The following is a 53,350-nucleotide window of genomic DNA, read 5'->3' as shown; positions in this document are numbered from 1 at the left end:
AAGAACAATTTTTTACAAAAAAGAACAAATCGTTAATAAAAATATTAAATAGGATGGGTCCAAGGATAGAGCCTTGTGGTACCCCTTTAAATATGTCAAGCATACCACTTAAACAAACTAATGATTTCGTTTATATATATACTGTTCAAATTTGTCACAAATTCCTCCATATAGTGAATATAGTTTATTCATATTTTATTATGGGGCCGGATCGACTTGGGCCGAATCGACTTTGGGCCGGTTTGACTTTGGGCCGGAACGACCTGATACCGATGGATTTATGTACCATGTGTACCCACTATTTTGTACTTGGAAAGCGCAACGAAAGGTAAATATTATCTTACACATGTTTTGAATGGATAAAAGCAGATGCTAGTGCTATAATTTACAACCTTTTGACTTTATACCGGCGTACAACATGTCGCAAAATCGGGGTTGCATTTAAGAGGGGGGCAAGGGGGGTCCCAATAACAGCAAAACAGAAAATTGATTTGGCTCATAACAGATAATAAGGAATTAAAATGGACAAAAACAGATAACAGTAAATGAAATATTAAAATAATTCGGTCTTTGACAAATCAGTATTTCTTATTACGGATATAATCCTTTGTAATGCATTCTATTTTCTATGACTATGTTTTTAGTATAATTATTAATTAATGTAGCTAGCTAACGTAACGGTACCCAAATTGCACCGAGTACCCAAATTGCACCGAGTACCCAAATTGCACCTATTAAGCCAAAATAGTAAAAATAATCTTACAAGATTTCCTAGAGACCGTAAACAATTTGTATTTTTATGATTTGAAACTATGCACATCTTTCAACATAGGTAAAACTATTTAGATATGCATAAAACGTTCACAGTATTTATCAACAGGTGAAGTGTTTACTGAAAAAGCAAAATGTACTGAAACGTCGCATGCGACGTCATCAAAACGTCATCTTTTTAAAATGATCAAAAACAATATGTTACAAGTATTCATTTAAAAAAAATTAAAGAGGAAGCATGGACTAATATCCAATTGTTCAAAATATTTGAAGAAATTAAACAAAAGCTCTGTTATTAGAATTTTGACAGTGCGAATTGAAGCATGGATGCAATTTGGGTACTCCTCATTTCAGAATCATGGTTTGGAGGTCAGTTTAGACCAATTTTTCTATGATTTCATATGGATTAAAAATCAAATTGGTGTACCTATGGCACGCGGGAACCACATAAATGAGATAACCACAATTTATCGGGGATAATGATAGATTATCGGTCGACCATTATAGATGTACGGCGTAAAGTATACTTTACGGTTGTAAATGCATTTACGAACTTATCGTCGACAATCTATCATTATCGATCATAAATGCATTAACAGTCGACAATCTATAATAAAGGAACGCGGGAACCACATTATTGGATAATTGCAGTTTAACGGGCGATTCGTAAATGCATTTACGCCCTGTTTTCGATAGCAATTCATATGTACCCAATCACAATAGGTTATCGACAATGCTAATTAATTTTGTCCAATCATATCCATCGATTCAAATGACAACGCGTTTAAGTCAAATTGATCGTCTAGCTAGATCTCAACAACCGGCAATTAATAGTATTTTAGAATACTGTTTATCTGTAAAAATTGAGACGAAATCATATTACATGCAAGTTTACAGTTATTAATTATTATACTTATAATAATTTTACCGTGACAAAGTTAATAAGTTATAACTGGTACTAATTTCATATACATGGCAAGTCGTTGTAGAATAATTTACTTTCTAATTTCTATATTAATGCATCATTTATCATTTTTAATATATAACAAAATATTTTTTTTTATATCAAATATTTTATATTAAAAAATCGTGCATTTTTTTTTATCATTAACAGAGACACACATATATATAATATATATGTACCGTGACATATATTGTTTTTCCGGATTGAATACCATAGTATTGCCCAGTGCTTCTGTTTAAATAAAGTAATTTGTTTAGTTGTAAAAACAATTACCAAGTGATAATCCATTTAGAACTTCTCCTCCAGCTTAATTTCAGGTGATTAATTGGAGGGCAATAAATTGCGCAATCGCACACCTGTAAATCCAGTCACAACTCGGGCTACAGAACTAATTATTGGAAAATCGGACACATATAATTTTACTGTGTAATTAAGAAGCAAACCTTAGCAAATAAATGCGGTACAGAAAAATTTTTTGCAATATCAACTGATCATTACCAGATTTTAATTTTTAAATTAAAAGAAATGCCGAGAAAGTAGCTTTTTATTAATTTATTTGGTGTATATAATAACCATAAATCCACTTATTCATGGTATGGCATCAATATTTCTGACCTGACACTACGTACTTTATATTGCTTAATTCTATAGAATTTAATATGCAATGTTTCGGGTTCTTTCAGGAATATTCCAAGGTAAACCCTCATCAGAGGCCGACAAATACTGTCTAGTGAATATCTAATTGTACATAATTAAATAAAGTTTATCAAGAGAAACAAAAAAGAATCATATAGACGGTGAAACATTTGTAAAAGAAAGTAAGCCTCACAGGCAGACAGCTTAATCTGAAAGAATCAAAATATTTTAATTTGGCAGAACTATAACCAATGAATATCTATAGACAGAATATATTCAGAAACACATTTTGTACATGTTGCTATTGTTTCTAATAGTTCTCGCAATTTGTAAAGGAATAGACAACTTTCGAGTTCGATGCATTTCCGTCAAAAACTCTGGTTTTAGTGAACGTCATTTGTGCGTTTAGGGGCGTCGTCACTTCCATTCCAATGTTGAGCGAGTGGTTGGAAAACTATAATTCTATGTTGTACGAATTATACGACAAATATCCTATTGTCATAGCAGGTACTTGAAGTTTATCATATAGTCATAGCAGTTACTTGAAAGATATCCTATTGCCAAAGCATGTACTTGATGAATATCCTATAGTCGTAGCAGTTACTTGATGGATATCATATTGGCAAAGCATGTACTTGATGAATATTATATTGTCAAAGCAGTTACTTGATGAATATCCTATAGTCAAAGCAGTTCATGATGAATATCCTATTGCTATATCATGTACTTGATAAATATCATATACTAACTCAAAGCAGGTACTTGTTGAATATCAAATTGTCATAGGAGTTACTTGACGAATATCATATAGGCAAAGCAGTTACTTGTTGATTATCATATAGTCATAACAGGTTCTTTTTGAATGTTCTATCGTCATAGCAATTGCTTGATGAATATCCTGCAATCATTGCAGTTACTTAATGAATATCCTATTGTGATAGCAGTTTCACAAGAAATATAATATTGTCATAGCAGGTACTTTATGAATATCCTATTGTCAAAGTAGGTACTTGATGAATATCGTAGTGTCATAGCAGTTTAATGACGAATATTCTATAGTAACCTATAGTCATAGCAGACACTTGATGAATAACCTATAGTCATAGCATGTACTTAATAAGTAACCTTTAATCATAACAATTACTTTGATTTAAATCATATAGTAGAAACAGTTACTTGATGAATATCATGAATATTCTTTAGTCAAAGCAGTTACGTGAAGAATAACCTACAATCATAGCAGTCACTTGATTAATATCCTATAGTCATAGCACTCTGTGTTTTTTGGTTTGTTAGATGTATTTTTGTTTGTACCCAACTGATGATATAAGCTTTTTTCCACTAAATTTAATAGTTTATTCTTATGTTGTACTGTTTTATCACTGTCACAGGATATTAGGAGGGTTAGTGTCTTCGAATAAGTTTTAACCCACCACATTCTATATGTGCCTGTCCCAAGTCAGGATCCATTCAGTGGTTGTCGTTTGTTGCTGTAAAACATATTTGTTTTCATGATTCCGTGCATAAATTGTTTTTACATTTGTCATTTTGGGGCCTTTTATAGCTATGCGGGATGGACTTTGCTCCTTATTGAAGGCCATATGGTAACATACAGTTGTTAATTTCTGTGTCATTTGGTCTATTTTGGAGTTGAATCATTGGCGATCATACTACATCTTCTTAATTTTTTTTATGAAAGTCTGGTTCTTCTTTTTAGTTATCGAAGAGTCATGCACAAACAACGGGAATATTGGAAAATAACCTTTAATACTTATTTTTTTTTAATTCATTTTTGAAGAATGTAAATGAATTTTCCTTTTTTCTAAATTGCACTCATTAATTCTATATCTATTTAAAAATTTACTGAGAAAAAAGTAATCAAAATTACGGTATATAGCTCTTAGGCAGATTTGAATTTCGGGGGAGGGGGCAAGGATTTTTTTTTCTGGACAAACTTTTTTTTGGCGAAAAGACGAAAACAATTTTTTTCTTTCAATTTTAGAATTACATATAGTTGCAGCCGAGGATAAAACAAACACTTTTTTTTCTCAGGGTCAAAAACAAATATTTTTTTTCTCCAAAACCTGGAAACAAACTTTTTTCCCAAAAAAAATCCATAGCACCCCCCCCCCCCCCCCCCCCCTCCCCCCAAAAAAAAAATCAAATGCTACATATTAAAATAGGTCATTTCTATAATTGTAAAAATACTTTATCTGAGTTATCTCCACTAATTTGGCAAAGCTGAAAACAAATTACAGCCGTAAAAATGAGAAAACACATACCAACAATCGATCAAATGTTGCTTTAAAAATGAATTAAACAATACAAGCCACAATTGTATTCAAGACAGCAAGTCTGTTGTCTGTTTTTATAGTAAACATTTACTGAATTTGTTTTTGTTCACTGAGAATATATTCCTAAGACGAGCTCAAGTATGTCAATTAATTCATAGGGCATCATGTGATAGTTGAAATTACCCAGTGCAATCATTTTGTGTCCAACTGTGTCTTTAAAACATATCAAATGTTGTATCCACTGTCTGCTGTTCTGTAGTCTGTTAGGTCGCGTTTTTTTTTTTAAACTTTAGCCTCCCACTTCGGCAATACCAAATCATAGAGGGGGAGGGCGGTTACCCGGGACAAACTTTTTTTTTGTCAATTCATTAAAAAAAAAATCGTTATAAGTAACAACTTTCTGTATTCTAAGATCTGCTATGACATCACAACATTGAATTCACCAAGGTACACTTAAGCTTTTATCTATAGATGTCTTATTAAAAATAATAATCACGGAATCTTAAAGTATTTTCTATGTTAAACATATATAATGTCTGAGATATTTTCTTATGCAAATAAGTTTAAAATTTTCATTTTTTTTTAAGATAATAGAGTAATCAGATATGTAATTTGACCCATATATTGCGGTTCATCGATTTTCGGTAAAATCAAAGAAAAACCGGCAAGATTAACATTGTTAAATACTTCATTTATTTGTTATTCTGTTTATTTTATTATTTTGAGTTTATGCATTAAATATCAATTTCTAACATAACATGATTTTTTTTTACATTTAATAGTACTCCTTCTTGTCAAGAGTGTCATATTATAAGTTTTTAGTGCACTTAGGAGTCCTAATCAGTGTTAAGACACACTAACTTCATAAAATATTATTATATGAAATGATATATAGATTTCTGAACAAAAGAACAACCCAAATAATTACACACAAAAAAAGAACCATAGAGCATAAATCTTTAAAGATTTCTTGTTTATGAATGTTGAAAATTTGTTTCTTACTGTTAAACAGTCTCGAATTAATTTATTGATTATAAAATTCTTAAAAAAAACACTTGTTCCCTGTTATGTCAACGTTTATTGGGGCCAGTTGTTATAGAAATTTAACTTCTGACACCTCTTAGCAATATTACAGGTAAACATGTGATCATCTAGCCACCTGTAATATGCATTTACCTGTAAAAATCAAACCTTTTAGAGAAAAAATACAAATATACATGTATATGATAATAAAAGGTATTTTACTTTGTAAACGATAGAGAAAACAAAACTTTATTTATGTGTGGAACTTTTAAATTTTACAAGAAGCTTCAATATTCGAGGATTGAAAATTGGAAACTATGTTCCTCTTGTGTCCATTCTGTTGCACGAATAGTCCGATGCACTTTACCATCATAGTTAATACAAGGATGTGAAGTCCGAAATTTATTTTTTAAAACACCTGTTGAACATGTTTTAGAAAGGGTAACTTTTACTTTAAGGAATTAACTTCAAGGAATTAACTTCCAAAGAAAAAAGTTGACCGCCAATCAAAATCGATTTTACAATTAGCTAGCATTTCCGGTTTTATCTAAAATTATCGAATTTACGACTTGTGTTTTAATTCACTTGGTCGAGGTTAACTATCATTGTCGAAACAATTCACCTTGTCGACTGTAAATGCATTATCAAAGAAGTAACTATCATTGTCTGCGCGCGAGTCACATTAATTAGACCATCTATGATGGTCGACCGTAAAGTATACTTTACGCCGTACATCTATAATGGTCGACCGATAATCTATCATTGTCGCCGATAAACTGTGATTATCTATTAATGTGCTTTACGCGTTCCATATTATGTACCTATATAATAAAGAAGGATATAGTCACGGCTACAAAATAAACACAGACTGGAAATTTTTGTCTTTATCATAAAAAAACGTAGGTGAAAAAACTGTCAAAGTAGGTGCAATTTGGGTACCGTCACGTTATATATAGAATGTGTTTAAATTACTACTCAATATATTATAATATTTTTTATACGCTCGTTTACGGAACGTATTATGGTATACTGTTGTCAACATGTCGGACATTAACTCAAAAACTCTTTAAACAATTTGCATTAAACTTTGGGAAATTGTTAATATCTATTGACGTGAGCTCTCTTTTTTTTCCTTTTTTTTTATATAAATTTTAGATTTTAAGTTTCTGGCTAATGGGTTTTTATTCAATGAAATTGGTGGTTTTTTCAGTTTTCTGATAATTATCTCAAAAAGGCTTTCACAAAGCATGGAATTTTGGTGAATTGTTTATATCAATTAACATGAGGTCACTTTCAATTTTTATAAATTTTAGATTTTACGTTTCCGAGTTAACGGGTTTTATTAAATAAAAAGGGGGGATTTTTCCAGTTTTCAGACATTAACACAAAAATGTTCTCAGCAGTTCTCATGAAACTTTGCTGAAATGTTTATATCCATTGTTGTAAACTCCCTTTCGATTTTTATTAATTTTAGATTTTATGTTATTGAGTAAAGGGATTTAATTCATTAGAAAAAGGTGGTATTTTCTAGTTTTCAAAAATAACTAAAAAATGCTTTCAGCAGTTCTCATGAAACATTGGTGTATTGTTTATATATATTGACTGAAGCTCCCTTTGTTGCTAATGAAAAAATGACCTAAAAGAGTTTGAATATTCTGACTTTTTCAAAATGACCATTTAATGAGGTGTGTGAATTTTTCTTAATAAGACTATGAGGCAAAGTGGTATATAGGGTAGCAAAATCAAAAGCACCAATTATGAGCATGCAATTTATCAAGTACTTCGAACGAATTTTGACACTCCAAAAGCAATTTATTCCACTATTTTCAAAGGCCTTATTTGAACAATTTTTTATCAGCTGAGGTTTTATAAAAATCTTCTCCTCTGAAACTACTGGGCCAAATTAAACCAAACTTGGCCACAATCATCATTGGGGTATCTAGTTTAAAAAATGTGTGGCGTGACCCGGCCAACCAACCAAGATGGCCGCCATGGCTAAAAATAGAACATAGGGGTAAAATGGGGTTTTTGGCTTATAACTCAAAAACCAAAGCATTTAGAGCAAATCTGACACAGGTAAAATTGTTTATCAGGTCAAGATCTATCTAAAAGATTTTTAAAGCAAAACATTGACTCTACACATGAGCTCAGCATACAACTTTTGTTTTACAGAGAGTTGAAGAAAGTTTTTCAGAATTGTCTTTTATGTATTTATCCTTCTATGACAGAGTTGAAAACTTGACATCTGAAGATCTGTTTAGAGGAGCATGAAGATCACTCAGGTTGTCAATCGTAATCTTAAATGATATTTTTCTCTTTTTGTCAGAGAACTAGAAATCTGAAGAGTTAGGAGATTTTCAACAGTAATCTTTAATAATACAAGTACACACCCGTGATATCGTGGGTCCATGACTGAATTAAAGTATATAACTATGCCTAAGCCTTATTTTAGTAATTGGTATTGTCATCTGATAAAGTCATGTCGATTATAAGATACACAGTTTTCTCTGCTTTCAAATCTTTCTGTTTGAAACCGTCGATCTGGAACTTATCAATTATTGGAAATATTAAATTATTTGGAAAACAAAAGGTCCAGGCTATCTAGGAATGGGGTATTTTTTAATCAACAGCATTGTCCTATATTAGTTATCTTAGAAAGTCTTGCTGATTGCTGAATAAAGTACAATAGGGAACAATTTGACAATGATTGAATTTAGTAGTGTCAGCCCTTTGATTATGACCCGTGTATATAGCAAAATCCTAAATACACTGTTTGGTGGTGCGCCTGTCAAATGCGGAACGTACAGATAAGGTAATAGCTAACAGGTGAATATACTATTGGTGTTTGTATCGGATTAGACCCGGAACTTGTTAATTATTGGCAATATTAATTATGTGGAAAACAAAAGGGTCTGGAGTGGTGTAATTTTTAATCTACACCATTGTCCTATATTAGTTATATATAGAGTTGAATTCTTTGATTTGTCATTTTTACCCGATGACGGCTGACAAATTGGACCTCGTAATTTTAGTATTATAGATATTTTTCTCTTTTTCCAGAGAGTGAAAGAAAAGAAGATTTATTCAGAGGAAGGTATTGACGATGATGAAATTGAAGGGAAAAGAACATACAGTGTGGAGGAAAAACTTAAATCCACAAAATACAACAAAGAATTTGTCAAAATATTGAAAGGGGAAGGTTAGTATACTGTATATGGAAAACAAAGTATGTACAAGGGGAGGTAACTCTCATTGCAATCAAGTGTTCATGTCTTGTTCTTGAGTTGTAGGCAGGTGCAAACAATAGCAATTGGGTTTAATATTTTAATGGTACCAAACATTCACCCTTATCTGAAATAATAGACTAAGTGTAGCATTACAACATAGAAAGACACATTATGAAATATCAATTGAAATGGCTTAACTCAATTAAAAGACATATTAAGGAGATGCTATGTTCGATCTTGATAACAATCAATTATTCCGTTACACTGACAACAAAGTACCCTTTGCCAAAATTTATTTGTTGTCAATAAAAAGTACAAAAAAAAATGTTTTTTATTTCAGAAGAGGGGTTTGTAAACCATGCATAAACAGCGAGAATTAGAAATTAAATCCATAAAATGAAACAAAAAATATGTTAAAATTCAGACAATCAAAGTTTAGAATTATCAATGTGGATAACAAATTTAATTCACATCCTTGCAAATACATTAACAAGTCCAACAAATAATATTTCAATTTGGTTGTGGCGAGCCCTAAATGGGTATACAACCTAGGTTAGTTATTTTCAAATTATTCAAATACTGTGGATATCAAATTAAATCCATTAAAAATATAAAGAATCAAATTGTGAAATGAGCAACAAGGTATGTAAACAATGGGAATAAATGGAAAACAAATAGCCTCAAAAATGAAAGTTAGGCTTGTTGTTTTGTAAATGAAATGCAAAATGTTGGAAACTAATATAGATACAGTGAACAGATAAGTATAAACTAAAGAGGTAGGTGGATGCAATCTATCTTATTTTTCAGATTTTACTGTAAAGTATCTACAAGAACATGGGTTAGAGACACCAATTGTTTTCCATGAGAAGAGTGGTCTAGGTTTACGGTGGGTATAAATTCACACATATAAATAGATATTGTGTAGATATGCATATTCATAGGACAAAGATAAACATCAGTGGCATATACAGGGGGGTTCCAGAGGTTGGATACCCCCTATTTTTGGGACGATCAATTCATTTGAATGGGGACATGTGGTTGGAACGCCCGCCTTTGTCCTTGGTTGGGAACGCCCCTTATTAAAATGGCTGGATCCACCCCTGAACATTACAGGTCAATCAGGTTTTTAATGTCTTCAATCGCAATTTTTGTGAAACCGACTTCTGACATTAAAATTTGACATTAGATTACACATTTGTCATTGTATATTTTGTATTTCCAGGGTACCTAGTGAGAACTTTAAAGTCAGTGATGTCAAACAGTGTGTGGGTATGTAATCTATTCCTTCATGTAAAAAGAAAATGATGAATTTTTTGCCTGTGCAAATATTGTACAGAGTTTCCGCTGGCGGTCGCCATTTTCGCAATTTGCGAAAAAATAATAATTGTGGCGATTAAAATTCGTCATTGGCGAAAGAAATATATATAACGATTTATTTTCAACCATCTTGTTTGATTACTTTTTTCGGATTTCTCGGTCTTTACCTGGTCAGACAATACTCGGAATTCACCTTGAACTCGTTAAGATTTTGACAGAAAATCAATAATCAGCTGATTGCATTTGATGCCTATTGACATCAAAGGACTAATTAATAAATAAAGGTTTTGATTGTAATGACAAATGATATGGTTGAATGGCGTTCGTTACATGTCACTTAAAGGATCAATTAACCACTTTGCGACGCAAGTGTTTGAAGCAAAATTTTGACGACTCCTCTCCTTCTTTTAATGATAGTCCTGAAAAGAAAACTTGCTATGAAGAAAAATGTTCAAAAGCAAAAAAGGTCTTTAAAGCTTTATCATTTAACTTTGATATCGATAATTGATTTGAGTGGGTAGTTTAAAGTCGTTTCAGTGACAAACCTGTTTAAAGCATAGTTTTACTTACACATGTATTTACGATGGTCTAGAAAAGAAAACTGTCGTTATGAAGAAATCTATTCAAAAGTTTGGGAACAACCACTCGAATGAAAATAACCCTTCAATGTTATGACTACACCTTACATGAGGGATCAATTTTCAAATGATAAAAAACCTGTTGTTTTGTTTAAAAAAAAAACACTTCTTATTACAAAAGGACACATGTTATTATTTTTTTTAAAACGTTCCCAAAGAACTGTGACATCTTTCAGGTAACCAAGATTTTTTTATATTCCAGGATTTATACCTTCTTTAATTTCAAAAGTAAGTGGCCTCCTTCTTTTAAACTTGTTCAAAATATAATCAATTTTCGCTATACAGTTCTTTTTTTTATAAGGTAAATGTTTAGTATTTATTTATTACAATACTGGCTGTAAGAATAGTTTTAGAGAATAATCTTAGACAGCAATGGGGCAAAGTAATCTTATTTAGGTTTTTGAGGGGGGAATTCAAAAGAAAGATATATTTGTGTCACATGGCGAAAAAAATAATTGACAAAGGGGAAACCCTGATTGTAGTTTCATTTTTAGCTCACCTGGCCTAAAAGGCCATGTGAGCTTTTCTCATCACTTGGCGTCCGTCGTCGTCGTTGTCGTCGTCGTCGTCTGTCGTCGTTAACAATTTTTCAAACATCTTCTCCTCTGAAACTACTGAATGGATTTGAATGAAACTTAGCATGATTGTTCCTTAGAGTATCCTGCACAAAGTGTGTGCTTCGATTTTTGATCCGTCAAAAAACATGGCCGCCGTTACTTAAAATAGAACATAGGGGTCAAATGCAGTTTTTGGCTTATATCACAAAAACGAAAGCATTTAGAGCAAATCTGACGATGGGTAAAAATGTTCATTAGGTCAAGATCTATCAGCCCTGAAATTTTCAGATGAATCAAACAAACCATTGTTGGGTTGCTGCCACTTAATTGGTAATTTTAAGGAAATTTTGCAGTTTTTGGTCATTATCTTGAATATTATTATAGATAAAGATAAACTGTAAACAGCAAAAATGATCAGCAAAGTAAGATCTACAAATAAGTCAAAATGACCAAAATTGTCAATTGACCCCTTAAGGGGTTATTGTCCTTTAATGACAATTTTTCACAATTTGTTCATCATATTTGCTAACTTTAAAAAATCTTCACCTCTGAAACTGCTGAATGGATTTGGATGAAACTTAGCATGATTGTTCCTTAGATTATCCTGCACAAAGTGTGTGCTTCGATTTTTGATCCGTCAAAAAACATGGCCGCCGTTGCTTAAAATAGAACATAGGGGTCAAATGCAGTTTTTGGCTTATATCTCAAAAACGAAAGCATTTAGAGCAAATCTGACATGGGGTAAAAATGTTCATTAGGTCAAGATCTATCAGCCCTGAAATTTTCAGATGAATCAAACAAACCATTGTTGGGTTGCTGCCACTTAATTGGTAATTTTAAGGAAATTTTGCAGTTTTTGGTCATTATCTTGAATATTATTATAGATACAGATAAACTGTTAATAACAAAAATGTTAAGCAAAGTAAGATCTACAAATAAGTCAATTTGACCAAAATTGTCAATTGACCTCTTAAGGAGTTATTGCCCTTTAAAGACTTTTTTCACAATTTGTTCATCATGTTGACTTACTTTAAAAAATCTTCTCCTTTGAAACTGCTGTATCAATTTCAGCCAAACTTCAAACAAGCTAAATGAGTTTTAGAGTTTCAGAGTATCTAGTATAAATTTTATATTTCATTTCCTTGTATGTCAAGAAACATAGCTCCTATGGCTAAAATAGAACATAGGAGAAAATGATTTTTTTTTTGCTTTTGAAGAAAATAGGACGATTCAAAGAACATTTAAATAAATTGAAAAGCCAAAATAATCATTGATGAGAGATTAAACCAAAAAAATTCAGGTGAGCGATTCAGGCTCTTGAGAGCCTCTTGTTTTACAATTCATATGTTACTGTTTGATTAAACAGTAATTGAGAATAAAGCCCTTGTAACGTTGTATTGAAATGAAACTACAATGTATAGAAAGTATAAAAAAATAATACTGAAATGCAAGGCAAACTCAAAAAGGGGAACACCATAAAAACTGACAACAATTGAACGCTATCAATTACCGGCAGAAGTGAAAAACAACTGCCATATTCCTGACTTGGTACAGGCATTTTCCAAAGAAAATGGTAAGTAAAACCTAGTTTTATAGCTAGCTAAACTTCCCCAAATGTATGACAGATGTTTATAGTTCTATGACAGGACAATCAATCATCAATCAAAAAAAAAAAATTCTTGAAAAAACAGGATCTGTAATCTGGTATTTAGCAACCCCCAAGTAAAATTCTTCAATGTAAATTTAGTTGTCATGAAGTCTTAAAAACTGTCTTTTCTTTGTTAAAGCTGAAAATTTATCAGAGTTATCTACCTTATGACTGAAACAAATATTTGGTCCTGAAGTGGACAAACCTTACAGACCAGCTTAACGTTTATTTTCATCTTAAACTGATATTTTGTGTAAAATAAAAATAAAAGTATATATATATTTAAATTTATACACTATTGATTGAGAAAAATGTACTTTTAAACTCGCACCAGATCTTTACTTTGAAAAAGTAAAAAACACTGAGATATGTTTTACCTGTATAACTTGTAAACAATTGTTGAAGCTGCTGAAGCACTGCACATTTATAGATAAAATTTAGGTTTAACTTAACAAAAAGATAATTTACGAGAAAGATAGCAGTCAAGGGACTTATTGAAATAAGTGATTTTTAAATCACTTATTTAAGTAGCAAATTTGAAATTTTGTCATAAATTGTGAATTTGTAGTTTTACCAAAATTTTAAACACATAGGTTTAGATAATATCTTTTCATTAGTATAATTGAAAAAAATGAACTTTTTGCTTCTTTTTAAGTAGAAAGGTTTATGCCTTTGGTGCAATAATTTAGCTGCAAATTCTATTTTAGTGGATAAAATGCTATAATAACAGTCTCATTTCAGATTACTTTAAACAAGTGATTTTTATGTCATTATCCTAGATTCAATACAAGGTCATCACCTGAAATGACCTGATCATCCTAGACAACACAGATGATGGTTCTGATAGTTTTAGCAACATAATTAGTCCCTGGATAATTAGTATTCTATGTTTAAAACTACAATAAAATTAAATCACTTAGTCTAGTGATAAAATTGTACTACTTTTAAAAATAAGTGATTATTAAAGAAAGACAACCCTTACTTCCAACCTTGATGAATATAATGTTACTTGAATCAGTTATTTAGAAAATCACTCATTTAAGTAAGTCCCCTGACTGGATAGAGCCATTGCATTAAAACAGGAGAAGGGATAAAGAATTTTAATATTGGATTACATCAGTCAGAGATTTTACACAACATCTGTCATGTCTGTGCAATCAATTTTATACATTAAAAACCAAAGTTATATGTTTGCCTGGTCTGACAACACAGTTATCGTGGTCTGACAACACAGTTATCGTACTTTGATTTTCGTTGTCCACAAATATAGTCTTTAGTGTGGACAGTGTGTTACTTGTCAAAAGATTTTAAGACGTCATTAACATAAAATTGTCCATATTTTTAGTTCAAGCTAATGAAGTTTTCTATTATTTTGATATAATTTGTCCCAAAAGTAGTACAACACACTGTAAAAATATTATTGAGAAAGTGCAGGTGGGATTTTTTGAATTTTCATTATTGTCTAAAAGAAATGTACTATGAAATAACTGTGGTCTCGGACCACCTGTATAAAAAGGAGTAGGTTCAGTAAGACCTCCTTTTGGCCCCAAAATATAGCAGTTTTACAAGATTGTTTAAATGTAAACTTTTAGGTTTTTTTTGGAAGGTATAAGGCCTCTGCTACATAAATATGGGCTGATTTTGTCATTACAATGTACATATATTGAGTACTTACATCACTAAGTCATGCTAAATTACTGAAATCTTCACAATTTCAGCAATTTAGTTAGATTTCAGACGGTTTCTGTCTTAAATGAAAGTGGCCGCATTCATGTTCATTCTTGATATTGAAATGTAAGTTGTGTTTAATAATAATACATCAGATATATAGAGGTCGAGGATGAATACGGATGCCGCCACTTTCATTTTTGACAAAAACCATATGAAAAGTGACATTTTTTAGCATATTTGATAGATTTTTCACATGTAAGGTAGAATCGTAGCATTTTTAATGAATGAATCAGTTAAAATCTTTCACAAAAAATGATTGAAGCAATTGAAATAGACATTTAGGGCATACGATACAGTAGAGATCCCTCGTTGATTTTTTCTTAAAATTTTGATACAAGGTCAATTTCAATGTGTACTTTTCAAATATGCAAAGAAAAAAGTACCTTCATGACTTACTTTTTGAGATAATTTGGTTCGAAATTTGCATATTTGGAAGAAAATCCCTGAAATTTCATTAATTATGACTTTTAAAGAAAGTAACAATACTTTTGAACGAAAAGTTATAACTTAACCGGTTTTTTTGTAAAATATTCCCTTTATCCATGGCATCAACATGCTGAAATAACTTCAAGGTTAAACCAAATCATCATGTTCTGGATTTAGATTGCTATATCCGAAATAAAAAAATGACCATATTTTTGCGTCTTTTTCGGGAGTGCAGAAAAAATTTGATAGTACTTGATTGATTGCAAAAGAAAAATATTGGGGTCCATGTGCTTGTTTTTTCAATAAAAGCCATATACCTTAATTTTTTACAATGTCTGTCAGTATGGCGCTAAATTACGTTAAATTAAGTTTTAATCGCAACAACGTTGTGTAATCATTCCCGCCGTACACAAGTATGCTGTCAAGTATATCCAGGTGTTTTTCAAAGCGTTGATACTTATCATAAAAACTTATAAGATGGTTAATCATAAAATGGAAAAACATTTTGCTAAACATTTATGAAACGAAATTTGGACAGGAACCTTTTCATAATAAAAAAAAAGACTATAAAAAAGAATTTTAGCAGATTGCTTTGTCAGATGTACAGCAAAAAGGAAAATCTGATATTAGTATAAAGGTGCATCTCCGTCCGACATTAGTTCTAAATTACTTCATGTACTGAAGAGGATAGACAACATTATTGACATGACAAAATGTGAACCAACTATAAATTAAGTGAGGCGATACCATAAATTGACAACATTATAACCTTCAACAATGACAAAACCGATACCATATAGTCAACTTGAAAAGGTCCCGACGTACTTTTATTTTTTTTTTTATTTTCAAAAGATAATCATCTTTCAAATTTAAATTATAAGCAGTACTTCTTGTTTTATAAAAAGAGCTGTTTTGTGCAATTTAACTCTTGCCATTATTGCCTCAATCGACAGAAAATGAAGTTGTAATATAATATTTCATAGGAAGTACAGCAGACGTTATAAGAGAATAATATTGAACAAGGTCTTTATCAATAAATAAGTTACATAACCTTTTTTACGGCGTATACGTATGGATATTGGCGTACTTGTTTGTCTAGAAGTAGAGCTATATTGAAAGCACTTTGTTCGTCTGTCCTATCGTCTAACTATATGACAAGTTTTAACGTGTGTACACTTTCTGATCTGTCTGTCTGCAATTAGTGTACATTTGCCGATACTTCAATTTTTATTGTCAAGCCTGCAACTTTTGTTGCAGAAAGCTCGACATAGGGATAGTGATCCGGCGGCGGCGGCGGTGTTAGCTCACTTCTTAAAACCTATATATTTTAGAAGGTGGATGACCTGGATGCTTTATATTTTGTATATAGATGCCTTATGTTACGAAGTTTCCGTCAGTCACATGTCCATTGTCCTTGACCTCATTTTCATGGTTCAGTACCCACTTGAAAAAAAAGTTCAGATTTTTTGTAATGTTTAATTCTCTCTTTCTATAAGTAATAGGATAACTATATTTAGTATGTGCATACCTTGCAAGGTCCTCATGCCCGTCAGACAGTTTTCACTTGACCTCGACCTCATTTCACGGATCAGTGAACAAGGTTAAGTTTTGGTGGTCAAGTCCATATCTCAGATATTATAAGCAATAGGTCTAGTATATTCAGTGTATGGAAGGACTGTAAGGTGTACATGTCCAACTGGCAGGTGTCATCTGACCTTGACCTCATTTTCATGGTTCAGTGGTTATAGTTAAGTTTTTGTGTTTTGGTCTGTTTTTCTCCTACCTTTATGCAATAGCTTTACTATATTTGTTGTATGGAATGATTGTAAGGTGTACATGTCTAGCGGGCAGATGTCATCTGACCTTGACCTCGTTTTCATGGTTCAGTGGTCAAAGTTAAGTTTTTGAGTTTTGGTCTTTTTATCTAATACCATATGTCATAGATTAACTATATTTGGTGTATGGAAATATTTTATGATCTATATGTCAGTCGTGCAGGTTTTATATGACCTTGATCTGGTTTTCACGGTTCATTGCTGAGTGTTAGGTTTTTGTGTTTGGTCTATTTTCTTAAACTATAAGCAATAGGTCAACTATAGTTGTTGTATAAAAGCATTGTTAGCTGTACATGTCTGCCTGGCATATGGTTCATCTGACCTTCACCTCATTTTCATGGTTCATTGATCAATGTTTAGTTTTCTTGGTTAATGTTAAGTTTATGTGACAGTCAATAAAGCTTTATATTTAGAAGTATCAACATAATCAATGATTAGTAAAGAAGGCGAGACATTTCAGTGTGTGCACTCTTGTCTCTCTATACACTGAAGTACAATAGGGACATGCTTATACAAATAAGAAGACGTGGTATGATTACCAATGAGGCAAATCTCAATCAGAGACCAAATGGCTAAACGACTATAGGACATCGGCCGGCCTTCAACAATGAGTAAAACCAATACCACATAGTAAGCTATGAAAGGCCCCTACATGACAAATGCAAAACAACTTAAACGGGAAACTACCGGCCTGATTTAAGTACAAAACAATGAACAAAATACAAATATGATGAAAAATACCAAAAGACAGCGTTTCATTACAAGCCCTTTTAACAGCATGTGAACGGGTGTTTTCTTGTTTTATTCTATTCATAGATGTATCAATGGTCTATAACATCTAGTTTCATATACAAAAAGAATACAACCAATTAAACAAACTAACGTGTGACAATTCTGCATCTATTGGTAATATTTTGCTTAAATTCAAACCAAAAACGACACCAATATATATTTTTTTGAAATTTTTTAACGGACTGTTATTGACAGTTTTTCTACATACACATACAATATTATATGTTTTCAAAATATCAATTAAAATCAGCAATTTTTTTTTATGTACCAATTTCGAGTCCAGAACAGGATGAGACACTCTCTTTATTCATTATTTTATTTACGAATAGGGGTGTTATACGACCTTGTCTACCAATGAGGGTCTCGCACATGTAGTCGGTTTTGTTATTTCATTGATAGTCTGTTAAATTTGGCCTTACAATGACAATTCTCCGTAATATTTGGAGGCTGCCAAATGCTAAACAAGAAAAGAAAAAAAAGACACAAAGTTAACTATTTTGATTCTGATGTTTTTCAATTCAAGATAGTATTATTTACTTCAAATTCATTGTCAATAAATGAAAACACCCTACACACCATAGATTTTGTTAATTTTTTCTCATTTCTTTAAGTTTCATTAAAATAACATTTGGATATTATAAATGTACAATTAAATATTTGCCACTGGACGTTAAGCACCTACCAATACTCATAATTAGCTATTGCATGTCGTTTTGTTCTGAATTGTGTTATTGGTAAAATGTTTTTCAGCATGTTATAGTTTAAGCAACAAATAGTAATGTTATACTGTCAGTACTCTCTTCTGTGTCTATCACCATTTCTTCAATTTCGTCATGCAAAATTGTATTTGATTTATTTTTGTACATCTCAAGTATTTCCTTTAATCTCACTGCTTTTTGGCGGATTTCTCCATCTTTTAGAAATGGCATGGCCACTTTTTTAGCAGGTACTTTTTTGAAATTCGCGCAACCGAAATTAATGACTTCTTTTAAAGTGACGTCGGGAAATGTTAACGTTCTTATTAGAAACACGGGAAATTACAACGTTCTGGTTACCAACATCGCAAAAACATCACGAACAGCATTGAGAATGTTATTATTGACCCCTGCTACTGTATTGTATTCCCCATAAGTGTAAAAAAAGTGTCCAAAATCTTTTTTCAGATGAACTTGAAATTTGAGGCCAAAACTGGGCCTTACCGGACCTACTCCTTTAATACAGGATATATCTAAGGGACGACATCAAAAGATCGATGTAGAATAAAACACTTAAATCAAATAGTTTGGGGGTGGGGGGGGGGGGGGGGTCAACATTGCTGCAAGTTTTGTTAATCTAAAATCGATTTTACATATATCCCTATTGGTCAATCAATTTTTCCCAAATTAAGTTAAGAGGAGGGGGGGGGGGGGGGGGGGGGCAGTGAAAAAACTATGTAAATTAAGTTTTTTATCCTTCATTGAACTTTTGATGTCGTCCCTAAATTGGCACATTTTGTAACTACTGATTATTATATTTCTTTGCAGGGAGTCGGCGGATGCTTGATGTTATGGATGTTAATACTCAGAAAGGGATTGAGATGTCCATGAGAGACTGGGTCCAGTATTATGAGAATACTGAAAGGTCAAGGTTATTAAATGTCATCAGTTTAGAATTTAGTCACACCAAGTTAGAGAACTATGTGGAATCACCAGCTTTGGTAAGTTAAAAGAGGGGCATAAAGGGGGGTATCTGCACGGAAGAACTCGAAATAAAATTGCCATTTCACGATGAAAGAACAATTAAAAATTTCTTGCACGTCGATCTTTTTACCGATTTCACGAAATAGGGTGAATAACGAACTTTTTTCACAGCTGCACATGAAATAAAAATGATAAAACACGTTGCACGAAACTAACCCTTTACCACCCTCTTAAAAGTCAGTTACATTAAAGTCTATATTTAACTGAATATGTAGCTATTATTTTGTCTGCCTTGCAACTGCAAGACGTAGGGCTAACAATCCTGTAGTGGATTTGATGGCTTGAACTTTTTGTATAAAGCTTTATATTTCAGATGGTATAAGACATAGATGCTTCATACCTTGTATGCAGATATCTTATTTTACAAAGTTCCTGTCTGTCATTTGTCTATTGCCCTTGACCTCATTTTCATGGTTCAGTAATGGCTTGAAAAAATATCATATTTTTTTGTGATGCGAATTTCAGATACTATAGGCAATAGGTTAAATATAGTTTGCATATAGACAGATTGTAATGTGCAAAATGTCTAACACACTGGTTTTATCTGTCCTTTTAAAACCTTTATTTCATGGATCTTTGAACAATGTTAAGTGTTTGTGGTTTGGTCTTTTTCTAGTGTACTTTAAGCAATGGAATTATTGTAACATGTACATGTATGTCTGGCAGGTTTCATATGACCTTGACCTCATTTTTATTGTTCAGTGGTCCATGTTACTTTTTTCATGTTTTTTTCCCCAGTTTATCAGATGCATTAAGCAATTGTTCATCTATATTTGGTGTATGATTTTTTTTTTAAATTTCTGCTCGTCTGTATGGCAGGGTTCATCTGACCTTGACCTTGTTTTCATGGATCATTGGTCAATTTTCAGTTTTTAACCGGATTTTTGTGACAAAAATGTCAGTTATTGATTTAGGGATGTACGACGGGCGGGTGGGCTTCAATCAAATGTTGTCCGTGCATTAACTCATGAACCGTTCAACCAAAGCTTTTAAAATTTTAATATGTTGTTACTGACAACTAAATGAAGGTCAAGTTCAATAATGACGATTTTGACTTTTACCGTTCAGGAGTTATGGTTCTTGAAAGATTGAAAAATGGAGTTTCCAGTCGTGTTCGTGCATTTACGCATGAACTGTTCTACCAAAGCTTCCCAAATTTTAATATGTTGTTACTGATGACAAAATGGAGGTCAAGATCAATAATGGTGATTTTGACTTTTACCGTTTAGGAGTTATGGTTCTTGAAAGATTGAAATATGGAGTTTCCAGTCGTGTCAGTGCATTTACACATGAACTGTTCTACCTAAGCTTCCCAAATTTTAATATGTTGTTACTGATGACAAAATGGAGGTCAAGATCAATAATGGTGATTTTGACTTTTACCGTTTAGGAGTTATGGTTCTTGAAAGATTGAAATATGGAGTTTCCAGTCGTGTCAGTGCATTTACGCATGAACTGTTCTACCTAAGCTTCCCAAATTTTAATATGTTGTTAATAATGACAAAATGGAGGTCAAGTTCAATAATGATGATTTTGACTTTGACCGTTCAGGAGTTATGGTTCTTGAAAGATTGAAAAATGGTGTTTCCAGTCGTGTCCGTGCATTTACGCATGAACTGTTTTACCAAAGCTTCCCAAATTTTAATATGTTGTTACTGATGACCAAATAGAGGTCAAGTTCAATAATGACGATTTTGACTTTTACCGTTCAGGAGTTATGGTTCTTGAAAGATTGAAAAATGCTGTTTCCAGTCGTGTCCGTGCATTTTCTCATGAACCATTCAACCAAAGCTTTTGAAATTTTTATATGTTGTTACTGATGGCAAATTAGAGGTCAACTACAATAATGACGATTTTGACTTTTACCGTTCAGGAGTTATGGTTCTTGAAAGATTGTGAAATGGCGTTTCCATTCACGTTGTTGCATTTACTCATGAACCATTCAATCTAAGCTTTTCAAATTTTAAGATGTTGATACTGATGACAAAATGGAGGTCAAATTTGATATTGACGATTTTCACTTTCACCATTCATCAGTAATGGTTCTTGTGATATTGCCAGGACACAAATAAATAATAATAAATCCGGTTTGCTGTCGTTGTGACAGCCTCTTGTCATTGTTTTGTCAGTTAATCAGATACTATAAGCATTAGGTAAACCATATCTTGTGTATACAACATTTGCAAAGTGTAAATCTTTGTCTTGCAGGGTTCATGTGACCTTGACCTACTTTTCATGGTTCATTTGTCATTGTTACTTTTTATTTTTTTTCATTTTTCAGTTTATCAGGTACATTTAGCAATTGTTCAACTATATTTGGTGTATAGAATTATTAAATCTACATGTCTGTCTGGCAGAGTTCTTATGACCTTGACCTCATTTTCAATGCTCAATGATTACGTCATGGTTTTGTTGTTTTCCAGGTACATTAAGCAATAGTCAAATATATTTTTTGAATGGAATGTTTGTAAGGTATGTCTGTATGGCAGGGTTCACTTTATCGTCACCCCTCATTTTCACTTGACTGAGGCCATAAAAAAGAATAGGTTTGTTTGCCCTAACCCTACTTACCTAGAAAAAAAGCTGCCTACTCAAAATCTTTTATTTTCCTGATTTGAATAAGTTTTTTTTTTAATCAGATAGGCACAAAGACTAATAAACATCAAATATATAAAATATCGTTTTGTGGGGAAAAAAAGAAAATGCCTACCTACCTACCTACTGTCTCAACCTTTGGGTAGGGTTTGGGCAAACCAAATATTTTTAAGTGTGGCCTGATTCAAGAAAAAGCAGGCAACTTTGAATTATAATTGTCTCATTGGAAATCATACCAGATGTCCTTATTTTAATAAGACATTTCAGGATGTGCAAACTTTTTTAAACCTCAAGGACAAGAAAAGTACTAGTGTGTTTTAGCCTAGATTTGTATGTATTCAGTCAGGAATTCAATTGAAACATGTGTCAGAAAGGTGTCAAACTATTTCTGTTTGAACTCATCCTGGTTTTCTTACTATAGCTGGAAACTTGATGCAACATGTACCATGTTTACTATTGGTATAGGTGACATTAGAAAATTGAACTCCCTAAAATTTGAACCTGGGTCAATTTTCCAACCAGTGGTGAAATGAGGAAAATAATAGGACCTGAGTGTCAACGCCATTGTCCTATATTATTCATATTTAACATTGAATCCTTTGATTCTCTAATTTAACATCATGGTGGCTAACAAATTGGACCTCAGTATTTTAGATTTTCAAAATAATGGTAAGATCTTAACACAGGATATGATAAAAAATAACTGATGACAGACTCAACTAATTTTACTGATTCTGTGTAATATTTAATAAAAATATATACAATTTACTTATTGTTGTACATGTATCAAAGTCAGGTAAAATCATTTGATTTCTTAATGTATATTTCATCCAGAAGATAAATTGAATTTTGTCAAGTCTTTGCCATAGCAATCACATATAAAACCTGAAGACTCATTTTGTTTCCAACAAATACATTTAGGATACTTCAGTCCATCACTAAGTAGTACTTTACTCTCCTTTCCATCTTTTGATATAACTATTATTCTATGAGATTCCCAGCCTGCTACAATAATGTTACCATAAGTATCAATACAAAGTCCCCTTGGTTTTGATAAATCCTGTGTATATTGCCAGATCTGTTTACCTGTTTGATCCACACAGTATACTGCATTATCCTTCCAGTCACTATAGATTACTATGTCATTACAGTAAACAAGGTTCCACAGGTTTGATTCACACTTAACTTGTATTGACTTCAGTGTATTTCCTTCTAAGTCTATAATACGGATTTCATCATAATTCAAACCTACAACAAGAGAATCATCTGATGATGATAATCCACAGCAATGTTTGTCTAATGTGATAACTTTGGTTACTGTTTCATTCTCCATATTGAAAATCTTAATGGCTTTCTCATTTGGATAAGTTACGGCAATAGTGTCCTGATTGATCTGTGTAACACTGAAGGCTTCACCATGTATAGGTAACTTTTTCAGTAGTTTGCCATCAGGAGTAAGTAGGTTAACTTTGTCATACCATTCCACTATTATAAGTCTTCCATCCATCAGACAAATCATATCACTTATCTCCCGAATGTTGATCTGTATCTTATTCTCAATGTTGATGGTCATGTTGTTTATGTTTGATTGTTCTTGTGATTCTACTTGTGCTTCCCTTCTCACACTTGTTTCTGTATTCAAATCTATATCTATTTTAACAACGGTTAATTCTCCTAAGGATCCTAACTTTTTTATGATCTTTTCTACTTCATTGTTTTTCTCCATTTTGATGGTAAATTCTTTTGCTCTGTCGTCATTTTCCAGATCATCTATGTATCGTTGACATTGATGTACTTGTTGTTCAATCTGATGTACACCTAGAAATGATTGGAGTTTTGAGGCATGTGGTATGACTGTATGTAGTTGGTCTTGCATTTTCTTTAAGTTTTTCTGTTTTTCTTCAATTTCAGCTATTAAATCTGTGGCTTTTGATTTTTCCTGATTCAAGATGGTATCTGCTTCTTGGTAGATCTTCTTCTCTAGGTGGGTTAAATGTTTATCTATTTCATTGCGTATTTTCACAATGAATTCTTTAATGCTTTTATATTCTTGTTCTCCTCTTTTAATGTTTTGTGATTTGTTATTTACAATTTTACCTAAGAGTTGTAAGACGGAGTTGATATCTTTCTCTACGGATTCTTTAGATTTTTCAATCTTGGTTTTCTCCACAACGCTAGCTAAACTTTTTATTCCGGTACACTTTGAATGACTAATGGATATACATTCATCACAGCAAGGCATTAAATGACTGAAACAATACAAGTTAAGCTGTTGACCATGTTTGTCACATTCTGTTCTAATAGCTTGGACAGATGGTTTATAATTTTTTATATCAATAATCTTATGATCACGTGACAACTTAGATCTTTTGTGATGACCAGAACATGTTGAGCATAATCCTTCATCACAGTTGTAACACCAGATATCAGCTTTAGTGTTTACTTTTCCTGCTATACAAGGTCCACATGGAATAGGTTTACTGGATGCCATGACCTGGAAATGTCCAAGATAAAAGTTATATCACTTTATTGTCAAGGTCCAAATAGTTAATGGTGAATGGATGGTGAGTTTTGGCAAAATGACAAATGTAAAAAAAATTCAAAGGAGAAAACTAACAAACTGATTTATGGACATAACAATGAACCAAAGCAAATATAATGTACAACAAACTCCAGTCACTTAATTACAGGCTCCTGACTAGGGACAGGGACTTGTTGAATGATTCAATGTTTGTCATTTGTTGCTATATATTTTATTTGTTTATCTTGCATTGATTCACCCTATTGTATTGGCCACTAGCTGTGCTTCTTGTTGATTACATAAAACAAAATTGATTTGAATATTAAATAACAATTCTCAATCACACAGGTAAAAATGATGGATGACATTGTTGATTATAAAAGAGTTAGTTCGGTAAAGGCCATATTTGGCCCTGATTATAAAGTTCAATGTTACAAGACAAAAAATGTTTTAAGTTGACTTAGAGACATGTGAGAAATTTAAATAGAACTATTTTTGTCAAAGTTTAATTCTAACACGTGACGTTGATTTTTACATTCCAAAAGGTTAAGATAAGAGATTTTGGTGAAAATCTGCTGGATTTTAACACCATTAAGGACCAGGAAACATAGAGCGCAGGCGTCGACAAAATAAATATTCAAATAAGACATGAAATGCCTTACACACATTATTTTAAAAGATCTTTGTTGTCGATGTATGCGCTCTATGTTTCCTGTCCAATAATCTATGGAAATTTGCCTATTTCCATTGATTTTTTCGTCGAAATATAATATGAGTACAACTTGTGACATCATAATAAATTGCAGGAACGTAAATTTTCAACAAAATGGCTTATTTCCTATCTAATCACTGTATTAGCTATAACTTCTTGTGATATTGCTCAATAAAACCTAACTTGAAATTTACGCTAAAAAAGGGGGCCATTTTAGGACCTTACCGAACTCACTCCTTTGAACAATAAGACATATTTTTTACAATGTATGGACATGGTTACATACACATTACTCTGCATTTTATACCTATTCATTAAATAAAATAACTAATAATTTAACCAAATACCTGTTGCTGTTGTTATGACAAAAGTTTAGTTCTCTTTCAACATTTCTTCAATGTCAACCAACCAGGAAGGTATTTAGGACATGTCTATACCTGATTCAGCTAATTATTAAATATTTAAATGACATAGAAAATAACTGACCCAAATTATAAAAGTTCAAAATAATTTTTTGTCATAAAGACATTTACAGGATTTAAATTTTCTAATAAAGAAAAATGGTGTATGTTAACTGGGACTATTATACAAACAGATGTTAATAATGTTTCTAAATAGTATTTAATACAGAAATATTCTTTTTGAAGAATCTTGATATATTTTGTTTCTCATCTTATCTGTAGGATGACAAAATATTTGCTATTTGTGTTATACAGGCCCCTAGCCAAGAATTTCGAAGGGGGGGGGGGGGTATTTGGACTCACAAACTCGACTTTAACAGTCACAATTGGAATAAAGCATTGACTTTAACAGTGCTTATTTGTTTTTAAGGGGGGGGGTTAGTCCGAAACACCCGAACCCCCCCTGGCTACGGGTATGTTATAGTGTAATTTTGCTATAATTATAACCTTGTCAACATGTAGAAACAATGTTTTCTATACAATAACAATTGTTTCAGTTTAGGAATCATCCTGTCAATACATATCTCAATGAGCCTCACTATAATAAAACTAAATAATTTTTTGTTAAGGTGGTACCTAACACTACAGGGGCCAGTTGTTCATAACTCTGTAATATCAGGTAAACGTTTTAATTACGTTGCCTTGTGAAGGCAATATAAAGCTTCACAATGATCAAAATTAGTGTTTGTCAAACTGCTATATAACCAGTGTAATTTTTCTGATAAAATGCTTGGTTCAAATTTTTTGATTTTTTTATATTTTTGTAAAAGGGTCAAAGTAAATAATTTGTCGAAATTTTATGAAAATTAAATTAAAAACAAAAGTCATTGTATGCGAAAAACAAAGGGATTAATATCTGGAGTCAGCATAAACTATATGTAAATTTATCAAGCTGAATATTTCAAAATGTAGAAGACCAGGATGCTTCGTACCTTGTATGCCTATTCTGTATTTTACAAAGATTCTGTCTTTCATTTATCCATTGTCATTGCCTCATTTTCAAGATTCAGTGACTGCTTAAGGTTAAAGTTACATGACTATATAATTAAAAGGTAAACTATATGTGGTGTAAGGATTGATTTTATATGAAAAACATGTGTAATAATCCATGGTCATTGTAAAGGGTCTAGCTCCTTCAGGGGCACATCCAGCCATTTAATAAAAGGGGGGGGTGTTCCAACTGTATGCCCCCATTCAAATGCAGTGATCGTCCAAAAAAAGGGGGGGTTGCAACCCAAGGAAACAACCCCACTGTACTGGTTAGATGATACGATACTGCTTGATGAAAGGGTCAACTAAAGTTATTTATTATTTCTTTGTAGGTCAGACAAGTGGATTGGGTGGACACAGTATGGCCAAGACACTACAAAGATTGTCAGACAGAATCCACTAACATAATTGACAAGATGAAATACCCAAAAGTTCAAAAGTAGGTTTAAATCTGAGGCAACCTTTCTACCATCAAGATTTTAGTATATGACATTACTTCCACAGGCACTCATCTCAGAAAAATAGTTTCGGTATATAGGGAAATAAAATTCTAAGACAAGTGCCTGTGGTTAATTCATCTAGTGTTCTGGTCAATGGCTAGACTAGCTGCTCTGTTAGAATGCATAACAATGATGTTTAGCTACAAAAAGAGAAGTGGGATTTCTAGCATTAAAAAAAATAATTTAAGTTTTCTATTTCTAAAAAAATGAGCATGTGGACCAACATTTGTTTCTTTTGATACCTACTATGTACGACTTAAGAAAGTTACAATTGTTTTTGTCGAGTCTGTGATTTTTGTCACAGAAAGCTCGACATAGGGTTAGTGATCTGGCAGCAGCTTCATATTTTAGAAGGTGGAAGACTGATGCTTCATACTTTGTATATGGATGCCTCATGTTATGAAGTTTGCGTCAGTCACATGTCCAATGTCCAATGTCCTTAACCTCATTTTCATGGTTCAGTGACTACTTGAAAAAAAAAAAAAGATTTTTTGTAATGTTAAATTCTCTCTTATTATAAGTAATAGGACAACTATATTTGGTATGTGCGTACCTTGCATAGTTCTCATCCCGTCAGACAGTTTACACTTGACCTCGACCTCATTTCATGGATCAGTGAACAAGGTTAAGTTTAGGTGGTCATGTCCATATCTCAGATACATGTACTATAAGCAATAGGTCTAGTATATTCAGTGTATTGAAGGACTGTAAGGTGAACATGTTCAACTGACAGGTGTCATCTGACCTTGACCTCATTTTCATGGTTCAGTAGTTATAGTTAAATTTTTGTGTTTTAGTCTTTTTTTCTTAAACTATAAGCAATTGGTCAACTATATTTGTTGTAAGGAAGAATTGTTAGCTGTACATGCCTGCCTGGCATGGTTCATCTGACCTTGACCTCATTTTCATGGTTCATTGGTCAATGTTTAGTTTTCTTTGTTAATGTTAAGTTTATGTGACAGTTGTCATAAAGCTTTATATTGAGGACTATCAACATAATATCAATGATTAGTAAAAGCGAGACATTTCAGTGTGTGCAAGAGCTTTTGATTTTGCCATTTGATTATCATTAGGGACATTATGTTTTGAATTTTCCTAAGAGTTTAGTATATTTTATCATAGATATATAAGAAGATGTGGAATGAGTGCCAATGAGACACCTCTCCATCCAAGTTACAATTTATAAAAGTAAACCATTATAGGTCAAAGTACATGACTTTTTGTATAAGTTTGTGATTAGGTCAGTTCAATGGGAACCATTAGTGGTAGGCCAATGTTGATTAGTATACAGTTGCATAAGCATTAGCACATCTTAGTTCCATGGCTAATATTTGGCCCTGCCCTCTAAGTCATGGTCTATTGACTTTGAAACTTTTGCTTAGTTTTTTCATGTATTAGTTTTTGATTAGATTAGTTTAAAATGAAATGCTAATGTTAAGTGAATGATATTTGGTATTCAAATTTTTTTGGCGTTTGCAAGTATCATTTCCATGGGGCCACAATCAAAAATATTTTGGTTTGCCCAAACCCTACTCAAGGTTGAGACAGTGGGTAGGTAGGTAGGCATTTTAATTTTTTTTTTAAAGAAATTGAAGTATCAGATGTTTATTAGTCTTCATGCCTATCTGATTAAAAAAAAAACTTCTTTAAATCAGGACAATAAAATTTGAGTAGAAAGCTTTTTTCTGGGTAGGTAGGGTTTGGGCAAACAAACCTATTCTTTTTTATGGCCTGGGGATCATATAGCCCCAACCCTCATCATTGTTAATTGACTGACACTTTTACATAGTAAACAAGTTTGTGTTTAGGGTTGGTTAAATGAAACAGCTTACGATAAGTCAATGGTTTTTGGTATGCAGTTGTATTGGCATTGGCATATCTTCATTTCTATGGAGATTGTGTAGCCATGTACCTTCAGTCATAGTTTATCGACTTTGATTATTCGCAAAACTTACATGTTAGAGTATTGCTATTATAATTTCAACATTTGCAATATTAAAATAACAAGGTGGGACATACGTCTGTGACAACATTTTATATTATATATATTAATATATTTTAGATATTGTTTAATGAGTGTGAAGGGATGTTATACAGATTTCCATGTAGATTTTGGTGGTACATCTGTATGGTATCATATACTACACGGGAAAAAAGTAAGTGCTAGATATATAAATCTAGAAAGATGTAGTATGAGTGCCAATGAGACAACTCTCAATCCGAGTCACAATTTGTAAAAGTAAATCAGTATAGGTCAATGTACGGTCTTCAACATGGAACCTTGGTTCACACTAAACAGCAAGTTATAAAGGGCCCCAAAATGATGTGTAAACCATTCAAACAGGAAAACCAACGGTCTAATCTACACAAAAAATGAGAAACACTTATGAACCACATTTACACACAACAACTACTGAACACCAGATTACTGACTTAGGACCGGTACAAACAAATGCAGTGGGTTTAAACGTTTTAATAGGTACCAATGTTATGCTTTATCTAAATACCATTATATTCATAATATTGTGAATTAAAAAAGTCTATTTTCACTTGAAAGCCCATGATCAATGTTATAAAAAGAATTACTTATCCAAGAAATTGAATTTAGAAAAAAAATGTTCTATGTGAGACTGAACAATACTAATAATTAACTCATGAATTATTTGATGTTTGATCACCAGTTGAATATTTAAGTTTAGTTGAACTCTTTGATTTGTTATTCTAAAATTATTTTGAGTTAAGTATGCACTCATGCAATCAAAACCCTATTGACACTGTCACACAGCTATATTAACCTATATTCCAGACCTTATCTTTACCCTAATTACTAACAGAGTTGCAGTGAAGTAAAGATATGAAATGATGTAAATTTTTTAAAATACCCATATTTCTTGTATTAAAGATTTCATATCAAAGTTGCAATAATGAATCTAACTGTTATTGACAAAGAGGAATAACTCTAGTTAAAAACTTTTGTCTAAATTTGTTCCATTGCTTAGTTTAATATAAAATACAATGCAGTTCAAAATGTCAAATGATAGCAATCAAAAGCACTTTGATTTTTATATGAAGATTTTCATCACAATTTTGAACTATTGATATGCAACACATATGTACAGAAATGAAATAAAAGAAATAAAATGCAGTTATATCCACACTTAAAAAAAGTAAACAGCACATAGAAAGTGGATTTAAATTGTTTCTGTTTTCAGGTATTTTGGTTAATTCCACCAACACCAAAAAACATGGAAATCTACTTAACCTGGGTGTTGTCAGGGAAACAAGGTGACATTTTCTTGGCAGACAAGGTTGAGGGATGTGAAAGAATTACATTGCATGCTGGGTACACTTTCATCATACCATCAGGTAAGTAGTTACCATGGAAACTGAAACTATATGTGTATTTCAGTTAATTGTTTAAGTGGTACACAATTTATTGCAAGTAAGACAATAGAGCTTTGGAAAAAGAATATAGATTTTGTAAAAGGAAAGAAAGAGTTTGTTTCAAGATATTTCTCTTAGAAAATTCACAATGGATTTCTGTTTTGAAAAAAACAACTGAAAAGAGTTCAGTTTATGTTGATTGAGAAAGACGGTCCATTATCAAAGAAAGGCATGTACTTGGGCAAGGATTGATTGATTGTTTGCTTAATATTAAATACTGGCAATCATAGAAAAGTCTGATTGGTGTCTGTCTTTTGATAACAAACCACTGTGCCATGAGATGCACTACCTAGACCATTTAGATGTTTGTGACCCTCTAGATGTAGGAACCATAGCCAATATTAAAAAAAATCTTCAGACACATGTTTCATCTTGTATTTTTTTTTAAGATTAAAACATGCATTAATTTTTTCCTCCCTCATTTGTCAAATATTCATATTTAAAAATATAGATATTTTACTGTAATATTAATTATGGTATGAATGAAATAGATATAAAACTTGAAGTCAGTATCACCTATAAAACTTATTCTGTTATTTTAGGTTGGATTCATGGAGTTTATACACCTGAAGACTCTCTAGTGTTTGGAGGTAATTTTCTTCACAATTACAACATGGAGACCCAGTTAACCGTGTCTGATATTGAGGACAGAACACATGTAAGTAATTTTTAGTGGATTTTGTGGGAATAAGTGAATCACAAAATTAAATGTTCATCAAATGACGCGTATGCAAACTTGGGTAAAACCACTTAATTAAATATTTACCAACTTGCAAGTTTTCCACGAAATTGGTCGGACGAAAATAAATGAATCCGTAGTATCATATCAGGCGCGGATCCAGCCATTTTAAAAAGGAGGGTTCCAACTATGTGTCCCCATTCAAATGCACTGATCATCCAAAACAAAGGGGTAGTTCCAACCCCTGGAACCCCCCCCCCCCCCCCCCCCCCCCCTCCTTGGATCCGCCACTGCATATGTTTAATGAAATTGATATAAAAAGATTGAATGGGCAAGATTTTTTATGAGTTCAATAGTTAGCATTGATCAACTAGCTATTGTACATGTACATGATCTTATGTTTGATATACATATATATATACAACTCGTCTGACTCAGACGTACTTATGTATATATATATATATATATATATACTTTCAATTAGCATAACAGTAAAAAAAAATAGGTAATCCAGCAATAATTGCTTAAAAGTAAACTTCCTTTTTTAATTCCTTATTACCTTATTTAAAATAAAAAATGGCCACCATCTGAGGTCACATTTTATATGTACACTCTCTAGAAAATTGATGTTTGCTTTTTTTCTTTTCAAAAGCAGATACTATGAATTGAAAACAAATCATGTCCTAGAAGGTGTTACGAAATGTTGTTACTTTTTCTTAAGCTTGCCAAAAAATAAATAGAAGCCAATTTGTCTGATTTTGAAAGATCTCTTCTCAGTCCTAGATCCATGCACAAGAAAGTGAAAATTAAATATCTTCTCTCAATTATAAAATGGTTAAGTAGTGCTATAAATCTGTCATTTCATACTGATAAGGCGATTGATTATATTACTTAAAGAACAGATGTTTTAAACACAAAATTGTAAAACTTTGAAATTTTTAGGAAAATGCACAGGCACATTTGGAGTAGACCCTCCCCCCTTTTTTCTAAATTTAAGAAAAAAAAATTGGAAATATTCTTTGATGTATCCTGCCTTTCAAGATTTATTTGAAAACTAATTATTTTTATATATGGTTTTTAAATTATTTTAATCTTGCAATTTATTGAAAAAATAAAATTTTGTAAAATATCAAAATCACAAAAAAAACCACTTTTCTTTTTACGGTATTGTGTATTTCATTATTATCCCTTCTTGCAACAATTGTCACCTATAGATTGAGAGAAAAACCATGTGGTGTCTGTGAACTAACATAATATAATTGATGTGACAGTTTAATTTGAAAATATGGTGTTTTCTAAGTGGTGCAGGAGATAAGTTCACTTTTTATTCAACATCATTTTGATGCAAATTCTTGGGCTTAGTTCATAGACTGTTCTAGAATCACTGAATAATTTGAAATAAAACTTGCTGCATATGTTTTATGTTTTGGTTTATGTTCTCATACAAAACTTATTTTTATGCTTATTTGGCAAAATAAAATAAATGTAAGTAATTCAGGCACCTTGCATTCTGTAGTTATTTCCATTTTAGGTTAAGATGATAGATAAAAACAATAATTATAGAAATTGGTTGCGTATTGAATGTGTATTGATTTCTTTATGATTTACATATGAAGAAAATAATACATTAATTATTTTGCATAACAATCATTCTTATATATCCTGAATGATATGATTCAAACGCCAAAAATAAAAACACCTGAATTTGTTGTAACAAATCAAATTGATACTTTTATACCATGTACTTAAACAAGTTTGGCAACCATACCTGTGATTATGATTATGACAGATTTATTTCTATTTACAGGTGCCTCATAAATTTCGATATCCATTTTATGCCGAAATAGCATGGTATGTTTTGGCTCAATACTTGTGCTGTCTGACAGGGAAGCAGTGCATTGAACTTCCATCTGAGAATCAGGAGGACGAGAAACCAGATTGTCAAGATGATTCTAGACCCTCGTCAAGATGTTCACAAGAAAATGGACAAATGGAATCGAAAAATTCTCCGGAAATTGGAACTTCAAATATTTCAAAAAGTATCAAAATAGAACTCACTAGAATAGACCACCAAAGTGTGAAAAAATCTCCTTCCGCTGATGATGAAAAATCGGCAATAAAGTTGAAACAATCACCTCGGAAATCTACATCTGATAGTTGTAGTTCTGCAGACACTGAAATATACGAGAGACCAGATGATATTGCTGGTCACCATGGTGATATTGATTTTTCAAATGTATCAAAAGAAATAACTTCCAAAGCAAGCAAATTGAAAATGAATGAGGATTCAAATAGTTCGGCAGGATCAATCGAAATCAGACGAACGAAAAGAGAACGTAAGAATGTTCATTTAACGAAGTGGGAGATAAAAGGATTGAAAAAAATGATTGAATGGTTGGAAGACTTGCCTCCATCTAAGAAAGGTATCCCTAAAGACCTGATTGATCCTGAGGGTGTACTCAGAGAGGCAAAAGTAAGTTACTAAGAAAACAGAAAATCTAGATACAGTGAAACCTGCTATAAAGGTCTCTTCTATAACATACATCTATTACATACAGCGAAACCTGCTATAAAGGTCTCTTCTATAACATACATCTATTACATACAGCGAAACCTGCTATAAAGGTCTCTTCTATAACATACATCTATTACATACAGTGAAATCTACTATAAAGGTCACTTCTAAAACATTCATCTATTACATACAGTGAAACCTGCTATAAAGGTCTCTTCTATAACCTACATCTATTACATACAGCGAAACCTGCTATAAAGGTCTCTTCTATAACATACATCTATTACATACAGCGAAACCTGATATAAAGGTCTCTTCTATAACATACATCTATTACATACAGCGAAACCTGCTATAAAGGTCTCTTCTATAACCTACATCTATTACATACAGCGAAACCTGCTATAAAGGTCTCTTCTATAACACACGTAGTCAAATCTGCTATAAAGATCTCTTCTATAACATACATCTATTACATACAGTGAAATCTGCTATAAAGGTCTCTTCTATAACATACATCTATTTCATACAGTGAAACCTGCTATAAAGGTCTCTTCTAAAACATACATCTATTACATACAGCGAAACCTGCTATAAAGGTCTCTTCTATAACATACATCTATTACATACAGTGAAACCTGCTATAAAGGTCTCTTCTATAACATACATCTATTACATACAACGAAACCTGATATAAAGGTCTCTTCTATAACATACATCTATTACATACAGTGAAACCTGAAATAAAGGTCTCTTCTATAACCTACATCTATTACATACATCGAAACCTGATATAAAGGTCTCTTCTATAACATACATCTATTACATACAGCGAAACCTGCTATAAAGGTCTCTTCTATAACATACATCTATTACATACAGTGAAACCTGCTATAAAGGTCTCTTCTATAACATTCATCTATTACATACAGTCAAACCTGCAATAAAGGTATTTTCTATAACCTACATCTATTACATACAGCGAAACCTGCTATAAAGGTCTCTTCTATAACATACAGTCAAACCTGCAATAAAGGTATTTTCTATAACATACATCTATTACATACAGTGAAACCTGCTATAAAGGTCTCTTCTATAACATACCTCTATTACATACAGTCAAACCTAATATAAAGGTCTTCTATAACATACATCTATTACATACAGTGAAACCTGTGTTAAACCTGCTATAAAGGTCTCTTCTATAACATACATCTATTACATACAGTCAAACCTGCAATAAAGGTATTTTCTATAACATACATTTATTACATATAGTGAAACCTGCTATAAAGGTCTCTTCTATAACATACCTCTATTACATACAGTCAAACCTAATATAAAGGTCTTCTATAACATACATCTATTACATACAGTGGAACCAGTGTTAAACCTGCTATAAAGGTCTCTTCTATAACATACATCTATTACATACAGTCAAACCTGCAATAAGGGTATTTTCTATAACATACATCTATTACATACAGCGAAACCTGCCATTAAGGTCTTTTCTATAACATACATCTATTACATACAGTCAAACCTGCAATTAAGGTCTCTTCTATAACATACATCTATTACATACAGTGAAACCTGCTATAAAGGTCTCTTCTATAACATACATCTATTACATACAGTGAAACCTGCTATAAAGGTCTCTTCTATAACATACATCTATCACATACAGTGAAACCTGCTATAAAGGTCTCTTCTATAACATACATCTATTACATACAGTGAAACCTGCTATAACGGTCTCTTCTATAACATACATCTATTACATACAGTCAAACCTGCAATAAAGGTCTCTTCTATAACATACATCTATTACATACCGAGAAACCGGATATAAAGGTCTCTTCTATAACATACATCTATTACATACAGTCAAACCTGCAATAAAGGTATTTTCTATAACATGTAGCCCTATTTTGTCATGAATGTCAATTTCTTCTTTTCCCACTGTAGAAAAATGTTTGCATTATGAACCTCACTTCAAAGTTCATATTTCATAATGTCAGTTTTCTCTGGATCTGTAGAGGATCTTTTTATGCAGGTTTTACTGAAGTTACATTAATTCCAGAAAATTGATTATCCTGATATTGTTATGGCTAGTTAGAAACTTGACTTAAACATGATAAAGATGACTGACTTGTTTTGTGTTTATTTCAATAAGAACATCTTATATGATGTAAACAATAATGAATTAATTAGACTATAGAGTGGGGCGCACATATTCGCCGTGGACACATTTTATGATTTTGAGGTGTAAAAACTTCAAAGGACGGTTGAAATTGAAGAAATATGCTGGTAAATTATATTTTTATACAAATATGATAATTTTTGAAAATGAGACCAAATTTCAGCACTTACTGCAAAGGACCGAAAAACGGACAACGATTTTCAGCCAATTTCCTGAATGAAAAAACCATTTCAAAGAAGTATTTCTTTAGTAATTCTTTTACTGATTGCCCTAAATTTCAGTTTTTTTACACCTTTCAAATGTCTGCTATTCATCTATAATGAAATATATTTGATACATATTGTTTAAAGGTGCAGTTATTTGGTTTTAAATAGATGTGTAACAACGGCGAATATGTGTCCCCCGTTGACAAAACATCAGGAAATTTCAAACACCCTTTAATCCAACATTTTAAATGATTTTTCTCAAAATAAACACATTTTAAAGCTAAGAATATTTTGCATTTGAAGTTATCTCTATATAGAAATATCAGTATACTTCAAAAACATAAGGACCTGAACATAAACTGAAGATAACATGGACAGATATGGCGAAAATGAGCACCCTACTCTACACATATTAAGTTTCTAAGTTTCTTTTTTGATTTCATTAGTTGTTAGGTTGCTGTCTCATAGATGTTAAACTTTCATTACTTTAATTGAAACTGTTGACAGATCTGGTCTTTTGATAGAGATTATATTATTCAAAAGGGAGATAATTTTGCAAATGTTTCAGAAAAGAAACTGTGTTTAGCCTGGTTCCACAAACTACCCTTATTTAGAGTTTGTTATCTTGAAACTTATTTTTTTTACTAAGATGAGACATTTTAAATATTTATAAGTAGAACCAATTAGTTTTCTTGAAATATTTATTTATTTATTTTGCAGCAATTGGTAATAGACCATCTCCAGGACAATGCACAGCTTGCAATCACAGGAGAGACCATTACTTATTGGCCACCATCTAAGAAGGTACGGTATAGTGGGTTATTTTCTGGGGGTGTTAATTTTCGCCAAATTTAAAATGTCCATGCAAAGGTATTGATAAAAGTTTTGAATCCGCCAAAATATTTTGTATACCTTATTCAATGAAAATCGTGAAATTTTACACCTACGAAAATAACCTGCTATACATTATGAGAATATATAAGATGGAATTTGATGTCATTGTATGTATTAGATCTGAAGTGGGTATAAAGGAATTCTACTTGAAAAAATGTTGGCATCAGACAATCATACAAAACTATGGATTTAAAATAGGTGTGAAATTCTAAAATCACCATTAAAAAAGGTATGAGGATATATAAGATGGAAATTATACATTAATATGTTGGTAGATATAATAACACCATTCGGTTAAATAAACAGGAGCAGGGTTCTCAGTCATAAAACTTTACACTTGTGAAAATCTGCTATATTGTATAAGTGATAATTTTGAATAGGTATGAAAATTTTGCCACTGAACCTAAACAAGTCATATGAAACCTAATTTAAAAAAAAAACCTGCATATGTTTTTTATAACTAAATGAATAGTTTCCATTATATGACTTATGTACATATACTTTTTTCTGAAGAAAATTCTTTAATTTGTCCACATTTAGAAGAAGTTTACTCAGGAAGCAATTCGCCGACATATTTTCTGTATGCATAGTGACCTTAGCGTGGCTCCTTCGTAAAAATCCAGTGGATGCAATACACATGGATATGTCATTAAAATAAACAATAATCTGATTGAACATATTAAACACATGCTCAATACCCATGCTTTTTTGTTGATTGTTGACTTTAAGGTTACTATAGGTAAATTTCGGCTTCAAAACACAGCATTTAATGAACAGCCATATTTGTGAAATCTTAGCAAACCGAGAGAAAAAAATTGACGATTATATGATATGGTTGCGTAAAAAATGATAAAATCGTGCACAGTTAACTAAGTTTATGACATATGCATGCATTGGTGCAAGAATTGGATAGACATTATTTTTCATCGGTCATTCCTTTCTTCTAACTTTAAGCAAACAACAAGAAATCAGTCATCTGAGTGATTCTAGTCCTTGGTGGTCCTGACTATAACATTTATAATAACAATTCTTATTAAAATCGCATTTTAGTCAAAATTGACAAAATCTCAACAATAAATGCATGCATTTATTTCTGAATTTACCGTAGTTAGTTATTTCTTAAGGCAATATCATTACATTTCTTATCAATTTTCCAGAATTCAAAACTATTCCCAAATGACTATTCTAAGTTCAATATTCCTTTCTAACTTTATATTCAACAATTAATATTGTTATAATGATGTTTAATTAAAATAAAATATAAGATTACAGTATTAATTTATCTGTATTGTCTGCTACAGGTTATCAAACCAAAAAAACAGTATACTTCTACTGGACAGAAAGCACCCAAGGCTGCTAAGGGAAAATTACAGAAGTCTGAGGTTGTACGTCGTCGGAGAACAAGATGTAAGAAATGTGAACCATGCACACGGTCAGATTGTGGGGAATGTAACTTTTGTAAAGATATGAAAAAGTTTGGTGGATCAGGCAGAATGAAGCAATGTTGTAAAAGCAAGCAGTGTCTTTCTGTAAGTATAGCAAAAGCTGATCAAATGTGTTTAAGTTTAGTGGAAACAGTTTAAACGAAACTATAAAGATTTTTACATTTTCTTTTAGATAGACAGCAAATGCTTTTTAAAGTGCTATAACACTTTGATTAAATTGTAAACTGGAAACGATAAATGACAGCGTTGATTCATCCAAACAAGTTAAAATGGCCTAAATTTTATGTTGTTCAAGTTTTATGATTTCAAGGACCAAATCTGACTGATATTTCATTTTTTATCATTCTTATTTCGTGATTCCTTTCATTCACAAAATTAGCAAAAAGTAAAGTCATTACCCAAATTTCCCGCTATATATTAAGTTCTCTATTTGCTTTGGTCCTGCTAAAAAAAGGCCTTTTCAGTTATTATTTTTATATGTTACAGCCTGTACTACCACACAATGCCACCTGTTTGATTTGTAATAAAGCCGACCAACCAGAACCAAACCAGTTAATGGAGTGCAGTTTATGTTGGGAGATTATCCACGTTCCTTGTTTACATCAGAAGTACGAGAACTTAAACAGCGAGGGTGTTATTAACGAAGATATCCGACAACAATGGGAATGTCCCAAGTGTTTACATGACACAACAAAGGGACCACTACAGGTAGAGATTTGTGTACTTTTAATGTGTAACCACACAAATATGTACTTGCACACAATAGAATTGTTTCAATATGTTTACAGGATTCTTAAAAGAATCATTAAATGTAATCATGTACAGAAAAATCAGTGTTAGATTCTAAGGGAAATGTGTACAATAATGTCAATTGTAATGTCATAAATAGTTGTCGCAGTTAGAAATGGTCACTCTTGTATATGAAATGGCTTTACAACTTCTATAATACTAGTGATAGGTGAACAGAATTTTATTACTGAAAATATAATAGCCATAGTTTTAAACTAACACCTTGTACAGTGACTAATGAACCAAGAGTGGTAGTGGTTAGTACCCTTAAAATAACAACTTTCAGCGGGTGAAAGCATGCATTTTACTCATGCATGTAAATATAAGTAACATGTATAGAAATTCATGGCATTGCAGGTCGCATCAGGTCAGCTCCCATATGAACTCATGAATATGAATGTATATGAATATATGAAATAATAGCAGTACATGTATATGTAACCAAAGTGATTATGATTGAGAAAAAAATGAATACGAAAAAAATATAAATATATTATCTGTGACATATATGATGATCATTTACTAATGTTAAGCAAATGAGTAAGTTTAAATGAAAATTTGCATGGTTCCAAAGTGGTTCCAAAGGCTCTGAGAAATCAACTGGACATTTGGTCCGGTAAACCATTCTTGTTAATTGTACCAGACTCTTTTTTACAGGACATTTACACATCTGATTTGGATAAAGTTAAAAAAAAAATACTAGTCATTTGGTCCAGTAACGCATATCACTTAACTGGACCAAACCAATTTTCACTGGACTTTGCCCAATGTCTGACGACCTTCAGAATGACTGGTTCCACATTACACCTGTCTATCATGGATATTTAAAAATAAGCAGATTGGATATAATTGCCAATGAGAAAACTCTTCACCAGAGACCAAAAAAGTAGAAGTTAACAACAATAGGTCATCGTAGGGCCTTCAACAATGAGCAAACCCAATATTGTATAGTAAGCTAAAATGACATTTGTTACACAAACCAAACAAGAAAATTAACAGTCTAATTTACTGGGTATGTACAAAACAAGAAACGAAAAACAAATATGATAAACAGCAACAAATGACAACCACTGAATTAGAGGCTCCTGACTTGGGATAGGCACATACAGAATGTTGCGAGGTTAGACATGTTTGCTGGGACAAAACCCTCCCGCTAACCTGGGACAGTTGTGTAACAGTACAATATCAGAACAAACATAAGAATCACTTGAAAAGGGCCAAACTCATCAGATCAATACAAAGCACACAAAAAAAACCAACACCTAAGTAAAACAAAAAAGGACATTAAGGACAGATCTGAGAGTATTTGCATTTGTTGTAGAAATTTGTTGACTTGAGTAATATAAGTGGAAAATACTCTTGTTGACTTTCTACAAAATAAAATACAATGTAATTATTTAAAGCTGTAATGAAATAAAACTGTACTATGAAAGTACTTTACAAAATCACTGAAAAGATACTTTGAAGTTTACAACCTCAACCCTGATGGATCAACTGAAACTTTTTCATCAAACTTTTCTCAGGAAGATGTCATATTTGGTCATCAGCTCAAAAGTCATGTGTGTGAACTTTTGGGATATGTCCGACATCTATTTGTCTGACACTTTGAATTACAAGTAGGGATATGCTTAGCACAACAACACATGCAATCTTGTTCACCGGTAAATTTTTATCAACCAATTTTAAAAATTTCAATAGAATACCTAATTTAAATTATGTAATGTCTGTTGCAGCTTAGGGTTAAAACTGAAGTAAAAAATGAGGATCCAATAGTACCAGCAGTATTGATACCTGATGTCAAAAATATACCAAAGGAAACTGAAGGAAAACGGGTTACAGTCAAAGAACAGATGGTAAAATAGGACTTAAAATCATATTGATTATTCTGGTTCAATTATTTTAAATCAATGGTGCTGATAGAATGTTGATCAGTGTACCATTCTTCTTATAACTGTCTTGGGTTTATCTAAGGGAATTGTCATTTTAAATTCCTAAATTTTGACATGTAATTTCTCCAAGATAAGCAAAAATTACATTTTGCAGCTAGAAATCAACTTGCTTGTAAATTTTATTACATTTTGAGGTGTGCGTGAAGCTAGGAAATGTCCAGTGTTTACCTATCATACGCCCAACATACTTATGACATCAACTAGCTGTGCTGTCAAAGAAAACATTTCTCTGAATTTTCATTTAATGAAAATAATACGCCAAAATAATAGCTAGAATTGTAGATTTGTTTATTTTATATTAGAAAAGAGATGACTGTATGGTAATTTTGAAGCTATAGAGACATCCATTAGTAGTTTTACTGTCACAAATATCCATTTACCTGTTACCCCTACAGGTCACCAGGTAAACTTAATTTTTTACAGTAAAACTACAGATGAGTCTGCAATTCTTCAGGGCTCTCCTTTTCTTGGGAAAATTGGGTTGATTATAAATGGAATCACTGAAGCATGACCAGAGCTGGTCCCCTCTTTGGCAGTCAGTAGGTCCCCCACTCATAAAAATTTCTGGATCTACAACTGGTATGTATTTTTAATTGATTTTAAATTTGTTTCCAGCACTCTCCAATATCCTATGCCAGTGAAACAGATTTAGACGAAGTGGCTTTAGAAATGGAATGTTATGATGATGCAGCTGTATCACCCCAAAAAGTAACAACAGACAACCAGGAACCAATCAAAGGGAAGAAAGATGGTCTGAAAAAGAAGTTGACAGCAAAAAGGAAAATAACTGATGGAATCAAAGAGAAAAAGTCATCACCAGCAATGTCTAAACAGAGATCTCCTCTTAAAATGGTAAATAATTGTTGAAAATTATTTAATTTGTTTTAACAATGGATTAAAATGAAGCAAAATAATTGAAAAATTTAAGGCTAGCTGAAGGACGCCTCTGGGTGCGAGAATTTCTCGTTGTATTAAAGACCTGTTGGTGACCTTCTGCTGTTGTCTGCTCTATGGTGGGGTTGTTGTCTCGTTGTCACATTCCCCATTTCCATTCTCAATTTTACTACAATCCTATAAGACTTTAACTCCACTTTCATGATGTGACAAAATTATTCTATCAGTTTGTATAGGTATACTATAGTCATTTCCATGCTGAAGGAACTGTTATTATTTTGAATTGCTTTAAAAATGTCAGTACTAAGCTTTCATATAGTTTTTATACGACCGCAAAATTTGAAAAAATTTTCGTCGTATATTGCTATCACGTTGGCGTCGTCTTCGTCGTCGTCGTCCGAATACTTTTAGTTTTCGCACTCTAACTTTAGTAAAAGTAAATGGAAATCTATGAAATTTTAACACAAGGTTTATGACCACAAAAGGAAGGTTGGTATTGATTTTGGGAGTTTTGATCCCAACATTTTTGGAATTAGGGGCCAAAAAGGGCCCAAATAAGCATTTTCTTGGTTTTCGCACTATAACTTTAGTTTAAGTTAATAGAAATCTATGAAATTTTGACACAAGGTTTATGACCACAAAAGAACGGTTGGGATTGATTTTGGGAGTTTTGGTTACAACAGTTTAGGAATTAGGGGCCAAAAAAGGGCCCAAATAAGCATTATTCTTGGTTTTCGCACAATAACTTTAGTTTAAGTAAATAGAAATCAATGAAATTTAAACACAATGTTAATGACTACAAAAGGAAGGTTGGTATTGATTTTGGGAGTTTAGGTCCCAACAGTTTAGGAATTAGGGGCCAAAAAGGGTCCAAAATTAAACTTAGTTTGATTTTGACAAAAAATGAATCAATTAGGTTCTTTGATATGCTGAATCTAAAAATGTACTTAGATTCTTGATTATTGGCCCAGTTTTCAAGTTGGTCCAAATCAGGGTCCAAAATTAAACTTTGTTTGACTTCATCACAAATTGAATAAATGGGGTTCTTTGATATACCAAATCTAACTGTGTATGTAGATTCTTCATTTTTGGTCCTGTTTTCAAATTGGTCTACACTAAAGTCCAAAGGGTCCAAAATTAAACTTAGTCTGATTTTAACAAAAATTGAAATCTTGGGGTTCTTTGATATGCTGAATCCAAAAATGTACTTAGATTTTTTATTATGGGCCCAGTTTTCAAGTTGGTCCAAATCAGGATCTAAAATTATTATATTAAGTATTGTGCAATAGCAAGTCTTTTCAATTGCACAGTATTGCGCAATGGCAAGAAATATCTAATTTCACAATATTGTGAAATAGCAAATTTTTTTTTAATTAGAGTTATCTTTCTTTGTCCAGAATAGTAAGCAAGAAATATCTAATTGCAAAATATTGTGCAATAGCAAGATTTTTTTTAAATTGGAGTTATCTTTCTTTGTCCAGAATCAACTTAAATCTTTGTTATATACGATATACAATGTATATTCACTTTTTACTACCAACTGATAAATTAAAATAATCTTTACCATTCAGTGATAACAAGCAGTGTTTTTACATCTTAATATTTTATGATGTATTTAAATGAGTAGTTATTGTTGCAAACTCCATTAGAAATTTTAATTGAGATTAGTTTTGGAATTAGGGAAAGGGGGATGTGATTAAAAAAATTGGGTTCAATTTTTCTCATTTGAAATTTCATAAATAAAAAAGAAAATTTCTTCAAACATTTTTTTGAGAGGATTAATATTCAACAGCATAGTGAATTGCTCTAAGAGAAAACAAAAATTTTAAGTTCATTAGAACACATTCATTCGGTGTCAGAAACCTATGCTGTGTCAACTATTTAATCACAATCCAAATTTAGAGCTGAATCCAGCTTGAATGTTGTGTCCATACTTGCCCCAACCGTTCAGGTTTCAACCTCTGCGGTCGTATAAAGCTACGCCCTGCGGAGCATCTGGTTCTTTCTAAAAGTATTCTATATTCATAAGAATTTGCTCTTTATAGTCAATTTTTGACAATTTTCACCATAAAGTTTTGTAAATTTTTTACAAAATATTTTCCACTGTAATTACTGGGCCAAGTTCATTATAGATAAAGATAAAGTTCGTCTACAAACACATCACCATCAACAAAGCACAATTTTGTCACAAATTTATCTGCATCCATTGTTTAATATGCACATAGACCAAGGTGAGGGACACAGGCTCTTGAGAGCCTCTAATTAGGGCCCCACCTTTAGGTGGGTCGCCCTATAGTGATCAGTCTGTCCGTCCGTCCGTAACACTTTAACTTTGTGTCCGCTCCATATCTAGGGAACCATTATGATTTCATACTTTATACTTTACATGTTTATTAACCACCACCAGAGGGCGTGTTATGATGTATGTACAACTTCCTAGGTCAAAGGTCAAGGTAAAAAAACTTTGGTTTCAGTTGACAACCCTGTGTCCTGTGGTGAAGATCGTGTCCGCTCTATATCTTGAGAACCGTTATGATTTCAAAGTTTATACTTGACATGTATATGAACTTACACCAGAGGGTGTGTCATAATTTATGAACGACTGCCTAGGGCAAAGTTCAAGGTCAAAAACTTTGGTTTCAGTTGACAACCCCATGTCCTATGGTAAAGATTGTGTCCGCTCTATATCTTGAGAACCATTATCATTTTAAAGTTTATACCTGAAATGTATATAAACCAATATCAGAGGGTATGTCATAATTTATGTACAACTTCCTAGGTCAAAGGTCAAGGTCAAAAACTTTGGTTTCAGTTGACAACCCCATGTCTTATGGTAAAGATCGTGTCCGCTCTATATCTTGAGAACCGTTATCATTTCAAAGTTTATACTTGACATGTATATAAACCAACACCAAAGGGTGTGTCATAATTTATGTGCAACTTCCTAGGTCAAAGGTCAAGGTCAAAAACTGGTTTCATTTGACAACCCCATGTCCTATGGTAAAGATCGTGTCCACTCTATATCTTGAGAACCGTTATCATTTCAAAGTTTATACTTGACATGTTTATAAACCAACACCAAAGGATGTGTTATAATTTATTTACAACTTCCTAGGTCAAAGGTCAAGGTCAAAAACTTTGATTTCAGTTGACAAACCCATGTCCTATGGTAAAGATACAATTTTTTAATGCACATTATTCACAGCAGGGCCCACAGAGATGGCACCCATCTCAATGATATCTAGTTACAACTTTCTCCAATATAAATCATTGTTAAAAATTTAAAGCTTCATCAAGTAAATATGAAAATAGCAAAATTGAGTCGCCACGTATTGGGAAACAAAAGGCTAAATGCAAAATGAAGCAAAATAAGTTGGTTTACAGAAGCTGGAATTGAGCATGCATTCTAACTGTATATTTAATCTATTGTAGAAGAAGTCTATAACAAATGTCAAAGCTTCTCCGTTAAAGAAAACTATCAAACCTGACGACCATGGTGATGTTATTGATAACCCTCTACCAACGTCAGAGGAAGTACAAGGGACACCCAAGGGAGATAACCCAAAAACAAATGGAGTTGCAAAAACACCAGAGTCTGTCAAAACAAGATCGGGACGAACCATAAAAAGGTCACCGACTCTGAGCGATGAAAACATGACATCAGATCACATGGCTAAGAGACCGAGACGTGAGGTAGTTACACCTCGTAGATTTTTGGACTACTGTTGATATTCGTTATTCATGTTCCTAGTTTCTTTCAGGGGATATTCAAAACTTGCCGTGTATCATTGCTCAAATCTGTTGTACTTTCTTTTTTTTTCTCGGTGTATATAATTTTATAAAGGCCAGTATGGGTAAAAGAAAATGACAGTTTAATCTTTGGTATATCTAGGATGTTGAAAAATAAAAGTTGGGAACCAAAAAGTATATTTAACTTCCTTTATATTTTAAACAAGATAAAAATAAGGCATGGATTTCATTTTTGTTCTAAATTGCTAATGTTTGTATTAGATATAGGGCAATATACTAAATTGCTAATGTTTGTATTAGATATAGGGCAATATACTAAAAAGATTTGTGGCGGTTGAAATAATTTCTGTTCATGTCATCATTATTACTTTTGTGAAGTCAGCTGATTTTTATCTTATTTTTTTTTTTATTTTGATACTGATTTAGATTATTAATTGTTTTTTTTAAAGTATAATGAATTAATCCAATGATCTCAATTCCCAATATGTTTAATTTATTTTCTATATGTTTTGTTTTGTTCCTGGATTTCATTTTAAATTAAAAAAAAAAAAAAAAAAAATTTTTTTTTTTTTGGGGGGGGGTATTTTTCATAGGAAAGAAGGAAAGGTATTGCAGTGACAAGTTTTATTGAATAAATAAATGACAAAATAAAAAGACAAAATTCATGAAATTTATAAAATTATCAGATAACTAATTATACCTGTTCAGTAAAGTAAGCTTTTTTTTAAATTTTTACTCCAAAAAAGTGGATATTGGACAAAATATGAGCACAATATACATAACATAAAATTATATGACCATTCATACATTCTATAATATCATGATACTGTAATATAGATATCAAAATTTTTTCAACTTAAAAATGTACCTACTGAGATGAGAGTAAATAATTATAATAAAAAAAAGGATAATAAACTGTACTAAAACTAAAAGAATAATAAAGTTCTGAGGTTTTATAAAAGTAGATTAGTATGAAAATTACTTTATTAATTTATGCTCTTGCCATCCAATATTCCAAATTGACATTACTAGGGTTGTATACAAATCCTTATGTATATATATTAAAGAACATTTTGTTAATGAATATCTGAATGTGCCAATTTTGTTATTACATATCGAAAAAAAGAAGAGAAATTGTGATTATTGTTAATATAATGTAATTAGATAATTTTTAAAGGTAAGTTAATTTTAGTTTCATCATTTCGAAAGGAAGTATGAATGTTTAATCAACCATTACAAATTCTTCATTGGTTGCCTTATTATATATTGTAAAAGTTCACAAATTGTTATAAATTGACTGATTTTGTTTTCCTGTAAAAATTTTCCTGTTTTATTTTTTTCAATGATTAATTTTAAGAAAAATAAGTGTTATCCCCAATAATGAATATTCATATTTAAATCTAAAATCAAAATAACACATTTGCTTTTCCTAACATTAAAATTTTGAATTCATTAATGAAATGTGTAAGAGATATCAGTAATTTTTTTTTTTATCAATGTGAAAAATTCAACAATTTTTGACACACTTTAGTTAATTTTCAAATTTATCTTCGATTATAATTTTAAAATTGTTTTTCTTTATTCTAACACCTAGTGATACTAATTTTGCCAAAAAACTAATTTTTAAATTTCTTGAAAAAAATCCTCATATTTTCAACAAACAAACAATTCTGTCAGATCCTTCATATATTTCTGTATGTTGAATATTTTATGACTGAATTAGATAGCAGACAAGGAGTGTTCTGTTCTTTATCATTGCATTATCTGAAGAAGGTGAATCATTCCTTTTTTAATGGGCTTATGGGGCAATGAAAGGTATTAGAAAATGGCTTTTTTTTATTAGGTATCCTGTTTTTATGTTTATATAAATAAATAATATGTTTGTTTTAATGGACTGTGGATTCATTATTGTTCGTGGGATACCAACTTTCGTGAATAAGCCTAAAGTAGGAATTCAGATATTGGACAAAGTACAAATTTCTATAGTCCTCAATCATTACAGACTTTGGAAAAGCCTTGAAATTAAATATCCACTAAATACTCTTTTTCTCAAACTACGACTATTTATACCCACAAAAATAAATGAATCAACAGTAATCGTCTTAAATTCACACAACGCTACCTCTTCATTTAGTATGATTGTTTATGTAATATTATTGAGGGGAATATATGAGGGACAGTTTACATAAATCACATAGCATATTACTTCATTGGTAATTTTGTAATATAATGCCATACTATCAGGTTTAAGTTATGTATATAAGTTATTAAAATTTTATTCATTTTTTTGTATATTAAATAATATTGGAAGTAAATCAACTCATTTTAAAATACTGTAAATTCAGAAATTGCTGTGTACATTTTTTATTAAGACTGTTGAAGAATGGATAACAATGTGAGATTATATGTAATTATTTCAGGAATGGCTCCATACAAATAATGCAGTCAGAATTTTAAAATGCAAGTTTTTTAATTTTCATGATATCTTCAACTTCCTATCCTAAGTTTCAGGATAATAGAAACATCACAAAATTTCTGAATTTACAGTATTCAATTATTAAATTAATTTGATTTCTTTGAATCGCAAAAAAAAAGAAGAAACAAACAAATTTGTTTTTAAATTGTTACATCATCAAAATGAAAAAGTTCTCTGAAATTTGTTTTTCTTATAATGTATAGGAAGTACTGGATAAAAAGACCAAGCTATTCTTTTTTACCTTTTTGGTATTCAATCACAGCAAAATTTATGGAACAATCACAAATTTCATTTTTGTGAGTAAAAAAATCGAAATTCAATAGAATTTTCCATTGCACTATACTTTTAAGATCATTAATCAGGAAAACAAGATTTCATTTTGATGTTTCTTTTAATTGATTGTTTGATATGTTTTTGAATGAAATAAATTTTATATAGTTCAAACTGAATTTGTGTTGTTCTTCCTCCCAACCTTTGACCTTGAGAACTGAAAATGGTGTAAAAAAAGCCAAAAAAAGTTGATAAATAAAAAATCTTGAATTAACATTTTCCTTCTAGCTGTTTCTTGAACAGAGAAGATCCAACACAAATTCAGACCAGGAACTAGTTTGTGAACTTTGAAATTGGAACATCAGTGTCCTTAACTCCACATCTTTGTACTTATAGGCACTTACATCACCAAGGGGAAGACGTCTTTATGGATTCAAAAAGTTCAGGAGGTCTGCTGGGTCAAAGGTCAGAAAGAAATTGTCAACAGAGGCATTAGATTTAGTTGAAAATGTTATGGACATTGATGTTCCATCTACTTCATACGTCGAACATGGAGCCAATCACACACCTTCAAAGTCAGGTTTCAGAGGTCAAGGTCAAGGCAAAAAGAGAAAAAAACTGATTGAGAGTGCACCAAATAATACTAATGATTTGCAGAAACCAAATAAACTGTTTGCACCTGGAAGAGGGGACATAACTCCAGAAATAATTGCACCACTAAAAATAGAACCTCTGAAAGATATAAAGCGATATGTGATACGCCCCCCACCCCCACCTCCACCAGCAGATTATTTTGTAATGAACAATGGTAAAAATCATCCACTCTGTAGAGAAATATGGATGAAAATATTTGCTCATCTAAATCCAACATCCTTGGTTAAAAGTTTGGGATGCTGTAAGACTTGGAATCGATGGTGCATGCATCATACATTATGGAAAACTATAAATCTCAGTGGAAAATACATTTATCAAGTTCATTTGATTGGTATTGTGAAACGACAGCCGTCAACATTAATTCTTAAATCATCAAAACTTACACATAAACAATTAGCTTGGTTGTTAGCTAGAATTCCTCAGCTGAAAACTCTTTCTTTGTCGTCATGTTCATGGGCCGTTGTTAGTGCATTAGGATTTGCTGTTTGTCCTCTTTTGTATTCTCTTGACATCAGCTGGATTACAATGTCCGACGAACAGTTCCGGGACATAATTCGTCCCCCAGCAGACAGACACCCAGGGATGGTAGATATAAGTCGTCTGCATAAATTAAAACATCTTTCGGTAGCAGGGACAGAAATTTCGAATACATCACTATCAGAAATTCCCAACCATTTAATATCACTAGAAAAATTAGACATCAGCTACTGTCCAAGGATGACTGACGATGGTATCCGACAGTTACTGTTGCCAGGCAACTCTGTGACTCAGTCTTTGATTGCTTTGGATATAAGTGGATGCACAAAGATCACAGATCGTGCAGGAGATTCATTCCAACATTGTACACAATTACAAACAGTTAAGATGGCTTCCTCTCCGCATATCTCTGCTAAGATACGGAAGAAATGTCCTGTGGTCTCGTTTATCACACAATCCTCATTCCAGATCACATGACTTGTCACATGATAATAGTTGCCTCAGGTAGAAATTGACCTTATGCAAGTCCTCCTGTACGTGTACATGTATAAGATGTTGACCAAGTTTCAAACTTAAAGTAATAGATTAACTTTGGTCTGTGTTGTAGGGTTTTTATGTCACTAAATTTGTAAACAGTTACAAAATTGGAATACTAGTAAGAATTTTTTTCAACCCGAAAAAATGTTAAAAAAATATGTATTGATATTCAATTGATAAGCATTTGCATACATGGATTTCGATCCTACACAGGTCATATTTTGATTTCTATCCTACACAGGTCATATTTTGATTTCTATCCTACACAGGTCATATTTTTGATTTCTATCCTACACAGGTCATATTTTTGATTTTGATGGTGCTTAGCAAAATAGGATAGATTAGTACTTAGCTATTGTTTTTTTGCAAATTACTTTCAGAAGTAATTGTAGTCGTTAAAGCATTTACATGCATACTACTATACATACACACATATACAAGAATATCAGCAGAATGTTATCATTTTATTTTAATTGACCACAACTGTTAAGCAAAGAGAGTTGAAGTTTATCAAAAAAAGATTAGAAGACGTGACCTTATGAAATAGAAGGTTAAGTTAATTATATCAGTTAGCCATTACCGGTACCCATATTGACATTGCCATGAACAATAAGTACAAAGGTTAAAATTAAAGTGGCGTCAGAAAAATGAGTAAAGCTAAACTAAATGTTATCACCTTAAACAAAGTGTTTAATGCCTATTAGAATGTCGCTTTTTTCTGACCATATTGCCTGTTTTCTTTGACTTGACAGCATAATTTACCATATATTTAAGTTCCAGCATAAAACCGTGTGTAAGATTTATAAAGGGTAAGATTTATAAAGGGTAACATTTACCTTATGTATGTAAGTTATCATGCGACAATTTTGTATACTTTTGAAATCATGTTATATATTTTTATGATTACTTTTTGTAGTGTTTTCCAATTGTTAAGTGTTTCTGTCCACAATTGTGTGCATAGTTTTCTATCTTGACCCAAAGAGGTTATATAAATACGCAAGTTAAATTAAGCCAATGTAACCTATATTTCATTTCAATATTCATACCTATGGTTATGCAATCAGGTCATCTTTATGAATAGATTGGTTTCGATTGATATAATCTGAGTTTCATGTTTAAGTTGTTTCCCTTGGTCGCCATTTTAGACAGATTGATGGTTTAATTTCTTGTTTGACTAACCAAAATGCAACATGCTATACATCGATTAATTGATTGGCGTTTAAAGCCACTTTCAACACTATTGTGCTATTTCGTGGCAGTCACGTGCAGTTTTTATAGGTTGAGGAAGCTGGAGAAAACCAGCTACATGCTATACAACCAAGTCTAATAAGAGATCCTTATTATGGGATAGGGATGAATTAAAAGCAAGGCTATACAAAATTTAAATTGTTCAGAAATTAATTTTTTACTCAAGTCTAGCGGTCTGTATAACAGTTGAATTTGACTAATTTATGCAAGATTCTTTAAAAGAGTTTGTGCACTTAAACCTCCAAAATGGTATTATAAGGGAAGTAACTCTTGCTGAATTTGTATCAATTGAAAGGTATACATACAGTATGAAATATAAGTCAACAGGACATGTTTTGGGTTTACAATCTTTAATATCAAATTATTTATAGTCATTTCATTTTGATGGAGGGAGGTCTTCCTTATTTTTCATTCCAGTTTAATAGGACATGTTATGTTTTGATATTCTTGAATATTTTTATAGACATCAAAAATCAAAGGTATTAGTTGTTACAGTATAGTTGATGATGATGATTTAGCTTTTATGGTTTTTGTCGAGCCTGCAACTTTTGTTGCAGAAAGCTCAACATAGGGATAGTGATCCGGCGGCGGCGGCTACGGCGGCGGCGGCGGTGTTAGCTAACTTGTTAAAAGCTTTATATTTTAGAAGGTGGAAGACCTGGATGCTTCATACTTTGTATATAGATGCCTCATGTTACGAAGTTTCCGTCAGTCACATGTCCAATGTCCTTGACCTCATTTTCATGGTTCAGTGACCACTTGAAAAAAAAGTTCAAATTTTTTGTAATGTTGAATTCTCTCTTATTATAAGTAATAGGATAACTATATTTGATATGTGCGTACCTTGCAAGGTCCTCATGTCTGTCAGACAGTTTTCACTTGACCTCGACCTCATTTCATGGATCAGTGAACAAGGTTAAGTTTTGGTGGTCAAGTCCATATCTAAGATACTATAAGCAATAGGGCTAGTATATTCGGTGTATGGAAGGACTGTAAGGTGTACATGTCCAACTGGCAGGTGTCATCTGACCTTGACCTCATTTTCATGGTTCAGTGGTTATAGTTAAATTTTTGTGTTTTGGTCTGTTTTTTTCGTACTATATGCAATAGGTCTACTATATTTGTTACATGGAATGATTGTAAGGTGTACATGTCTAGCGGGCAGATGTCATGGGACCTTGACCTCATTTTCATGGTTCAGTGGTTATAGTTAAATTTTTGTGTTTTGGTCTGGTTTTTTTTCATACTATATGCAATAGGTCTACTATATTTGTTGTATGGAATGATTGTAAGGTGTACATGTCTAGCGGGCAGATGTCATGTGACCTTGACCTCATTTTCATGGTTCAGTGGTCAAAGTTAAGTTTTTGAGTTTTGGTCTTTTTATCTAATACTATATACCATAGGTCAACTATATTTGGTGTATGGAAATATTTTATGATCTTTATGTCAGTAGCGCAGGTTTCTTTTGACCCTGACCTCATTTTCACGGTTCATTGCACAGTGTTAAGTTTTTGTGTTTTGGTCTATTTTTCTTAAACTA

At 32.0% G+C, this 53,350-nt stretch overlaps 2 protein-coding genes across 2 annotated transcripts; one reads left to right on the top strand and one right to left on the bottom strand.

Annotated features, from left to right (window-relative positions):
- The first annotated feature begins 260 nt into the window (after positions 1-260).
- Positions 261-50,745, top strand: LOC139527258 (lysine-specific demethylase 2B-like). The gene is made up of 17 exons (XM_071322598.1): positions 261-328; positions 8,749-8,887; positions 9,723-9,801; positions 10,138-10,184; positions 19,383-19,555; positions 27,210-27,316; positions 29,440-29,533; positions 30,590-30,743; positions 31,364-31,479; positions 33,308-33,973; positions 37,145-37,228; positions 38,620-38,847; positions 39,250-39,471; positions 41,286-41,405; positions 42,117-42,353; positions 45,828-46,088; positions 49,288-50,745. Exons 1-17 carry the CDS (start codon positions 281-283, stop codon positions 50,497-50,499), a joined length of 3,987 nt encoding a protein of 1,328 aa, XP_071178699.1. The 5' UTR covers positions 261-280; the 3' UTR covers positions 50,500-50,745.
- On the bottom strand, positions 22,914-25,884 carry LOC139527263 (uncharacterized). The gene is made up of 2 exons (XM_071322604.1): positions 25,774-25,884; positions 22,914-24,687 (listed from the first exon to the last, which is right to left on the bottom strand). Exon 2 carries the CDS (start codon positions 24,682-24,684, stop codon positions 23,020-23,022), a length of 1,665 nt encoding a protein of 554 aa, XP_071178705.1. The 5' UTR covers positions 24,685-24,687; positions 25,774-25,884; the 3' UTR covers positions 22,914-23,019.
- Positions 50,746-53,350: the final 2,605 nt, after the last annotated feature.

Source organism: Mytilus edulis, chromosome 6 (assembly GCF_963676685.1).
Source record: "Mytilus edulis chromosome 6, xbMytEdul2.2, whole genome shotgun sequence".
Taxonomy (NCBI): Eukaryota; Metazoa; Mollusca; class Bivalvia; order Mytilida; family Mytilidae; genus Mytilus; species Mytilus edulis.
Note: the sequence above shows the minus strand (reverse complement) of the source record. Positions and strands in the feature narration are given on the sequence as shown.

Bases quoted from the DNA above. Each gene is read 5' to 3' on its own strand.
- LOC139527258 (XM_071322598.1), top strand. From the start codon at position 281: ATGTACCATGTGTACCCACTATTTTGTACTTGGAAAGCGCAACGAAAG. The intron at 27,317-29,439 runs GTAGGTTTAAAT...AATATATTTTAG, and splicing joins AAATACCCAAAAGTTCAAAA to ATATTGTTTAATGAGTGTGA. The intron at 42,354-45,827 runs GTAAATAATTGT...AATCTATTGTAG, and splicing joins AGAGATCTCCTCTTAAAATG to AAGAAGTCTATAACAAATGT.
- LOC139527263 (XM_071322604.1), bottom strand. From the start codon at position 24,684: ATGGCATCCAGTAAACCTATTCCATGTGGACCTTGTATAGCAGGAAAA.